At 34.1% G+C, this 60,948-nt stretch overlaps 8 protein-coding genes, 1 long non-coding RNA gene and 2 pseudogenes across 14 annotated transcripts in view; 5 read left to right on the forward strand and 6 right to left on the reverse strand.

The window, feature by feature from the left end:
* Window positions 1-502, reverse strand: part of LOC125601964 — a 1,593-nt gene extending 1,091 nt beyond the window's left edge. The window contains exons 1-2 of one of the 3 annotated variants that reach the window (XM_048773899.1): window positions 281-502; window positions 78-122 (exon numbers count right to left, since the gene is read on the reverse strand). The gene's annotated coding sequence lies outside the window, so the exon portion shown is untranslated. Of the gene's footprint in view, window positions 1-77 lie in introns of all 3 variants that reach the window. The other 2 variants (XM_048773898.1, XM_048773897.1) reach the window with 2 other exon arrangements.
* Window positions 503-11,746: 11,244 nt separating this feature from the next.
* LOC106361254 (arabinogalactan protein 21-like) lies at window positions 11,747-12,194 on the forward strand. Its single transcript, XM_013800978.3, has one exon. It carries the CDS (start codon window positions 11,836-11,838, stop codon window positions 12,013-12,015), a length of 180 nt encoding a protein of 59 aa, XP_013656432.2. The 5' UTR covers window positions 11,747-11,835; the 3' UTR covers window positions 12,016-12,194.
* A 1,059-nt stretch (window positions 12,195-13,253) lies between these two features.
* LOC125601965 (mediator of RNA polymerase II transcription subunit 13-like) lies at window positions 13,254-22,671 on the reverse strand. Of its 3 annotated transcripts, none has more exons than XM_048773901.1 (23): window positions 22,427-22,671; window positions 22,188-22,264; window positions 21,956-22,095; window positions 21,803-21,889; window positions 21,622-21,709; window positions 21,455-21,532; window positions 21,175-21,252; window positions 21,000-21,079; window positions 20,515-20,593; window positions 20,104-20,430; window positions 19,827-19,886; window positions 19,357-19,591; window positions 19,234-19,282; window positions 19,006-19,145; window positions 17,450-18,790; window positions 17,132-17,309; window positions 16,889-17,003; window positions 16,642-16,729; window positions 16,460-16,538; window positions 16,018-16,316; window positions 14,834-15,911; window positions 14,315-14,680; window positions 13,254-14,220 (listed from the first exon to the last, which is right to left on the reverse strand). In XM_048773901.1, exons 1-23 carry the CDS (start codon window positions 22,448-22,450, stop codon window positions 13,640-13,642), a joined length of 5,667 nt encoding a protein of 1,888 aa, XP_048629858.1. In that variant the 5' UTR covers window positions 22,451-22,671; the 3' UTR covers window positions 13,254-13,639. The 3 variants fall into 3 exon arrangements, with proteins under 3 accessions (XP_048629858.1, XP_048629859.1, XP_048629857.1); XM_048773902.1 differs by having other exon boundaries at window positions 16,889-16,991; window positions 19,006-19,154; XM_048773900.1 differs by having other exon boundaries at window positions 19,006-19,154.
* Window positions 22,672-25,885: 3,214 nt separating this feature from the next.
* LOC125601958 lies at window positions 25,886-29,360 on the reverse strand (annotated as a pseudogene).
* A 701-nt stretch (window positions 29,361-30,061) lies between these two features.
* On the reverse strand, window positions 30,062-32,695 carry LOC125601966 (serine/arginine-rich SC35-like splicing factor SCL33). 2 transcript variants are annotated; one of them, XM_048773904.1, is made up of 6 exons: window positions 32,640-32,695; window positions 32,235-32,412; window positions 31,824-31,901; window positions 30,939-31,109; window positions 30,713-30,835; window positions 30,062-30,627 (listed from the first exon to the last, which is right to left on the reverse strand). In XM_048773904.1, exons 2-6 carry the CDS (start codon window positions 32,390-32,392, stop codon window positions 30,228-30,230), a joined length of 930 nt encoding a protein of 309 aa, XP_048629861.1. In that variant the 5' UTR covers window positions 32,393-32,412; window positions 32,640-32,695; the 3' UTR covers window positions 30,062-30,227. The 2 variants fall into 2 exon arrangements, with proteins under 2 accessions (XP_048629861.1, XP_048629860.1); XM_048773903.1 differs by having other exon boundaries at window positions 30,713-30,844.
* A 493-nt stretch (window positions 32,696-33,188) lies between these two features.
* On the forward strand, window positions 33,189-36,232 carry LOC125601968 (transcription initiation factor TFIID subunit 7-like). Its single transcript, XM_048773906.1, has 6 exons — window positions 33,189-33,484; window positions 33,854-33,987; window positions 34,088-34,207; window positions 34,451-34,516; window positions 34,611-35,342; window positions 35,904-36,232. The coding sequence occupies exons 1-5, from the start codon at window positions 33,370-33,372 to the stop codon at window positions 34,809-34,811; spliced, it is 636 nt and encodes a 211-aa protein (XP_048629863.1). The 5' UTR covers window positions 33,189-33,369; the 3' UTR covers window positions 34,812-35,342; window positions 35,904-36,232.
* A 3,601-nt stretch (window positions 36,233-39,833) lies between these two features.
* Window positions 39,834-41,819, forward strand: LOC125601967 (F-box/kelch-repeat protein At1g55270-like). The gene is made up of 2 exons (XM_048773905.1): window positions 39,834-40,049; window positions 40,216-41,819. The coding sequence occupies exons 1-2, from the start codon at window positions 39,984-39,986 to the stop codon at window positions 41,455-41,457; spliced, it is 1,308 nt and encodes a 435-aa protein (XP_048629862.1). The 5' UTR covers window positions 39,834-39,983; the 3' UTR covers window positions 41,458-41,819.
* A 282-nt stretch (window positions 41,820-42,101) lies between these two features.
* LOC125601969 lies at window positions 42,102-42,755 on the reverse strand. The gene has a single exon (XM_048773908.1). It carries the CDS (start codon window positions 42,710-42,712, stop codon window positions 42,242-42,244), a length of 471 nt encoding a protein of 156 aa, XP_048629865.1. The 5' UTR covers window positions 42,713-42,755; the 3' UTR covers window positions 42,102-42,241.
* Window positions 42,756-46,945: 4,190 nt separating this feature from the next.
* On the forward strand, window positions 46,946-47,832 carry LOC125601959. The gene is made up of 3 exons (XM_048773876.1): window positions 46,946-47,184; window positions 47,301-47,391; window positions 47,569-47,832. Exons 1-3 carry the CDS (start codon window positions 46,946-46,948, stop codon window positions 47,830-47,832), a joined length of 594 nt encoding a protein of 197 aa, XP_048629833.1.
* A 4,890-nt stretch (window positions 47,833-52,722) lies between these two features.
* LOC125601970 lies at window positions 52,723-53,804 on the forward strand. Its single transcript, XR_007334523.1, has 3 exons — window positions 52,723-53,109; window positions 53,211-53,364; window positions 53,503-53,804. It is a non-coding gene; the product is annotated as an uncharacterized LOC125601970 (long non-coding RNA).
* A 1,611-nt stretch (window positions 53,805-55,415) lies between these two features.
* LOC125601971 lies at window positions 55,416-57,001 on the reverse strand (annotated as a pseudogene).
* Window positions 57,002-60,948: the final 3,947 nt, after the last annotated feature.

Raw genomic sequence — 60,948 nt, forward strand, 5'->3', positions numbered from 1 at the left:
ATACACACAAAAGATCCATCTATTAAACTGAAATAACAGAAGACCAATTTGAACTAATTAGTAGAAACCCCACTAACCTCAAGATCTGCGGCTTTGGCTACCACAATACCACAATCACCCCACTACAAAAGAAGCAATATCCAAAACAGTATAAGAAAAGATTAAGAGCAGAGGAATCGATTCTTCAAAAGTTCTAGAACCCCAAATCCACCATTCTATTCTCTAAGGCAAGACAAATACAGAGACACAAAGAAGATCAAGACGGTAAGAGAACACTTACAAGACTGACTCTATATGTATATATATAGTCTGGGAAGATAGATAGATAGAAAGATAGATTCAAACTCAAGGAAATGTATAGATTTTTCAATGTTTTTTAAAATAAAAATGGTGGATGAGACCAGAAGATCGAACACTGTCTTTTATTTGTTCTCTCTCTGTAGTCTTGTTCTATCTATCTTCAGCTTTAAACACACACACAATAAAAGAAAGCTTACTGTTTACCCTCTTCTAGTTCGACGCTCACCTTCTTTAGCCATTTTTTCCTTATTTTTTTACTAATACTTTTTTGCTATTTTCTCTTTTAGTTGTTTATTAATAACAGCCGTTTGATATAAAATGGACCGCTGGATATGTACTTAGAAAAGTTAAAAAGCCTTAACTTGTTTGTGTTATTTACGATACATTTCGTTATGGATAATAACAAATTATATTTTGCCACGTGTACTATGTGACGAGCACGTTATAATCTCTGACGATAAAATCTTAAATAAGATTTTGCGTTAAGACGGTAAACAATTGTCACGCGCTACTGACAGTCATATATTGCGGTGGTCTTCACGCCTAAACGATACGCGTGTGGTTAGATAGGCCTTCCCCAGATCTCTCTGGCCTCTGTAGTATCGATTGAATTAATAAACTTTTCATATTCACAATTTTATGTTACTTTACTTTTATTTCCTTCAACAATTACATATTCATATTAGTTTTCTTATATTTTTAAATTTCTATAATTTAAAAGCATCAACGTTGGTAGAATTTGTCAAGATGAGAAATATTAAAATATTAATATTCTAAAATGATATAATTATGTAAATTAAATTTAATTTATGAAAAATAATGCTACAAATATGAAGAGAACAAATGTTATGGAAGTTTCTTAGCCATATGTTGTGAGCCCTTTTTTGTTTTGAACAACAGATAACTAGAGTGTTTGTTTTCTGTTTTATATATACTAGATCATCTTCCGCGCTTCGCGCGGATTATTGCTTTTAAAATTTTACAATTGGTTTTGTTATTTAATTATAGAATATTGCAGAATTTCCATATGTACATAAACTATGTACTATGTAAAATATAGTATATGAGGGGAGACATGGTTTTTTTTTTTTTTTAGTGTTTCGTATATTTTTAGCATTTTTTGTAATTAGATTCTTTTTATTAGTTTGCCAAAATACCAAAACTGAGTTTAAAATAGAAAAATAGTTTGGATGATGTTGGAAGTTGTCCGTTAATGTTTCCTTGATTATTATGTTCTAACTTTTTCTGAGCTGAGCGATAGATGGAAGGTGTAACTCTAACTCATGTATTGAATCTGAGTTAACGTTATTAAAACATAAGTTTTCCAGAAAACTTGTGAGATTTTTTTCCATTAATTTTCATCTCAAATTATTTTTCTAATAGTATAAAATTTCTTCAATCTTTTTTATAACATCATCACTTTATTGATATCAAATCAATATAACAGATTACATGGGACATGAATTACTATGGTCGTGCAACTATTTGCATCCTTTATAAGTTCCATAACACTTTAAATAGAATAAAATCGGACAAAAACAGATAAAAACATGTATTTCTATTTAGTAGTAGTTGTAATCTCGATTAATTTGTCTCTTTTAAATTGTCAAATGGTTTTATTCAGGGACGAATCCAGAATAATTTCCTTGTGGGTGCAAAATTTAATAACGCAGTAAGGGAGATTCGAACTTGAGACATTAAGGGGTGCATAAGACAACTAAACCATCTCATCTAGCTGATTTCTTTGTACTTTTACATACAAAAAACTTAATATTCATACAATTACGGGGGCACGTGCCACCATAGTGGTAGCTCTGGCTTCGCCCCTGGTTTTATTGGATTAATGTACTGATATACAGTACAAAATTAAGGTTATTCTTCAACGATTACGTCCACTGATCAAGAAAAAACATATGGCCTATTAATCAATATGTATTAACATTTAAATTTGTATTTGTTTCTATCCTCGTATATTCTGGGAATAATGTTTATCACCACAACAAATGTATATGTCCGGTTACTTATGCGCAACTCCCTGAATATAGATGTTTTGTTGTTCCAAAATGTATATATTTTTTGTTAGATTTTTATTATTTATGTTTCTATAGTAGTTATTTGTTATTGTTTTTACTTTTTTGTATATATACATATTAATTTTTCTCTACAAAATTTGCTTTGTTTTCATTAATCCTTGACCGTTTTTATCCCCATATGAATAATTGTTTTTCCTAACTCTACTCGAATTATAGGCATAAGGTTATTAGTGTATGGAAAAAACTTCGTTCATAATTTTGTCATGTCATCTCTATCACCTTTGAAATAATGTTCCTATATAGTAGTAATTTCAGTTACGGAGGAAAATACATTTTGGAAAGTAAAAATAATCATGGTCATAAGCTGTCAAATACGTTTTCAATATCTTAATCTTGTTCAAGTCCTAGTCTTCAACCCATTTGTAAACTTCATATCGCTATGTTGTTCAATTTTAATTGCTCGGCCTATACATCTTTGCCAAAAAAAAAAGCTGACAAAAAGCATCACACAAAGAACTTTCAAGTTTTTCAATTTGTTAAACTATTTCATGCTTCTCCAATTTATGAAAGACCGTTTTGAATTTAGGGAACGTTAGATATTGCAAGCATGCAATATAACTGTCAACTTTCATCAGTTTAGTTTCCGAGAAAGAGAAAAGTTAGAAAATAAATATATTTGTATATATATATATATATATATATTTTTTTTTTTTTGCTTTAAATTTGGTGAATATATGTATGTTATATTTAGATTTTAACAAATTTAGTTCTTCTTATATTTAATGACTTACTTGCCCTGGGTTTTCAAATAAAATTTAATTAAATTGAGATTTGTTTATTTATATTTAAATATCTGTTATATATATTTCTACCAATTAAAAAAACATAAATTAGTAGATTTAAATTTGTTAATGTATTTTTGTCTGACAAATTTAGAATGGCAAGAGCTCACAATTGGTTGTAACTTTACTATTCTATTACATTTTGCTGTAATTTTATGTTTATATAATAAAGTAAAAGTAAAAAAAAAAGAATAACTCATTATTTGTTAATAGTTTTATTATTGGAATCATATATGATGAAAACGATGAATATAACTTAATTAAACTTTAATTATAATCTTTGTACTCTTAATCTTAGATAATTTAGGCTTTCATATACAATTATTAGCTTATAATTGATTTAAACTTTGTTTTGTCTTTAAGATTATTGAATTCCAAGATAGAAAATATTGTTTTATACACTTTTGACCTTATGACTTCCAAACATTACTTTTATTTTGTAAAAACTACTTCCAAACATTACTTAAAACATGATTATATGACTAATAAAGTGAGTAATATACAAAAATCTTAGTTGGAATCATTTTATTTCTTCGTACCAGTATGAAAGTTATGATATCATTTGAATTTGAATATGCTGTATTTAAACTCATTTGCCACCAACTGAGATAGTTGAAAAGAGAGAAGTTTGATCAACTCGAAAATTCTAAATGTCCTTATTTATAGTAAAAGTAGATAATCAATATCAGTCGATTGTTCTATTTGAGGTGTCTCGTTACTTTTTTTCCTCTCAGATTCCATCGTCCTCTTTTCTTTCAGTCCTCAGTTCTGGTTTTGATTTGATCCACTTCGTTTCTCACATGCATGTTTTTATAGAGTATAATGACCACCAACGCTAAGATTCTCTTGAATATATTCTTCATGAACCACGACTCAGGATTATAAGCAAGTAAAATCAGTAAACCAAAAACTAAGACCATTCTCCTTGCAAGATGCAAGAGAATCTCCCTAGTCAGTATCTATTCATTTTTGCTCCTCCAAATTTTGTTGATCATTCACTTGGCTCTCTTGAGCCTCTCTTCTTTTCCTCTCAAGATAAGTTGGCCACCCAATGGTGACTCTCGGCTCTGTTTTCTCTGCAGCTTCTCACCTCTGCCACCCAATGTTATATCACTGTTTCTGTTCATGTGTATTCTTTTGCGCCTCACAAAATCTGAATATAACTGGTCCTGCAAATTTTCTAGAGAATTAGCTACGATATTTTTTTGAATCAAAGGAAACATATTAGTTCAAGAACTTAGAATCATACAGTGTTGGAATCAGTAAAACAGGACTTGTCTAAATGAGTTAGCTCAAGTTCAGAATACTCGTCCAGAATAGCACGCCTAATACAGCACTACATATTTTATAGCTTAGTCCCTGTAATATGTCTTCCAAGATATTAAAATTAGGTGACCATATTCCTTTCAAAGTAAACAAAATTATATAGTGGAAATAAGAACTATTGTTAATTTTATTATATTGCAACAGAACAACTTAAACATAAATTTTTTTGGATATGAAGCTTACCAGCTTTTTCTTTACTTGTCGGTTCTAACTTAACCGTTGAGTGGTAGTGTGAAGCAACTAACAATCTGTACAGCTAACAATTATAACATAGACTGAACTGGAAAACATTTCAAAAGTGACTCTTTCTATAAGTTAAGTTATCACCAAATGAGAGATCATTTCTTCCCTTCTTCATACTTTTGATCATGTGAATCTCGATAGAATGAGCTACAGTTAAAAAAAAAAAATTCATGAGAGACGTTTCACTTTTGAAATCAAATCAAGAAGCATGAACAAATCTATGTACAGACGAAGAAAGATATGACAATCATGGCTCTTTTTGTGATGAACTTCCAAACCTTTGAACAAACCTCCACCACATAAGCCGACGGCGGAGAGGGCTTGTCCTCCTCGTTTTTTTTCTGTGCATTTCGGCGGTGCTGAACTGAAGTTTTTGGTTGCATGTCTTCTCTGAAACCCCCTCTCCTTCTCCGGCCGTGTGTGGTGTGGAGTCCGACAGAGCTGCATATGAAACGGCTGAAGCTATGGAAGCGAGCACAGATCTGGTTCTCTCCTCTTCATTGTTTTGCTAGAGGACGGCAAGATCGAAGCGGTGGTTTCTTAGATCTGTTTTGAGCGGAAACGGCAGAGGTCGAATCAAGCAGCTCCGGGTATAGATCGGCTTGGAGGGAAACACGGCGAGTCAAGATTGGCCTGTGGATAGCGCTTGCCCCGGTGAGATCCACAACTCCGGCGAGGTCCACAGAGGCTTCTATGGGTCGTGCTCCCCAACGTCCACATGCCGTCGGAGTGGTTTCAACTGGCCGGGAGAGATCGGGATGGCCCGCTTTTGAAGGCGGTGAGCAAGTTTCCGGCGAGAGCGGTGGCTGCGATTTGAGGACGATCAAAGCGACTATATAAGGTGTAGAGGTGGTGGAATGGAAACCGACGATGATTTAAAGATATTTGTAATTAATATTTGAGCTTTATGAGGTTTACATGTTGAACGTATACGTTCAAACTGAGAATGGGAAGTGGTAGTGACGAAGGTGTTGAAATGATGAGATTGAAAAAGGCCATGAATATACGGTATTTACAGCTATTATGTTTCGGACAGAGAATGGGCCCAATGATAGATTCATGTTATTTGATAAATACAATTTCGTAAATGATTTTAATTGGGCTGGTTTATTTAGAGTGACATAAGATCAAAAATGACGTGGCAAATATGTTGTTTCTTATTGGCTGATTTTAATTGAGGACGTGGACAGCCTCCCTACTCCTCATATAACCCTTTTAGTATAGGTTAGATATATATTTTCTGATGATTAGTGATATATATTTTAATGTTAATCATATACTTAAATGTTTATATAACTATTTCAAATATATTAATTTTATAATTTACATGTTATATTAATCGATTGTTTAAACCATCCGATGTATTTTTCACTTTTTATTATATATTTATTTTATTATATTTGAATTTAGTTATTAAACAAATTAACATATTCATGAGAAAACATATTTAAAATTATTTGTATTTAATTTATGTTAAATTCTGATCCGTTTTTCAATGCTGGATTTCTTTTTACCAATATATTTTATGCTTCTTAATTTTAGATAATATATTATTGTATACACAAAAGTTTAAGATATGTTAAATTTTTAGACATGTATTATATAGTTTGCTAGTTTTAATTCGTTCTGTCATCGTATTATATTTTTAAGATAAATAGTTTATATTTATGAAAATAAAATTTATAAACTTTTCAATTTAATATACTTTTATCATATTTAGTTTAATATAATAATTATATTTTAACATGATTATTATGATTATAAAGTAGATACAAATATTTGAATTTTTTATTTTATAAACGATAACTTAGTATATATTAATGCATAATAATATTTCATTGCTAATAAAAAATTAGTGAAAATATTTACATAAAGTTTTTGAAAATTAAGATATTATTAAAATATTTTTCAACAGGATAGAATATTTATTTTTCATTTTATAAACGAAACTGAATATATTAATTTATAAGAATATTTCAAAATTAAATTCGAAATTATTTTAAATATTTAAATATAATTGTGAAAATGAAGATCTTGTGAAAATATTTTTAAATATTTTTAAATAAATATATTTATATTTAAAATAAAAAAGATATCAAAAGATATTATGATTCAAGTAGTTCAAAGATTCTATATATTATTAGCTTAGTAAAATATATTTAATAAAATTTCTAAATAATAGTCAAATTAAAAAAAAATCACACATGAAAAATTATAATTTATATTTTAATAGGTAAGATGCACTAATCAAAAGCAGTTTAATACATAGACAAAGTAAGATGCATATCATTTTTGCCAAAGAATCAGCTAACAAGTTTTGGTCTCTGGTGATGAAAGAAAGTAGACAAACTTGAAACACGAAGATAGAGCTCCATAACAAATGGGCTTGAATAATATATTTAGCTTGGCTCTATATATATTTATCTTTCTTTTTTCAACACTCAATGTTCTATCATCTAAGGAGAAAAACTATTTAGTTACATGAATTAGTCCCTTTTTAGATTTCATTATATTGTGGCTAGCCTGCTATCAGACCCAATAAATTTAAAATTATAGTTATAGTATAAAATTGTAAATGTCCACGTTTAATTTTTCAATACTCATGAAAAAGTCAGCAGTCAGCAGCATTATCCAATCAACACAAAGCTACTATAGAAGTCTCGGGTGAATATTGAATCTTGAAAAAGTTAGCACTCAGCAGTCAGCAGCATTATCCAATCAACAGAAAGCTACTACAGAAGTCTCGGGTGAATATTGAATCTTGAAAGTGTTTAATAGTATTCTTTTTAAACAAACTCGACGAAAATATATATACAAAAGATGAGAAAGCTAATATGAACATGTAAGTGATGAAGTAAAAAAAACATTAAAAACATATAAAATTGTGAACATAGGAAAACTGAAATACTTTATTAATGCAATGGATATAAAGGCCAGAGAGATAGATCTGGGGAGGCCTATCTTAGCCCAAGTTTGATGCCATACTGGGTTGGGTTCAATATCCAAGTACTTCCTATGATTATTCATAATTGTATGTTTGGTATTTCAAGGATTTTCCAGCTAGTTTTGATTTATTATCTTCTTCTTTGGTTAGTTTGATTTTGTTAAATATAAATACATTTGCTATTGATATACAGAATTGCAATGATCAAAGGAGAAAAATCAAATTAAACGGTCATCAACAAAATAATTAGTTCCTTTTCTGCAACGTGGGATAGTTGGTCATTTTCAAAGTTTGGTGTGAACTTTGATACAAAACTTCACTGATTTCAAGGAAACACTAAAACGGCTAATTGACTCTTTAATGAAATGAAACCAACACTATAGTATAAAGTGATTCTTAAAGAAGTACTATTATTTGTAGAACTAGGGGTGTCCGCGCGGAATATTATTTTATTATTCTAAAATATGATTTTCTGATGATGTGGTCAGTATTTATTTGATGTTTTATTAGGTTATATAGTAGTAGGTAATAAGTTAATATATTATGTGTTTGTTTTTTTAATAATGTGTTATTGTATGTATAATACTATTTGTTAGTGGTGAAGTGAGTTTCTGATGTAAAACATATTAAATTTCAATAACTTTGTATTTAGGCATTTGTTGATTCTAAGATTAACGGCGTCAAAATTGTATTTTAATTTTTCACATTTTTTCACATTTCTCTTTTTAGATGTTTTTTGCACTCTCCCCCATCTTTTGACCTTGAGCGATCACCATCTATGTATTTTGTTTTTCTCTCCGGTGTGCAGTGCTTCTCACCATCACTAGGAAAAAAACTCACCTTTGTACTCTTGTTTTTCCTCACCTTCTTTTTCTGTGAGATTATCTGGTATTTGTTATAGATTAGACATATTAGTTCCATGTTGTGCGGTTGTTTCTTACGACATTGTATGTTATTTCAGTCAATATTGGTCCTCTTTTTCCTTAGGTTTTGGCTAAGGTTAGAAACTACATTTCGTTGGGTTGGGTCAGAGTTTAATTGTCATTGATGTTGTTTTTCTCGTTGCTGGTTTGCCGTCAATAGTCTCTGCTCGTCTTGGTTTTCAAGATCTGGTTTTGGGTGATCTAACTTTTTTGTTTTTTTTTCATAGCTCGAGGATGGCTCCACGGTTTATTGATTTTATTTTATCTCATTTTATCTCTTTGTTCACTCATCTCGTTGTAACTTTCATCGCTGATTACGTCTCTGGTGGCTCTCTCTTTCGCCATATTTGCTACTCCAGGTTTGAATATTGTTTTTCTCTGTGTATGCTTTGTGCACTTGGAAGGTTGTTTATGATCTCAAGCTTAAGCTTTGGCTTCTTAGTGGTTGACTTCAATTCTCCCCCACTCAGGTTGTTTATCTTCTTCTCATGCATCCTTTAGTGTGGGTGTGCAGAGTTAGTATTTTGAAGCTTTGGTTTCTTTTATTTGGAGTTTTGTGGTTCTTCGCTGGCATGAGCGCCTTGTATGTGTTGTTTAGTTTGTGAAGTACTTCTTATCTCTTAGCTGGTAGTTGTGCTTTCGGTGCTTTAGACATGCGTCTTTTTGTTTCGTGGTAACTTTATTCTTTCGATGATTATTTTTTTTATCCGCTTTTTTAGTTTTTTGTGCTGGTGTTTGATCGCAATCCTTTGTGTTTTGGGGATTGCTTTGTCTCATATTTTATCTTTTTATCTTTTTCTGACATCTGTTTGTTTTAGCCAAGACATTCTATGATAAGATGAGATAGGTTAGTCTTCTTTGTTGATCTTTTTTCAGCTCCAAACCTTTATTGAGCTAATGTTACTATGGTATTTTGCTTCTTTTTTTTTCTAACTGTCGAAGTTTTATGTTTAGATTATGTATTACACTCTAATTTCTTCTTATTAGTTTGGTCTTTTTATTTTTTAATAGTTAAATAAATGTATAATTTGTAAATTAAATAATAGAAAATAATAAAAATAATAAAATAACAAAAATTTATATTATTTTTAGTTGTGAATAAACTAAATATGTAAAATATATTTTTACTATTTTATTTATTTATTTATTCATCTTGTAATTTAATGAACAATAAAACAGATTATCAAACTTCATACGATAATAGTTAGTGCGAAAATGATTAGATAGTTTACGATTAGAAAGTACTTGATCAAATTGCAATAATCTGAAAGAAGGACTAAATGTAAAAAATATATACATGGATGATATGTGTCGCAAAAGCACCCTGCCACTTGTTAAAAGAAGAGAAAAAATCAACTTTATATATATATATATATATATAGATATAAATAGTTTTTTTTTGCTGTAAAAATAAAGTTTTTTTGAAACTTTCTAGAAAATAAAATGTTTCGATGAAGATAGTTTGCGACAAATATGTTAGTATGATTTGTTTTGAAAATGCGTTTGTTGACAAACACAAAGTTCAAATGGTTTAGTAGTCTTTTTGTGATAAAAAAATGTTAAGTAGACTTGTTTGAATATTTTAGTTTTTTAAGCAAAAGTAATTAAAAACATATACACCAAAAAAAGTAATCTATACTATTATTTATGAAGTGATTTAGCTTATTTGTCATAATTTCTATAATTTTAGGTAATTTTACTTATTTGTCATGTTTTAATTAGGTTTAAGCTGAGTCATTAATTAATTAATAGTTTTTAGTTGAGTTTATAATTTATTAATTTAAATAATATAACTATAAAATATGTAATTAGATATATAATTATTTTGATTTTGCTTATTTGTCATGTTTTCCATGATTTTAGTCAATTTTGCTTATTTGACATGTTTTTATTAGGTTTTAGCTTAGTCATTAATATATTAATATTTTTTAGCTGAATCACTAATTTATTAATTTAAAAAATATCCATAATGAATTTATATATAATTAAAAACGAATTTTGATATAATAATATTTTGAATCTATATGTTATATTAAAATTCTTGTTTTCTTATTTGTCATATTTTATTAGGCTTTAAGCTTTTATATAGAGGTCATTGATTTATTATTTGTTTTTAACTGAATATTTATTAATTTTTGCAAAACCCGTAATGAATTTTATATATAATAAACACATAAATTTTATTTTAATAATATTAAGTTTATATGTTATATTAAATAATTAATTATAAAATAATATAATAAAATTGTGAAAATATATTAAAAAATTAAAAGAACTCTTATATATATTGTGTTGCTATCTGAAAACAATATTTTTATTATAAAGTTAAGAAATTAAGATATAAAACAATTTATGATTAAATATTAGTCAAACAAAAATAATTATATAAAGATATTTTTAAACTATTTCTAATATATGAGTGTTTTAAAACTTTTAACACAATAATAAGTACATAGTTTGATGAACATTTTTTTGACGTATATAAATAATTTGATGTTTGATTTAACTATTTAAAATCATAAATAATATTTTAACTTGTGACTGAGTTCAAAACAAATTTTCTTACTTTTACTTTAAACATGTTTAAGTTTAATCCGTGAAATACTATAGATTCAATTAGTGACCACTAGAAGAATGAAAAAAATGAACTAAATAAAAAATAAAATAAAATTTGAGGAATTGAAAAAATTAGAAAATCTGAATTTTTGTTCAGTTTGTTCTTTATCAAAATTGCATAGAGAAATTTTTTTCTTATAAATTTATTCCTCACGGAGAATTTAGAAGAAAAAAGTGGGATATACCTTTCAATAATTTGACTAAAATTTTAACATAACTGGTATAAATTTTGAGGAACAAATAATTCACCATAATTTTTTTCTTTCAACATGTTCACGAATTAGAGTTTTATTATGTCGATTTTTGGATAAATAAGAAGTTAAAAACATATAAGAAGTTGATGTGTAATCAAAACATAAATAATGTAAAAGTATTTTTAAAATATAATTGTGAGGTTGGAAAGAAAAAAAGGACAGTGGTTGAGACCACTTGAGACTAAAAAGAAGAATGTGGTTTGCGCTAAGAGACAGCCAATTTGCCAGCTGTGAAAGTCTCCCTTAATTGTTGTATAAATAGACACAATACCATCCCCACAGCTATTATCATCGCAACACAGCGCACACACAAAATATTAAAATCTTTCTTTCATCATCAAAGAGAAGCAAGTAATGGAGGCAATGAAGATGATGGTTGTTTTCATGGTCGTTGCGGTGGCTTTCTCAGCCATAGGACAAGCGGCGGCCGCCACCGTGGAAGCTCCGGCTCCAAGCCCAACTTCTGATGCTGCCATGTTCGTACCGGCATTGTTTGCATCTGTTGTCGCTTTGGCATCTGGTCTTCTCTTTTGAGTCAAAACAAACATTTCATTTTTTCTCTATTAGTTTTATTGTTTTGTTCATGAGTTTGTGTGTGATTTGATTCTATTTTGTATAGAGTATTGTGTTATTCTTAATGTAACCATCTGTTTCTATATGTGCTTGTATGTATATCATCATTCATCAGACTGTTTATGAATTCGATTACCTTACAATCTGTGCACAAATCCATGATGGGCATCACATAACTTTTTAGTGGAAGTTAAAAAGTATCAGATCTCATTGATTTGGGTTCACACAAAGATCAATAAGAGAGAGAGAGAGAGGTACTTTGGAATTGTCTAAGAGTTGGTGGAATCAATGATGTAATGAGCTGTATTTGGGAGGATGTGTGGGGGCACTATGATGCCGACATCAACCATCATCATTATCATGGTGCCTTAAGACAACATGAATTTCCATGTGACTCGCCACAGGAAGAAAGCTAAAGAACAACGCTTAATGACCCCACAGCAAATGATATCTGATGAATGAACCAGGCAACCTCATTTGCAGTATTCCATATGTATAGCTCGGAGACAGAAATCAGATTAACAAGTCTTAGATAATCAAGAGTTAAAAACCTATTCTGAATCTCAAATATGACTGCAAACACCTATCAAGTTTATCATAAATACAATAGGATTTGACTGTTGGAAACTCCAAAATCAAAGGATATGTAAAATTTGAAGCCATTTCCCTGGAAAACATTTTCTTCCATTTCTTTTTCATCTAATAGGAACTTACCCTGTATATATACAATAATAGAATAAACTACAGGCTAAGATTGGGTTTCAGACAACAATCTGTTGAAGCCATGTGATGCATAGAAGAAAGAATGGGACCATACCATAGCATTTAAGTTCTCATGACCTTTGCCTGGAAAACGTTTTTGTAACTGGCCGCCACCTTTATTGTCCAATTACTAGCTAAAGAAAGATTATACTCCTTTTATGAAGCAAACTCTAAAAAAATTAAATAGTTTACCAACAAAAGAAATAGGAGCAACTAAATATTGTAAAGAGTTCTCTTATAAATACAGCTTACCAAGTACCAACATAAGATACCCGAGGAAGCTGGCAATCTGTTGGCTGACAAAAAGAGAGCCGCAAGTAGGTCCCGAGGAAGACGTAGAGAGACATTTGAGTATTGAAAACCTTATCTACTGTGATCAATCAAAGAGTAAACCACTATGTTTAGACTCAAAAGTAGACAGAGTTGACACAAGAGAATAAGTTTTGCCCTGAGAAACCAATATTAATAGAATGTGCCAAATTTACAGAGGAATGAATGATCACTAAAGTTAAAATTACAAATACAAAGGGGTAATAAGAAAACTAGCTTATTCACCTAACATGAATCCGAACCAGTAGAGCACGCCGCAAATGCTAATTTCTTTTTAACAGTTTTCGTAAGCCCCATATAAGAAAACCTGGACTACATCTAGTAGATCTGCACCAATTCTTCCTACTTTATAACGTATAGCTACTGAACTAGCCCGTGAAACCTACGCGCCTTAAGTATGACAGACTACTCCGGATGGTCAGGATAAAGTTCACAAAGGTTGGTAAAGGTTGGTCTCATCTTGTATTCTCCTGCACTGTTTCAAAGTCCTGGTTTATCTGGTAGTCTGGAGTTCTTTATCCGCAAAATGAAGAAGACGTCTCAGTCTGAGAACCATATCACAGTGAAAAGGCAATGCCGTCCGCCTATCCAGATATGCTGGACTTACAGTCATCCATGATAGAGCGTGGAGTTCTGCCGCAATTGACTCAAGGATAAGATGGCTTTCAACCTCAAAATCTCTAGTTTCTTGGGTCTCTCCACCGCCTTGCTTCATGATTCCATGAAGAATTTTGTCATGAGCGTTGTCATAACCACCATAGTAGTCAATGAGACTAACAGAGAGAACTGATGGCCATTCTTCTTTCATATTTATTCTCGAGTCTTTTCTCATGGAAGGCACAGCTTTTGAAACAACAAACCCGGTAGATAAGGGTATTGCACAGCCCTTGCTGTGAAGAAGGTGAGCAAGCGGAGGTGATTCGGCAGTTAAACATGTAGGAAGCTGAAGAGGACTTGGGTGAAGAAAGCGCATGTTGGGTGATGGTATCATCATGTACGAGTAAGCCGTTGACCCAAGAGATTTGACAGGAGTGAAACCTTCAATGTAATTTGATGAACTCATACCAGTACCTCCTGCATAGTTGCGCAAGTCAGTATCTAGCTCCCTTTCTTATGGAAATTTAAAATTGATTAGACATACATATGAGAAAAACAATCAGAAACTGACCTGGAGATACCAACTCAGCCGGAAGAACAAGATGCAGAGATTGATCAAGTGAAATAGAAGTAAAACTAATGCTGTGAACCCACTGAAACAAACCCCTTGGAGTACCAGAAATGGTTTGTCCACCCATTATCTGCTTTCTTCCAGCAGATTGCCCCATACTGCCTTTCACGAAGTTGGATGGTTTTGAGTGAGAGCTGTAGAGTGTGCTACTTGACGAGGCTCTCTCTTGAATCAAACTCATATCCGGCGGTTGCAAGGAAGATACGCTGCTACTGGTGGCTATGCCAGAAGGTGCAGAACGTCGAAGTTGAATAGGCCACTTTTTAATGTCAGGACCTCCAGCTGAGTATATTGCCTTTTGCCACTCTGTTATATCAGTTGCAAGTAGAAAAAAAATAACCACAGTTATGAAACACGCAATACTAGAGAATAATTATATTTTCCGAGCGCAGTTGGAATACGAAAGGGATGAAAATTTTAGATTAAGAACGGATGTAAGGGTAAAAGAAGCTAGTTTACCTAGGTATTCAAGCTCAAAGAAATTGCCAATGCGTGTAATGACAAAATCTCTGGGTTTTGAAGATCCATTGTCAGGGGAGGAACATGCCTGTAGGATTTGACATCCTTGCTGCAGAACTTGAACAAAAAGACACTGCAGCCCTTTCGTATCCTGTCTACTGCTAATTCCACCAAAGGGAAATATATGTGTGTCAAGCAGTTCACCCCTGGCATCTGTCCAGATGCTTACAAGCCATCGCCAGTCCTCTGTCCAACCGTAGCAGCAATGTAAACTTGGAATATTCTTTCCTTCAACCTGGGATGCATCCCCCTGTGAGCTTGATCCTGATGGTATGCCTTCCATTGCATTGACGCCAAGTCCAGAACCTCTGCCACCATCCTCAGGTACTGGCTTTGAAGACTCTGAACCTAAGCCGCCAAAAGTAGGTGAAACTCCACGCTCCACTGAACCAGGCTCGGAAAGAATGAAAAGCGGTTCAAATAAATAAAAACTTTCATCATTAAGGTAAAAATCTTCATTTCTGTTTGGGTCGCAGCTTAATCCTCCAGATCTTGTCATTTGCCAGCTATCCCAACTCGTTCTCATGCTACCATCCCTTTCACCATCTCTTGGATGTGTAGAACCTGTCATTCGAGAACCAACACAGTCTTTCCAGCTTCCTGAAATAGAGCTCATTGGTGTCAAGGCTGAAGACGATCTACTTGATAAAGAGGACGACTGAAATGCATCATTAGGCATTCCTCGTGAGATTTTACGAGCCTTATTGTATACAGAAAAGGCAGTATCCTTGAGAATGACAAGCTCATTAAAGCTCGGACTTGTTATCCGGAAAATAGAATCAACAGACACCACCTGTAGAACTAGTTTGGGGACACTAAACCCCGAAAGCACTGGAATATGAGATATTGATGCTTCGTCTACAGCAGCAGAACTAGCAAACGCCCTTGCAACCTGACTGTTAAGTAACGATCTCCTGTCTTTATCTGGCTGTATTCCTGATCCAAGTGCAATAGACGATTGGACGATCGTCCTTAAAACTGCCGAAGGGTCGGGAAATGGACACACTATGTACACTACCTGAAAGAAGAGTAGAAGCCAACAAGTATCAACAGCTACACTTGGTAGAAGTGGGTAAATAGTTAATTATCCCAGTTAACATTTGTAGTTTTTAGCTAGCACTTACGATGCAAGGACTCGTAGCTGATCCTTCTTTCTGGTTTGTGTAAAGGCAAGACTCAAGCTTTAGACCTTTCAGCGCTTTTGATAAAGACTTCAGATAGCTAGTCACATTCCACCCATTCGACAAAGACAGAAAATAATCGCTGAGAGATCCCAGAAGCGATGTGTTATTGCTTTCAATCTTCATCGACTGAGGGCAATCAAGCAGAACAAATCCAGATGAGGATAATCTTCCAGCGTCAGTTTCCATTTGATTTCCCAGAATATGTGGCAAATGGGTTCCCAGTCTGCACGTCTCATAAACTATGCAACAAAAGGTTCATCAGAACATAATGATGAGAAAATGTCCCAACTTTTTGTTCCTCTAGAAACGTTGTTTAGCAGAAACCAGTTCCTGTCAAATTTGAGTATAAACTCTTTCACAATAGAGATATTCGTTGACTCACCAGTTCCAAGTTGTTGGAAGAAATCAGTGGCAGCACTGGTTAAAGGATCTATATCCGGGCATACAACAGTATAGCTCATCTGAGACAAGTAACAAAGAACAACTTAGTGGAGAAGATTATCAATTGGCCTAAATTGATGAAAACAAAAGCATCTCTCTCAGATGAATTCCTTGAAAACGCACATTTTTCGGCAGAGCATATGGCTCGAAAGGGGCCTTTTCCCAATGTGGCAAGGCGTTAGTTGATATCTTAAGCCAGTCATCTTGGTACCTGTCACAGGGGATAGACGCTAGAGAGCTTAAACTAGCCAGCATTACAATATGTGACAATCCTAACAACATGAAATTATGAATACTAATAAGGGGATCTTGATCAACGTCAAATTCTATTTAAAAAAAAAACTCTGACTGCTAATAAGAACATAAATACCCGACAAGTATAGAAGGTGACGGAAGAACAAAAAGTGTCGGTCGGAGTAATTCTGAACTGTATATGTCTTGGCTCTGAGCAGTCTCCTCTCGTTTCCCACTATCTATTGACATCGCTTGTTTTCCAATACATTTATTATCAATAAAATCATCAGAGATATTGACTCTATCAGATATTAATGAACAACCAAAGTAGGAACAGTAAAGTTCCAACGAGATAAAATAATCAAAACTCATGTGCTACCTTCACGGAGGGATGACTCAGCAGTAGATCCCTCAGAAATAGATCCCCCATCCATTGCGTGATTCCGGCCCTTGCACCAATCTGTGACAGATAATGGACCATCTGACTGACCAAATGCAGATTTCAGAGCTGTTTTGATGTCAGATTGCAGCAGAGTAATGACAGACGAAGGAAAAACCTGCAAAAGAAAGAAATCTTCACAATCAGGTTTAAACGAATAAGCTCAAATCTTTATTCGATAAATTTGTGACGAAAATGTAAAGACATTGAGTATCCTCAATTCATTTCTGTGCATCTTACACCAATTTGAAAGCTTACCTCAGCAGAGAGTGGGTCAACTAGCTTGACACCAGCAATGTCCAGAGAATGGCAGGAAGCCAAAGTTCCCCCACAACCTGCATGGCCAGCAGAGGGCCCACACGAAAGTTCCCGTCTCCATAACTCTTCCAGCGCAAGCCAGCCATAAGGACCATCTCCACAATCTGAATCCAGAGCTAAATCAACAAAAGAAGTAGCTTGCTGTACAAGTAGCGCTATTCCATCTAGGAGTTCCTGCAATGGCTGTCTTTGGCCATAAGAAAGCAAGCTGTCTTCGCTAAATGAACTATGGGGCAATGATGAGCCTGCTTCAATATTTGGCGAACTAGCAGGTTTTGCTGTTTTTGGGACTGAAACAGTCCGCCACACGCCAACTGGTGCACTCATGTGGCTGTCTATCATTCCTCCGTCGAAACCTCCAGCTATTCTAGTAGGTATTTCTTTCTTATATATCTTGTTCCTTGCAGATATATTGTCTGTCAGACTACTGGGCTCATTTGACAGCTGGTTCAGAAATAGCTTTCCACTAAGCCTTGTCAGACTAAATGGTGAACTGTGCTTCGAAGAAATGATTATGTGCCGCATCCTAGACATGAAAGCTTGGAACATAACGCTTCCCACGTCTGTTGCCAACAAGGTCTTTGAAGATAATAAAGTACTAACAACAGCAGATATACCGTCAGACTTTTTCCCCTGTATGGTCTTAACAGCACTGAAGTATGAATATTTTAACTGAGAAACACCCTCCTTTGTACTACTGTTGTCACTAATTACAGTAGGTAGCATCTTATGTTGGTCCTTTCTTCCCTCCACTTGAGTGTAATAATCTCTCGACTGAAACAAAGTTCTGCCATCGTTGTTGCCAATGCAGGCTTTTGATCCAAGTAAATTCTTGTCGGCTGCTCCATCAGAATCAGTGGCCGGTGGTGTGGGTCCATAAACATAGTTACTCGTTCTTGAATGTGAACTCTCCACTTTATGAGATTTGGGAAGATATGGGCTTTTGAAAGAGGAAATCTCGCTCATAGGTACTTCAACAGCTCCATACTCAGGAGCAAAGGTCATCATAGCTTCTGCTTTTATCAAATGATCGAACTCACCAGTAGAAGAGCTTGACATCTGATTTAAAGTTGCTGAAGTGACACTGCTGTTGATGACTTCTTGACTTTTGATAAGGCACTCATCTGTGATCGGGGGAACAGGATTAAAGCTCTCAAAAGAGGAAAACCCATCGGGCAAAACAATCTGGTCTGATACATCCATCATATCAACTGGACTGCAACCTATTTCAGCAGAATCTGGAGGAATCATTAGCGTATGCGACTCTGCTGTTCCCGGTGGCTACACGAACATAATAGATAAAGTGATTTGTTAAATAAGGATTGAACACCAAAGACAATAGGACAAAAACACAATAAGAGGCATGGCAGGAAACGGGAAATCGAGACACCACCCTCCTCCCAAACGTTTATTAGACAGTGAAGGTATCTGAATTAAGCGGAACATCATTCACCAGCATAGAGAACACAAGTAATAGTAACAGAAGACGGGATTACCTCCCCAAAAGGCAACGCATCATTCTCAAAGAAGTCACCAAAGTCTCCAAACTCTGAAAGAAGTGCATTGATATCCATTCCAACTCCTCTATCATCATCATCATCATCGTCATCATCCCAATCCCAGCCAATTTGATCATCTGTAATGCCTGGAGCACCACTTATAAGTTTTAGTAGAACCAAATCCTGACTTATATGCTTCTTAAATGCGTGCATTAGAGACAGTACCTACTTGACCGAAAGACTCTGTCCTCCCTGTTCGCGACCGCTTAGAACCCTGCAAAGAGTGTTATGTTACTTAGGCTATCAGTACTATGAAATCTCCACCCTTGCCACATATAAATGATATACCGATTTTGGGCGATCATCATTACAAGTTAGACCAGATTGCCTACACGTCAACGAATCTGCATCAGCATCAAGGTCACCAGTTCTTGAAGCCATTCTCCAACCACTCCCGCTAGAAGCACTACTTGTTGAACTAATGCTGCTATTACGGCTACTGCCGCTGCTGTTATAACCATTTTTTTCATAAAACCCATCACTCTTATTTCCAGACGATCCAAGGAAGTCAAAATCACCAGCCCTGCATAAAATGAAGTATAAATGTTCAGTAATCATAAACAGACTGTTAGAAAATCGCTCAGCTTTATATTAAAAAATCAACAAATGCCACAGATCTCAATCCCATGGAGCTACCAATCATGAGGGTTTACACAAAGTTTGGTTTCTCAGATAAGTTAGGATGGCATTCCAGACCTCTATTTTGTGAGTTCCCTTCGATGTTCAGAATGGATACGAGATAGAAGAAAAAGACTCACCAGTGCATAGATAACGATGAGCCTGCCAGTGATGGTCCTATCCAGTTTTGAAGCCAAAACCTGCAAGTATAATTTCACCTTGCATCAGCTCCAAGGTAAAGAAAGAACACAAGTAGTACATCTTACTACGACCCTATAAAGTCGATTTTCTACGTACATACATGCACATCCTGACACTGTAGATAAATTCAACAGAAGCGATATAAATTGTCCATAATTAGCCAATTTGGATCTCACCGTTAACTACTCAACAAACTCTAAATAACTGACAGTTTACCTTTTCAAAGAAAATTTAGCAAATGCCGACTGTAAGATTGGCACAAGCACTGCCTCAGCTGGATATATGAACTTTTTTTCACGCACGGATGAGATATCTTGTTGTCCTTTCCGGTAATCTCTACTCCCAACTGATGGTTCAGGCCGCTGATTATGGGGAAAGTTTACCGCAAAGGTCGAATTAGTTTGACTTGTGTTGTCATTAATACTTTGGCAGCAACCAAGTGTAACTTCCACGTAACCATGATTGTCATTTATCAGACGGGACCTACGACCAACATGAGAAGGGAGACCAATATATCCACTCGAAGTCCCTATGTTTCCAGAACTGTGTGAGACAAAATCTAATCTTAGTTGATAAAATTGCTTTCATTAGATTAATATCTATAGACAGCATATGTATGAATTGCACCTGAAGTAGACTTGCTTGACAAGGTCATTGGGACAGAATCCAGTGAGGCTGCCCCGCATACCATGAGGAGAAACAATCACTGGTGGGAACAACATAAGCCTGTGAGAAGTGTTTCTATCAACAAAAAAAGCTCCTATCTTTTTTCAGGTCTCATTATCTCAACTAAAAAAAATTGGCTTCAAAGAATTAAAAGTATCACAATAAAAATAAGCTCTTGTGACGTGCAAAAAAAAAAAGAGATGCTACATCTCTGCTCGAGGAACTTAGGCAGCACTAGACTACACTAGCTTCTTTTGGAGTCGAATGAATTGAAGATTGAGTTCATAAATGTCTCATGCTCTCAATATATTCACTAGCATATCAGTACAAAGCAGGAATAGACTAACGAACATCCAAACCTAGTTAATTTCATCAACCTTTTTTAGTTTATCGTAGACAAGTAGCAAAATTTAGAATTGCAAGGGATGATGGAAGAAATGACTAACCGGGAAGCCTATAACTGGAGTTTTTCGAAGAACTCCTTAACAGTCTCTCAGCATCGCTACTTGAAAGTGCCCGGACATTCCTTCGCACATTAAAAGCAGTGTTAGTTTCACGATAAGTATAAGAAGCACTAAAACATAATTTCGAGCATATATTATGACAAAAGGCTTTACGGACTTGGCAGATACAATGACATGGACAAAAACTGCCTCCTCGGTAGCAGCAAAGATGAACTCAACAGTAGGCTGTCCCCTCCTGCATAAATATTCGAGGAGCATTAGCCACACAGCTTAATCATACACTTCTTTTGGTTTCAAAAATTGCACTTAGGAAACGAAGTTCTTGCAGGCTCATATATAAAGAATAAGCAGAAGCTATGGGATGAGATATGGTGGAAAGCAGCATGTATGTCTTCTTAAGGGGAATAGGTAAAGAACCAAACTCAGGGCTTAAATACCTCAAATAATCTTCACTTTGAGGGCTGAATTTTGAAAAAACATCTCCAAATCTCATGTAGGAAAGTCCAGTTAATGCTCTGCCGCAAAATCAAACAACTTAAAATGAGATATTTCATCAATCCATTATAGCCATAGTCCAACCATCTTGTCTGGGGATCATACTAACCTTTCAATGCAATTACGTAAAGACTGTGAAAAGGCAACTGATATCTCTTCAGAGTCCCCAGGCGCTACCCAAATTCCAGAAGCAACAACTTTTAACAAGAGAAACAAAAACTCATAAGAACCAAAATAGAGACAATATGTTGAGGCAAAAAAAGATAAATGAACCATTAGGAAAATAGAACCTCTAAGTTTTGAGACTGCAGCCTGAGCTTTGTCAGTGATTGATGAATGACGCCCAGGAAGAAAAAGCCAAAGCTTGATCTTTTCATCTGAGAAGCAGCGAGGAATGATCATCAGAATGGCTGACTAAAAGAGTGTGGTGTTTAGGTATTTACCAGGATTGTATAAGCCTTGAGAAGGATCCCAAGGTCCAACAAAAGAATTGGTCCATGTGGTAAGAAAGCCTTCCTTCTGAAGCCGGAGATGAGATGAAAGCACAAGATAGGTCGCAACATCATTCTGCTCAGCTCTTGAACTGAAATCTCCATAGTTAATAGTTAGTACTACACAGTCACATAAAGTACAGAGAAATTTAAAAAAAAAAAAAAAAAAGCTCAAAGGTTGAACCTTGTTGTATCAGAGGCAGGACTCAGCTCAGCTTCACTAGGAAGAAACTGAAACCAAGAAACATTATGGAGACCTCCCTGTGGAAAATCAATTAGGTGTCAGGAGTTCATCAAAATTAAAAGGAAAAAACAAAAACATTCTCCTCTCTAGTCTCTAGTCTCTAGTCTCTAGTCTCTAGTATCTCCCAATTTAGTGTTCGAACAAGAAAAGTGAAACGAGAAGTAAAGAGTGACACTTACAATTCTGAAAACATTAGTCCACATCCCCTTTTGTTTTCTCAACTTCTCCAAAACACCACTTCAATCGCTCAGGATCGCGAGGCAAACACGATTCTCATCATGTATCCCAGGAAGAGTGATGCTGTTTTATGAATCGGAAGATTCTTGTCTGTGTCTGTTCCTCCCTGATCGGTAAAATCTCGGATACGTGTCAAATAAAACTCCCGTACCAGATCCAAACGCGCCTTTAGGTTCTTTCTTTTTTTTCTTTCTTTTGGTTTCAAACCTTCACCTTTGCCTAAACTATTTTAAAACCCTGATATAATTTATCGATGATATTAAACCCTAATTTTAATTTTAATTTTAATTTTTTTATAAACAACCTATGTACTAACAGAGTGAACTAAATCAGAACTTTATTAAAACAAACAAAAAAATGTAACGCTGATTTTATTTCTTAATTTAAGTTTACAATGGGTTCTTAGATCACTATTTCCTTTTTGTTTTGTAAAATCATTACAACACATATTTGATACAATGATAAGTACACAAGCCTATATCTCTAAACAAAACAAGTTTTCTTTGGAAGTCAAACCCCTCTTGTTTCTACATCAGTAACTATAGTTTCAAATTTTAGAAAAGAAGAATTGTTCAAATTAATTAAATAATTATTTAAGATCTTCACCATGGTGCAAAAATAACCGTTTGACGTTAATTTAAAACAGTTTAATTAAGAGTGATGCAGTTATACGTGAATTCTCATAAAACATTTAAAATTATCAGTTATAATCAACCAAAATTAAAAATAAAAGAAGAAAGAAGTTCTCTACCTTTCGGAAAGGCCAGTATGCGGTAAAATCCTCTAGGTGGACCTTCTAGACGGGGAGATGGTCGAAATGGGTGGAACCGTCACCAAGTATATGCATGAACCTAGTTTGGATCCTAGATTGGTTTGCTCTCTATTGATCAAATCATACATATATCATAGAAATTTTATAAATTAATATTCGATAAATTAAAAAATACTATAAATTAATAAATTTCTCCACTTTTGAGTTGGACCAGTTTAAAATATGACACACAATGATAAAATAATAAAATAATATTTTGTTTTTAGAAAATCCTATGTAAATATATAGTCCCACTAAAATCATAATCCATAATCTATATACATATATATTTTATATAAGTACAAACTAAACATTATATTGTTGATTTTATATTCACAATGAATTTATTTCTCTATTTTCTTAACATTTTCAATATATTTTGATAATGTTTAGTAAACTTATATCTAAAACCAATATTTAGTAAAGTTATATCTAAAACCACATTTGAGTTCTATGAAACATAAAAAATATACATCAAACAATATATAAAGCAATATGAAACTCTAATTTCTGAAATAATTAATGTATATACAGTGAAATTAATTATTTTTCTATTTAATAAATAAAAATATTCAAAAATACAAAAAATCTAAAATAAGAAACATTTTTGCAAATTAATAACTCTATAAATTATAAAATACCATATTTTTAACATTATTAATTTATATAGTTTTTAGGTTTCAACGACTGAAGAGAAAAAATAAATAAAAAACTAGATCTCGATCCGCGCAACTGCGCAGGTTTTTGTTTTCATTTATTTTTATATAAATATTTTTTTTTCAATTCTAAACTGGTATATATTATAATATATATGTGTCTATCAATTTTTAAAACATAATAAGCTTACGGTATATTTTTTTCATTGAATAGATTGTTTCAAACTTTCACATGTATTTGTATCTTCTTCTATATATATATATATATATATATATATATTTGGATTATTATTTCATTATTAAAATTGTAACTATATATATAAAGATTAGTAAAATATTGTTTTATTGTCATATTCAAAAATATTGTTACATTTCACAAATTTATAAAGTTTTTTAAAAATTAAACTTTTCGCTTCATAGATTTATATTATCGAGTAAATAATTAAACATTTAGTTTTTGTTTAATTTTTAAAATAAACTATGTAGTTTAAAATTTGTTTTCATTGGTTTAAGGTAGTAAAGATTAATCATTGTTAGAAAATATGATTTTTGTTATTTAAAAACAAATATTTATAATTTTAAAAGTTAACATCGATAAATATTTAAATAATTAACATATGGAAGTATAGTATTACAACATTAAATTATATCTATTTAATTTATACTATATACAAATTTAATGAATTATCTATTGTTTAAATCCAATTGTTGATAGCCCAATAAAAATTTCTGGTATGTCCAAAATTTTAATGGTAAGACTAGAGATTAAATGTAACATGATTTTCTAGGAATGAAACTATTTTTTAAAAAAACCACACATGAATCAAGGTTGTGAATTCTGTTTTAATATATAAGATTGTCCGTTTTCTATAGCACAAAATGTAACATTGTTTTGTTTAAAAAACAAAGTAACATTGTTTTTTTTTTTTTAAAAAAACAAAGTAACATTGTTATTCTTATTCTTATTATTATTATTATTATTCTTATTCTTATTCTTATTCGTGTTCATATTCGACTTTGTGACAAAAAAAAATTCTTATTCAACCAATTGTGTAACTAATATTAGTTATTACATTACATCATGTTAAACATGATTTCGACTATTGTGTATCGAAACTGAAAAATGACTCAAACACACACGCACGCACGCACACACATGTCCATTAATACTTAATCGGATCACAACACACGTTTTGTTCTGAAAAAAAAATCACCACCTCAACTTTCAAAAAACACAAACATAACAAACTTTCTTACTCCAAAATTATTTCATTAATCATCTTGTTGTACCCTACATTGCACGGAAGCTTCATCGGACGTCCGCTTCCCGCTTCGGAACCGGAATCGGAATCGGAACTTTGTGGAAGCTTGCGGAATCTCGCTTCCAAAACGTTTCTAAAATATTCTCTTTAAAAACCTGTTGGAAGCTTATGATTCCGTTTTGGAATCTCGCTTCCGCTTTAAAAAAAAATACAATGTATATCAATAAAATATAAAACCATAGTTTTAATCTATATAAAATAAAAAAAATTAATAGTAACGAATATTGAGTTATAAATATACAAATATCAAAAATAATGCTATAAATTATCTTTATGCATTGAGATTTTTTATTAAAGATATAGCACATATTGAAACATATTGTGTCAATTATTTATGAAGTATTAAAAATAATTAATTTAATATTTTTTTGTAAACATAATTTATGTGTACTTTTACAGTTTTAATATAAAATCATTTCAAAATTATTATAAATGAATAAATGTTTTATTTCAAATTTAAATCATATAATTTTTAGTCCTAATTTTTTAAAAGTTTTATATATATATATATATATATATATGGATATACGCTTCCAACACGTACCCGCTTCCTAATATTTTTAAAAATCTCGCTTCTGCGCTTCCTTACGCTTCCGCTTCCACGTACCCGCTTCCGTTTCCATGTAACATAGGTTGTACCATCATTATTTATCAGCATGGTGGGTAGAAGTTCTCTTTGTGGAAGGAGAATCTAGTTTCTGTCTTGTGTGTGAACTCCAAAGCTAGCTGCCTTAACTCCTCTGCCAGTGAAACTTCTCCACAATAAAACACTCCTGCATATACAATTTCATTTTATACCATTATATGTTTTTATAGTGTCATTAATTAATTCAATCAGAGGATGCTTTTACATTCACCAATGCTTTTCAACGAGTGAAACTTAACTAGAAATTACATGATGTGACAGTAACATATAATCATGCAATTTTACGCAAACATTGCTATAACAGTGAGACAGAGCTTACCAACATGAGAACCATAGTGATCCATTGCTATCTGTTTGTAGACGTTTTTCCAGTTAGGTTTGGCGAAGTGGGTCATGACCCTTGTCCCAGCAGAGACAATGTCCACGCCATCTTTGGAATGGATTAGAGACTGAAGCATACGTATGAACACAGAACGAACATCTCCTTCTTCGTAGATACTAGTGCAATAGTTATTTACTTCAACGACTCCATTTGTGTCCCGTTCTGTTACCTCGTTCATGATGTTCTGAAACCAACTGTATGAGCCTTGATCCTTTGTTACCCAATAGAAGTAAGCCTTTCGAGTCTTCATACTTTCCTTTTCACCTTGTTGATGTCGTTGTGTTCCCTTCTCCATTTGGTTGATTTGGGAATGTTCCTTTGCCTCCACATTGTTGATGATGTCCTTGATAATGCTCATCATTGGAGCGGTCCCAATCCCAAGCCCGACCAGTAAAATCACGTTATATTTCTTGTAATTTTGTGCAGGTGCGTCATATGGACCATCAATCATGACTTTGGGAAAACTGTATGGGTTCATTTCCCTTTCAATATTAACAATGATATAAATCAAAAATTAAAATAGTTCTGTAGTTACAGACAACTGTGAAAATGTGATATTTTAGTACCGCCAACAAAGTATATAAGTATATACTGATTATTTTCTTTAGGTTTGTTCATTTTATATGGGATTGTTACAAGATACTTACTCGCAGCTATATGCACGGAGATACTTGTCTCGGACCGGAGGTGGCTCACACACCTGATACATATACCCAACATGCTACTCAAGCTAATTTGCCTCTTTATCATATACATTTCGAAAGATTTATAAGTAAAATAAGACCTTAGAGAAAACTTCTTTGAGAGCATTTGTCCAGTCTCCCGCTACTTTTATATGAATGCTCAGATCCTCGTCTTGAGGCGCAGAAGTTATTGAAAATGGATGCCTACAAATATATATCATGTGAACTTGATTGTCACTCAAAATAGTTTAGGGTTTCCTGACTCTTGAGACTTGTTACATTTTTACGTACCACTCAAATGTTGAGATTGTTGGGCAGGTTACAAACATGTATTTGACCGCTTTCATATTTGAAGTTTTTTGGCCTTGACAAATGTAAAGTCAGCACGTTTCCAGGATAAATAGCGACTTTGCGGATTGTTACCGTGCTGACACTGGATCTGAATGGTCTTATTAGTATCTCGCATGCAGGGAAAGCTACTGGTACTGCCAAGTACATCGATGTCTAGAAATAATTTAAAGCCTCTGCGTCAGTTACATTTCTAAATCCCTAAGATTGAAGATTACTGTTAATGTTGAACCTCGAAGTACTCACCATTTGCAAGCTATCTGATACGAAGTGTCTCAGTCCACTGTACCATGCCTTCAACGGTTTAGGGTCACGGGTAGTATTAAGCTTAAGACTTAGCATGTGGCTTAGCTTCTTGCTACCTTCACTATCTCTGCGTATATGTTGTGTCTCCGCATACGAAAGCAAGGTCTCAAGGCTCTCTATCTGTTTTAGATTCACCAAAAAGTTACATAGAGACAGAGTATTGAAATATATATGTTGGTTCTCAAAGATTATTATTATTGTCAAGTAAGCTTTTTACCATGATATATCCTATATTATCTGGGTCAAGCTCTTCCATTATCATTGCAGCATATCATCTGTCCGTTTTTGGATGTTTGGAAAATTGTTGGTGGACGAACTAAGGCTGATGATCTTTGAAACACGCACAGAGAAAAAGACAGATTAGATTTTACCTTTATTAATCATTTTCACATTTTACAGAAAACATTTGTGAGAATGATGATTGTTTGTTATTCCAGTTTATTGTGTGATTTTTTTCACTAAATAATTTACAATATTCAGCATACATATTTTCGTTTGTGAAGATATTCATATTTATGAAGCAAAAATATTTGATATTTAAGAATGAAAGTTTTTTCATAAATTAACATTCGACACAATCATTAATCAGTGTTAAAATTTTCACCTGTCTGACTTGGTCTTCAGTTAATCTACCATTGGCGTCTGAATCAATCCTGCATTTCACAAATCTTGTGTCTCAACTTTACATTTTATCACCAAAAGTTGCAGAGAACAAGATAAATGCATAACAAAAGTTCAAATTGGATAAAGATTAGAAGTCTTCACATGTCAAAGAAAGTTTGAAGCCTGGAATCAAAGCTTTGAGCACTTATTTGTTCCCAGAACTCCCTTAACTGGTCTCCATCGATAGTGTCTTGTGTCATAAGCCTTCTTCTAGCTAAAGCGTCGAACAGTTCCAAGGCAAAGTATATTGAATCCATGCCTGAAATCACAATAAGAATTCATATTTTGATCCTAACCATTTCTTTGGTTCTAGTCTTTTGATTTAATGAGTACAAGGTTATTGGTTCATGGACCCCTAATTTTTTTTTTTAACGATATCTCTAACTGCATCACCAGAACCGTTCTATGAAAATTTTTATCTTTAGTCTGCATAATTGTTTAATAAATAGCTTTCTCCGGGAATTGTAAAATGGACTTACTGGTATAGAAGCATAATGAACTCCTAGTCAAAAACCACTGTACTAATGAGACCCCTAATCTTGTAGGATGAAAATTTTAACTTTCTTTTAGAGATCATGTTTACGCGACTTAAACCTATAATTTCCAAGGTCACTATTATGTAACAAATGAGTTTTAACTAGTGGGCCTTGGTAAATTTTCGAATTTTTGTAAAATTTTACCTATGCATTCTCCAAATTTTGACCTTGGCAGCAATCCACCACTAGTGCCCGTGATCTCAACAAACCGATTCTCGACGGGGGTCCAGCCAGCAGCACCGTCAGCCTTACTGATGAACCTGAGCGCTGTCAAGGCCGTTGAATCCTGCCGGTCCAGTCGAGCAGCTGGCTCTCTCTCTCCAGAGACCGATGTCAAGCGGTTAGAAACAGAGGCTAGCCGCTTCTTCATGAGACTTATCCGTTTAGCCTTCAGTCTCTTTCCAAGGTTTGACGTCAGCGGCGATGATCCGCTCACTGAACCTAGGTCGCTGCTCTTCTCTGTGTCCCACTCATAGTCCGTTACATCAAAGTTCTCTCTCTCCATAGATTCGTAGAAAACAAAAAAGATGATTAGATGGAATAATTTCTTTCTTGCGTCTCAAGTCAATGATCTGGCCTGACTTAAAAGAAAGAGAGAAAAAATGATAAGGAAGGTTTAGATGAAATAATCAGACGAGGCGACCGATTAAATTAGATAAACGGCACAAACACATAATCTAACACAAATTCAAAGAAGACGTAAGCCGACTTGGCCACACATACTTGTTTTTTATTTGCCTAGTCAACTCTATTATTGATTAATTAAAGTTAGAATTCAAAAACATAGTCAGCGATTAATATAGTTGTCGCTTACAACATGACTGTCTTCTTCCTCTTTTTTCTAATCACGATAAACATTACCAGCCAAAAGAAACATACAAAGATGGACTTTAGTATTGCCAGTGCATTTATCACAATTGTCTATGATAAATTTACTATCCAGTAGATTTAAGAATAGATTTTAATAGTTTCTTTCTTCTTAGAAATTTTTTTTTAATAGTTTCTTATTCTTCTTCAAATATATGTATTCTTTAGCTTAGTAACATTGATTTTGCGGAAACCATCCAAAGAAGTACCTTCAACTTCAAGAGAGGCTTATTATCTTTTTGAATGGCTTTTGAAAATTTAACTCTCGACTTCTTAATCACTGTGCTTCTTCAACCCTTCTTTGACGACCGGCGACTATGTCCAGCTTAACGAGGACACACAGTAACGCTAATTAAGTGTTCCCAAAATACTCAATAAACCATCAAGACATAAAAGCCAACATTCGACCTCTACATAGATCTCATCTTTTCAAATCATCATAACTTTTGTCTTAGGATAAGAAAAAAAAAAAGAGAGACAACCATCAACTAGAGAAAACACTATTAAGAGAGTGAAGAAACAATCACTGGCTTGGTGAACGGTCTTCGTACTCCTGGCTGCGGTTTCCAGCTGGTATAGGTGTGTTGCTCCTCTTTCTCTTAGGGCTGCGGCTTCTGGCTGGTATAGGTGTGTTGCTCCGCTTTCTCTTAGGGCTGCTTCTGGTTGGTATAGGTGTGTTGCTCCTCCTCTTTCTCCTTGGGCTGCGGCCTCTGGCTGGTACTGGCGTGTTGCTCCTGTTTCTCCTCGGGCTTGGACTACGGCTTACGTTTCTTCTCGGACTAGGGCTAATGCTTCTTCCTGGACTTGGGCTACGGCTTATGCTTCTAGCTGGAGTTACACTGCGACCCCTGGAGCCATTGAAGGCGGGTGAGCGCGAGTATGACCTCCCCCTAGCATATCGTTCTTCCCTGGGAGAGATAGACCTGCGACAAATAGAGAGATGGTGAGCATTAAAAAGGTTAATCGAGTGGAGAATGTTAGTTTGTGTAATGGAGACCAGACAAAAACCTTGAGTGATGTCTTCTAGAGGGAGGAGAAAAATAATCACCACTCCGTGACCGAGATCTACCACGTCGAGGTGGAGGAGAGCGAGAGTAGTAACGAGGGGGACTACGCCTCCTGTCTCGAGACCTGATGCTCCTACCAACACAAAAGGTCAGGTTATTGGCATCGCTCTACATTAAGGACTCTTATTGATAAACAGAAACATTAAAAAAGAGAAAGATCAATGTACCTTCCTCCACCACGCTCCCTTGCTCTCATTTCAGTCGGTTTCTTCCTGTTCTCTTCTGCAAACACAACAGTCAGCTCACGCCCAAGTAGATGGTAACCATCCATTTGATATTTTGCCTCCGCAGCATCAGCAGGATCCACAAACTGTACGAAACCAAACCCTCGCGGATCTCTGCATATTGAACAAAACAGGATCTTAGACTAGGAACCAAACATACAAAATGACAGACATAGATGCACCACTTTACAAGACAAGCCTGTTAAGGAACAGTTGGCAATAGGATCACCCTGCAACAGACGACATCACAGGATAAACATGAAATAAGCAAGCACTTGCCTGCTTATTGAAGATCTTGATTCATCTTCAAATCGAAGAAAAACTCAACTTCACTTCAACTCTTTCACTACCATACACAACATCTTCATAAAAACTCTAATTGATGTCTTCAATTCTTTAGATTCACTGCTAAACCTCAACAACTTCAATTAACACACACATGAAACATATCAAGCAACAATGCATCCTTCTCCTTAAGCGACTAAAAATGTACAAGTCTGAACAAGTGCTAAATTCAAAAAACCTAACCCATACACGCTTTTATCGACACTGAATAACTGAAAACTAGGGGGGGTTTAAGGCTCAAATGAAGATCTCATCTCAAAGAAAACTAGGCAATAAAATGGAGGCTAATTTTGGTTTATGGAATAAGCGCATATTAGAAGATTCTGGTAAGTATCCATGAGGAGATACATAGAAATGGAAAAGGAAAGAGGACTAAACGTAGTAAACAAAGATTCAAGGATGGAAAAGAGATACTATCTAATCAGAACACAAGTAAAAAAAAAAAATCAAGTGGAACAATAGATAACTATTAAACATGCTCACCCAGTATAGTAATCCCTAGGCATATAGATGTCCTTAAGAGGCCCAAACTGCTCGAATGACCTCCTGAGATCTTCTTGCCTGAAAGAAAGGGAAGATAAGTCAAAGAGAAAGTAAATAAAAGCAAAAAAAAAAAGAATAAAGATTGGAGTCATAGTCAACTACACAGAGAAGTATGGTTTTCATGAACGATGAACCGCATAAACGTAAGAGTATCATGTTGCCAGAATTCTATCAGCAAACATAGTTATCAAGATAGCTTTGATGACATACATAAACTTTCTTAACGTCTTCACAGTAGATAAAAGAGAACATCATGACTAGATATGCTTAAGAGGTATCCAAACAATTAAACAGTCCTAAGCAGAAGAGGAAGAAGGGAGTTGTAGAGAGAGAAATAAAGTATGTATATACCTGCAGTCATGGCGTAGATTGCGAACCAAGAGACTGGTCGGGAGGTCCAAACTACGAGCTCCACCATAACGGCCTCCTCCTCTAGGGCTTGGGCTTCTTCGACCGCTCCTCCCATAACCCCCCCTTGGTGGTGACGGAGTGTAGCTCCTTCCCCTCATTGCCGCAAGCTTCAACTTCTCTGTCAGCCAATAGAAACAAAGGTAAGAGAAAATAAACGCAAGAGCTGTAACACTAGAATATCAACATTGAACGGTATTTCGAATCACCATATCCAACAACTACGTACGAAGCCGCGTACAGATAAAAGGAATCGTGGCCGGATTATTCGACAGATACGAGGGTAAAGGTATATACAGTAGGTAGACACAGTAGGTAGACGAGAAAATTATCAGGGTAAAGACTTACCGGAGAACGAAGGATGGTGGTGATCAACGGCGATAAGCGTTGCTTCAAGAGTTGGACAAGAGCTATGGATTTAATAATTGAAATAAAAGCAGTGCAGTTAGGGTTTTATAAGGAGGCTGTTTTTACATTTTAACCCCTAATATACTTATAATTACTGGTTTTGGCTTCAAAGTATCTATTTTACAGAATGTCCCCTTCACAGATTTAATTTTGGTTTCCTCTTTCAGGTCAAATGTTAATTAACTTCCTTTTGTAAGTTTCTGAAAGTCTAATTTTGATCAGTTTAGGTTTTATAATGTTATATCATCAATAGCATATTTGTGTTATTTGGGTCAGAAATAAAATACTGAGGGTGTGACTGGTAACCATCAAGGAACATTATGAATGATTAGGAAAAGAATGAATAGGAATAAAATTTTGGGAACGATGAGGAACCAGGGTTCCTTATCAAAATTAACAAGGAATAAATTTGCATTATAATTCTCTACAAAAAAAAGGAATGAGAAGGAATGAAGAAGAAAAAATATTCCTCACGAATGATAACATTTTTAAGGAACATTAAGGAATGCAGTATTCCTCTTCGTTCCCTTGGTTACCATTCAAACCCTGAAAGAGTATTCTGATTCTTCAAGACGGTTTCTTGATTCAATAATAGAGATTCTCTCGGCTCTCGTCTTTTTTTTTCCGAGTTACGACATCGTTAAAGACAAGCCAGTTATTACCTATTAGAATGGAGGAACAGTTCATACTTAGGCTTCCACCCTCTGTTTCTGAGCGTATCGATCGTCTTTTGAGCGACGAGGCTTCTACTTCCGACGAAATCCCTTTAGATTTGTGCTTTTCAGGTTTGGTTTCCTCGCCAATTCAAAGGGTTTTGTCTCCTTTTTACCACATTGAATTGCCTGGGTTTGATCCTCCAAAGTTTCCTCCTTTTTTCCCATACTTGAAAACTATCTACGTGGATTGAGATTTGATAGTCGTTACTGGATAAGTTGTTGAATATTTCATAGATAAGATCATCCTTCTTGAATCTGTTTTAAAAGTTAAAAGGGTGTTGTCTCCTAGAGGAACAACTTGGCTTGTGTAAATTTCTTTGTTATTGTCAGAGAAGCGGCCTGAAACACATTCTTCTTTAATCTATGATTTAAGGCTTGAAGTTCGTCTCTCGCATTGTCTATTGATTGGTGTTAAAAGGGTTTGTGTTGTCCTTGCAGAGGATGGGAGAAGCGGGACTTTTGTAATTGGAAACGAAGAGTTCCGGGCTTCTCTCCTGGATCTTCCTGCTGTTGTTGAGTCCTTTAAAACTTATGATGATTCTGCACCAGTCAAAACTGCTGATATTGGTCAGGTATAATCAAATTTTACTTTTGACTTATGATCATTTTCAAAACTGCTGCTATATGTATTTGTGTTAACTGTCATATAATGAATGCTTCGGTTTGGCACAGATGATAATGGTTAGAGAGCCGGGTGATCCCACGCCTAATACATTTGAATACAGACATGGTTTAACTCCTCCAATGAAGGATGCTCGCAAGAGAAGGTTCCGTCGAGAGCCTGACCTTAATGTAAACTTGCATTTGTTCCTAGTATATTATCAAGATGTTCATTGTTTACGCCATTACTTGTTACATTATAAGAAGAAAAGCTCTGTTACTTTCTGAGTGAGAACAAAAACATAAAAGAAAGAAAGGGTGTAGTGTAAGATTCTAGTTTGAAAGTTATGATTGAATCTTGATGCATGTAGCTGTTTTGGAATCCGTGGATAGTTTCTTCTTTTGACGTTACCTTTATTGTCAAAAATGTTGCAGCCGGAGCTTGTACAGCGCGTTGAGAGAGACTTGCTGAACATCTTGAGTGGCAGAACAATTGGAAACGTAAGTTTGTTTAAGTCTGATTATTGGTTAAATTGATATTTAGTTGTCAGTCAGGTCCATTTTATACCTCAACTTTCATTTGGTGTGTGTGTAGGCAAATGAGCAACAAGAGGAAACAGCTGCGAACGAGAATACTAGTGATAATAATGCAAACAAGAAAGTGTCTTCACCTGCTGGAAAGCCTGAAGCTGCTCCTGAGACAGGAACTAATACTAATAATAATAATAATAATAATAATGCAACCGAAGCTGACTCGGAGAGAAGTGAATCAGAAGATTCTGATGATTCTATGTGAGAGCTTATTTATGTAACCAGCAGCTAAAGCTAATATGATACTATAGGATATGGTCGAAAAGCCAGGAAAGTTGCATAAGGGTTACGTTTTAAAGGAGTTGACCCAAAAAAAAAGGGGTAAGAGCATCTTTATCGCAGTCTTTTAGTTGGGTTTTTAGTGTAATTATGATTTAAAAGAAAATAAAAAATAGCTATTAATTGAACAAACGTTTCTTAATTAAGCGTTAAAAGAGACGTCTCTTAAGAGACACGTGTCCCCATGAGAGAGTTTTGTGTTTAGCTCTCTCTCTCGACGGATCTCTTCTCCTCTCTCTCTCCAATCCACCGTCCTCGACGTCGTCCAATCCCTCGATCTATCTCCCCGACTCATCTCCTCCAAAACCCAAAAACCAGCACTTCTTATTTTGTTCTGATCTCTTCAACCTATTCACTCCTCCGCTTCTGAAACCTCCATCACCGTCCTCATCAGCCACCACCACATGTCCCTCACCAGCAGCGTGTCATACCCGAAACCCTAGATTTCCCTTCTCAGGTACTTAATCGCCCTTGGATCCTTGCTCTATTTGCAGAAAACAAGTAATTTTAATTTGATTTTATCTATTTTTCTTCCTATTGGTTTGTGTGAAAACGTTGCTTCTTGTGGTTTAGCTTCGGGTTTATACTAGTTTTGTTAGTCTAGTCATGGAGGTTCTCATGGTGCGGAAGAAAAGTGAGGAACTTTGGACACTGCTGGTTGTAGTTAGATTATACAATAACGTCGAATTACTTTGATAAGTTTCAGTGTCTTCAGGTAGTAAAGTCATTGCCTTTATGCAGTTTCATTATAGTTAACAAATAAAGGCATTGCCTTTAGATGTAATTGTTTTTGATTCGCTTAGAAAAGTATTGATTTTTATGCTTCGTACAAGCTTTCTCTGTTATGCTTTCTCTGTTTGGATTAAAATTGATAAATTGTTAGGTTTTGGTTTGAAAATTTGAGTTTGGATAATCCTTCCGTTCTAATACTATAAGGTCCAAGAGGTTAGATTATTTAGTCGTTTGATGATGCAGACACGCCTTGTTGCATATGAATGTCTGTTCTTTTGGTGTGTAGCGAGATGGTTGTCGAGCGAGAGCGGGAAATGCTTCGCGGCGATGTGGGGAAGTGGAGATTACGGAAGGTTAGGGCTCGGGAGCTTGGAATCTCAGTGGACACCTTCCGTATGCTCTGCATTGAGTGATCATTGCTGTCCATGACTTTAAAGATGTGTGCTTTCACTCCTACTTCTCATTGATCTACTGGTTAGTTCAATATCATTGATCAATTTGAAGTTTTTTGATTGTTCATTGTGGTAAAGTTTGTTGTAATGAAAGTGTTTTATAATTTTTTTAAAGAACCCATAATGAAGAGACTTGCAATAAACCACTTAAATGTTCAAAATATTTTCTAAGTCTCTTAATTCACTTTTACACTTTAAAAACTATTAAAAAATAATTAAGAAACCCTTTGGGTTTTGGGATAATGATGCTCTAACGTTTTAAAGGAATGAACCCAGCTATGATAAGTGTATGTCAAGAATTTGGCCCCTATGGTTAGTTGGTTACCACTAATCATTTATTTGGTTCATTGTCACCAAGAGAAGAGTGTTCCGGTCTGATATGAGTTTGTTGATTCTAGCTTCTGAGCCATTAGCATCATATATAATAAGAAAGCACACTTACAGATTATAAACCTGTTGTGAAAGACCACATACATTTTGATTAACTAAAAGAAACTTCTAATTGTCAAAGGTACATAAACATGAAACCAAGGCATAGTTTGATTCTTAATACAATTCTATGTATTGCTATCATTGATTTTTAACCCAGTGTTTTTGTTGTTTACTTTTTTTTTTTCTGAAGAATGCATGTTATAAGGACAAAGGAAAGTGTATGGCTTACCAAATTAGTTTGTTTTCTTGAGGGTTTAGTGGGATGTCATTTGTCAAGGAATTGATTGGGCAAGCCACGACTTATGAAAGTATAATTAGGAGGAGGTTTGTTTTCTCAAATATAAGATGGACACTTTTATTTATCATAACTACTAACAAGTAACAACCATTATGTTTATGAAATATAGTCAACTTTACTTTTATGCATTCGTATAAAAGTTTAATTAAAGTGGGGTTGAAAAATCATCTCTTTAACTGTTTCCAGTTGCCATCATTGGTCCATTGACATGCATGCTTGTGTCTTGAAACTCATCATTTTATTTCTTTCTGTCTGGATAAATTTCAAATCTTTTCTGACATTGTTTTTTTGTTAGGTTAACCATACTAACATTTATATTACTTGTATTGGACTGTATGACTTTTGTTCTATATATATGATCAATGATATCTCGTCCTTATGTTTGTGTCTCTGTTTGCATGCACAGAATAATATCTAGTATATATAAAAATATACTGATCTTTAAACTATAAAAAGTTTTGTCTATTGAATAAAAGTAAAATTAATATCTAATTTCAGCTACAAAATAAATTGTTAGCAAATTACTATCGTTCACCTAAATGTTCAATACATAAACTTCGGTTTCTACCGTATGCTTGGCTCTTTTCTCTCATGTGCCTTCTTGAAAAAGGGCCACGTTCAATACATAAGCTTCGGTTCTGCTGTATGTTCTACCGCGTGTTTGGCTCTTTTCTCTCAATACATTACGATAAATATCCTTTATACACCTCAATTATTAATGTGGATACATATATGTCGTTTTGTATTTTATTCTACAATCTAATAGTATTTGAAAATTGTGGTATAAGTATTTTCTAAAAATACAGTGTTCCCATCCCATAAGACAAAATCGTCCCCTTCTTTTAAATCTTTGTTGATGAAGTGGTTGAACAGTTGACGTATAATTTAATGTATTTGAATTAGTTTTTAATACAAAAATCGGTTGATGCTATATAGTTCCAAACAGGCCAACATAGCAGTCGTAAGGAATCACTTTAGCGTAATTTGTTCTCCAAACAATTATACTACTAGATTTTGACCCGCGCAACCGCGCGGGTATTTGTTTTCAGTTTTCTATACATAAATTATTGTTTTTAAACATTAGTGGTATATATTTTTAACGTTAATTATATACTTAATGTTTATATAACTATTTCAAATAGAATAATTTAATAATTTACATGTTATAATTAGTCAATTGTTTAAAATCCTATGTATTTTCACATCTTATTATATATTTATCTTATTATATTTGCATTTAGCTATTAAGAAAATTAATATATTCATGAGAAAATGTATTTGAAAATTATTTTGTATTTAATTTATGCTAAATTCTGATATGTGTTTCAAAATTGTACTTCTATTTACTAATATTTTTTTTATGCTTATGTATTTTAGATAATATTTTATTGTATATACAAAAGTCTAAGATATGTTCATTTTTAGACATGTATTATATGGTTTGCTAATTTTAAGCCGTTCTATCATCATATTATATTTTTAAAATAAATAATTTATATTTATGAAAATAAAATTTATAAATTTATCAATTGAATATAATTTTTTCATATTTATTTAAGTATAATAATTATATTTTAACATGATCATGACTATAAAGTAGATAAAATATGATATAATTTATTTATTTTTTATTTTATAAACGATAACTTAAAATACATTAAATTATTGCTAAAATATTTTTACACAGATTTATTAGAATTTTTAAAATATAATATATAAATATATATTATATTTAAAATGAAAATATATATATATATATTTTTTTTTAAAAAAATAAATGAAAATATATTATGATTAAAGTAGTTACAAAGATTTTATATTATTAACTTTAAAGAAATACATGTTAATTTTTATACATGTATTATATAGTTTGATAATGTTAACCCATTTTACCAACATATTAGATTTTATTTTTGAACATAAATATTTTATAATTACGAAAATAAAATAAATAAATATATAAATTTAATACAATTTTATTATATTTAGCTCAAGATAATAATTTTAATTTAATATGATTGATTATGATTATATAATAACTAAAATATTATAGATTTTTTTTATTTTTCATTTTATATAACTGAATATATTAATGTATAATAATATTTTAAACTAATTTCGAAATTAGTGAAAATATTTAAATATAATTTCAAAAATGAAGATCTTGTAAAAATCTTTTTAAACAGATTTGTTAGAATTTTAAAATAAATATATTTATATTTAAAATGAAAAGATATCAAAAGATACTATGATTAAAATATTTGAATAATTATATTTATTATTAGTCTGAATTAAAATATAGTATGAATTTCTATGAATAGGTCTATTTTTTAAAAAAATCACACATGAATCAAGGTTGTGACTTCTGTTTTAATATATAAGATTTAAATACCTGACAGATTCTGCCATTATACTCTTTAAATACAACGGTTTTGATTGCTTGTCCATTTTTAAATCTTTTAACTCAATAATTAATATGCATCCCATCCAAGAAAAAATAAAATAATTATGTGATATAGCTAGAAAGATCAAAGTACACATTTCAGTTACTAAATTCCAAAAATTGTATTATATTTTCAACATTGGCATGAAATTGTTATTTCTTTCCACCGACTAGCATCCACAAACTTTGAGTTAAACTGTTAAATAAATGATAATATATAATAGAATAATGTAAATTAAAATATCTTTTGTTACTGAATTTAGAAACATATTGATAGATACAACTTTTTTACGTTTTGAAATCCATAGTGGAAAATGTGTGTTACAACATACAAATCAAATACTGTAGTAGATTTATGATTTACCCTATTATTAAATCTTAGACATGGTTGACTAAAAAAACAACAAAGCTTACACCTTTTTGACTAATCACTATCTGAGCTCCATTAATTTCCAAGGGTCTATAATGAGAAAATTTAATCATGCATTCAATAACACAAACTCTAGATTCTGAAGTTACCATAATGAAAAAGAAAAACTCGTACATTAATGGAGTATTAATAAATAAATACCAACGCTTTACTTGTGACAGGCGGAGAGACCCACCCACCCACCACTCCCATTTACCGTGTAGAAAGAGCGAAGTGGAAGGTCGCTCACGTTTTGCTCCTCCTTCTTCAGAGATTTTGACTGTTAGGTTTCTCGAGGATCTGTGTCGTATGAGCCTCGGGTTTTGAAGAAGATGGATCTATCTTCCCACCGACAATCCCCAAATGGTTCCAGGGGGTTTCGCCTTCAAGCTCCATTGGTAAGCTCTCTTACTCCTAGATTTCGCCAACTATCCTTCATTCACGGACTTTCTATTTCAGGACTATGCTTTTAATTCACTTCAATTTCTTTCCTTTTTCAGAAACCCTAGCTTTATTTGGAATGTTTTCACTCTTTTTGATATCTGAAATTTGGAATCTTTTCAGGTGGATTCCGTATCTTGCTACTGCAGAGTAGATTCAGGTCTCAAGACCGTTGTAGAAGCTAGAAAGTTCGTTCCTGGTTCAAAGCTTTGTATCCAACCCGACATCAACCCCAATGCTCATCGTCGCAGCAAGAACTCTAAGCGAGAGAGGACAAGAATCCAACCTCCGCTTCTCCCTGGCCTCCCTGACGACCTAGCCGTCGCTTGTCTCATCCGTGTCCCGCGTGCAGAGCATAGGAAACTCAGGCTTGTGTGTAAGAGATGGTACAGGCTTGCTTCTGGTAACTTTTTCTACTCTCAGAGGAAGCTACTTGGGATGTCTGAAGAATGGGTTTATGTTTTCAAACGAGACCGTGATGGGAAGATCTCTTGGAACACGTTTGATCCTGTCTCCCAGCATCCTCAGCCGCTTCCACCTGTTCCTAGAGAGTATTCTGAAGCTGTTGGGTTTGGTTGCGCTGTTCTAAGCGGTTGTCATCTTTACTTGTTTGGAGGTAAAGATCCGTTAAGAGGATCAATGAGGAGGGTTATTTTCTATAATGCTAGGACGAATAAGTGGCACAGAGCACCGGATATGCTTAGGAAGCGACACTTCTTTGGTTCTTGTGTCATTAACAACTGCTTGTATGTAGCGGGTGGGGAGTGCGAAGGGATACAGAGGACACTACGCTCAGCTGAGGTTTATGATCCGAACAAGAACAGGTGGAGTTTTGTTGCTGATATGAGCACAGCGATGGTGCCTCTTATCGGTGTGGTTTATGACAAGAAGTGGTTTCTCAAGGGTCTTGGCTCTCACCAACAGGTCATGAGTGAAGCTTATGACCCTGAGACTAACTCATGGAGGCCGGTCAGTGACGGGATGGTTACCGGTTGGCGAAACCCGTGTACTTCTCTAAACGGTCGTCTCTACGGATTGGACTGTAGGGACGGGTGTAAGCTCAGGGTGTTTGATGAAACCACGGATTCATGGAACAAGTTCATGGACAGTAGAGTACACTTGGGAAACTCGAGGGCGCTTGAAGCTGCGGCTCTTGTTCCGCTGAACAATAAGCTTTGTATAATAAGGAACAACATGAGCATGAGTCTGGTTGATGTAACGAATCCTGATAAGAACAACCCTCGAGTATGGGAAAACATTGCGGTGAAAGGACAGTCCAAGAGCATACTAAGTAATATATGGTCGAGTATCGCAGGGAGAGCTGTGAAAAGCCATATTGTGCATTGCCAAGTGCTTCAAGCCTAATGTTGAGAAGAAACTCAAACCACATTGAGTTTCCAAGAAGAGAAACAGCTCTTGTTTGCTGTCTCAGTAACTGTTTGAGATAGAGAGAATCTTCGCTACAATCTCACCAACCGAATGAATCTACACAGAGGCGAAGAACTCAAATGCCTGGTCTTAACAGTCGTACAAGAGTCAAAGAGAGAATAAGAGCAGACATGGCCATGTCTTCTGGTGTTGTTAATCTTTGTTAGTATTTATAGGAAGGTGGCCTTCTAAATGGTTTTAGCAATTGTTATTTGACATTTTGTTCTCTGTGGTCTGTAAATCTCTCAAGTATTTTGTCTATAATTCGAATCAAATCTAAATATGAATAGTTCAAGCCATATTGTGATTCAAGCCTGACAAAAAAAAACAACTCAGCAATGGAGCCAGAACAGAGTGTTGAGAGGAAACCAAATACGAGAAGCAACTCTTGTTTACTGGCTCAAGAACTGTTACAGAAAGAGAGAGAATCATCGTCAAAAGAATCTATAGAGACAAGAGCTCAATGTCCGGTCTTAACAGTCATTTAAAGTCGGTCTTTGAAATGGCCATCTCTTTCTGGTGCTGTTGATTTTTGTTAGTATAAAAAAGATGGTCTTTCAAATGGTTTTACCAATCATTCATTATTGACATTTTGTTTTCTTTAATTTGTAAATCTCAAATCTTACATATATATATAGTTCGAATCAAATTCGAAAGATAACTGAATTACATAATCAACATTAAAAAGGAGGATTTTGTTTACAGCTTCAAGTTGATTGATTTAAGATTCAAGACTAAGTTTTTTGGAGCAAGAGGGAACATTATTGAACATAGACGCCGGCAAAGACTTGGATACGAATCCGACGGAGAAGACAATATCTCCAGAGCTTGGATCCGATTTCATGGCGGTGATCGATGCCCAGATGAACAATTCTTTAGCTTTGATTCCTTCGACCTCTTTCACAGATCCGAAGCTGAGCTTCCCGGCGATCTTCTTGTCGTAGAACACGGTTTGACCGGGGAAGTCGACGTAGCAGGGAGTGTTTAAGTCGACGGTGAAGTCTCCGCCGTCGGAGAGAGTGTACGATTTGACGTTATCCGGAAGAAGACCTTTGGGGAATCCGTAGCGAGGGAGGAGATCGTGGACGTCACCGGAGGACAGAGATGGGCGGTGGAGATCTGGAGATGATAAAGCGGTGGAGAGAGATAGGAGAGAGAGGAAGAGGCAGGAGAATGTGATCGAAGAAGCCATTGTTGGTGTGAATGATGTTGACTGCACTGCCAAGAAGGGGTCCCTCCCTCATATAATAGAAATATTCAGGGTAGTTTAGGAATAATCTAAGTTTGTTAACACGACACGCGTACAATATTAAGATTTTTCTTTTTAAACACAGCTCTCTTTAATTTTTCTTTTGTTTTCGGTTACACTGCCAGGACATTCACATTTTTCTCTTTAATTTTTATTCAATCCGCATAAGATTTATCGCGGTGTATTTCAAATATATTGGCCCTACTGTATTTATCATTACTGGGTAAAAATTAAAATTTATTCTACTAAAATAAAACTAGATTTTGCGGATATTTAATAAATGTATAGTTTTGATATTAGTGTAATTTTTAAATATATATATATATATATTTCATTTTAATGTTATATATTGTGTAACTCTATAATACTATTGTTAGATTTGTTATTCGGTATTATTAATATATAGTAATTTTTAATAAATTTGATTTTGTTATTAATTTTAGTTACTTATATTTTTAAGTTAGGTAACAATAAATAACAAAAACTCTCCTTCAAAACACCTTTTTTTTTAATTTATACATTTTACATCTAATATATTTTTAAAATTTATTTATTTATTTTTTTTTTTTTTTGACAGAATTTATTTATTTATATTATCGAACAGATATATATAAGATAATTTATATTTAAATATTGTGTTAAAAAAATATTCTTTAACATTATATCATTTTAGTATCTTACGGGATGTATAAGTAAATACACTGTCTTGTATAAATAAAATAGCTTATTATTTTAGTAAATCTTATACATAGTAGTATCTATTATATTATTTTAGTAAATCTTATGGGCAATTCTCTCAAATAACATTTTTAAAAATTTTGTCAAAATAATCCTCAAGAAAAAAAAAGATCAAATAGCCCCTTTTTATTTTGATTTTTTTTTAAAATTTGAAATCCTATTCCCAAAACTCCACTCCTTAACTCTAAACTTTAAGTCTAGATTAGTTAACCCTAGGGTAAAAATGTAGTTTTACCCTTTAATAAAACGTAATTTGGTCATTTTCTTCATTGAAAGCTATTTTTGTGAAAATAAACTAAAATAGGCTATCCTAGAGAATTTCTCAAATTTTATTGATATATTATATTTTTGGATATTATGATATTACGTTTTTTTTTGTCATTAAATGAATATTTCAAAATGTTCAATTACTTTAATTTTTAACATAGTTTGTTTTTTCGTGTACATTCCAAAATTTTATATTTTGTTGGAAAATTACAAAAAATATTTTTGAGTCTAGAAGATTACATGAATTTTGAACTTTTTCTTTGTTACTACATTAATACATTATTTTATAAAAACAATATTTGAACTTTTGGTAAGAGTTTTTATATATATCTTAACATATTTTGTTATAATTCAAATAAAAATTATTTATTAAAATATATTTTTAAATAGTTATATATTAATATATTTATTATATAAATATTTTTAAACAACATATTGTTGAGAGTTTAAAAAAAAAGAGATAATATATAGTTGTAGATATAAAAGTTTAACCTATGCTAGTATATTTATTTTTGTATAATACTATTATATATTTTACAAATTTTAACCAGTTTTAATGATGAGTGATAATTTATTTAAATAAAACTATCTTTAAAAAAGTTATTTTACCTATTAAATATAATTTTGTCATGTTTAATGCGCATATCATTTAGTTTTTTAATATAATACATAATATAATTATAAATTTATAAAAAAAAATATAGATTTTTATTTTCTTGTTTTATAATAAAATTTTAATTAACATTGATTTATAATAAAAGTATATTACTAATTAAGAAATTAATTAATGTGTTAGTAGTATTTTGTTAGATTCTTTTTCAATAGATTTTGTTCATTAAAAAATAAAATTCAAATTTATAGTTGTTTTATTATTAATGTATAATCAGATATGTCATATTTACCTAATTTATAAGTAGTCCTACTATGACTTGTTAAAATTAGATAAAATATAAGACACTAAGGCCCTGTTCGTTTGCTCACCCAGGTGATCCATCTGGGTGAAGATGCAAATTGATGTTCGTTTTGTGCATTATAATGCTACATCCAGATGGATCACCCTGCTGAATTTTTAAAAACTCATTTCAAATTCTCACCCAAATGAAGATGAGTCTTGATGGTGCATCTCGATGCAGATGCATCTAGTTCAGTCCAAAATGATAAATGACAAAAACGACATTTTAAAATCAAAATATTATTTTCAAACCGTAAATTCTATTTTTTTGCACATACATTTTCCCGCTATAACCAAAAAATGCATTTTCTCGTAAAAACGGAAAAACACACTTTCCCGCCAAAACCACAAGATGCGTTTTTCCGCAAAAAAAAACATTAAACACACATTTTTATAAAAACACATTTTTCGGCTAAACCAGTAAAACTACACTTTTTGACCAAAACCCAAAAAACGTATATTCCCGCCAAAACTCCAAAAAGCATTTTTTGGCCAAAACCTCAAAAAGCATTTTCCCGTCAAAATCAGAAACAACACATTTTCTCGCCAAAACAAAAAAAAACACATTTTTTCGCCAAAACCGAAAAACATAATTTTTCCGCCAAAACCGGAAAACAGAATTTTCCCGCCAAAACAGGAAAATTGAATTTTCCCGCCAAAACAAGAAAATGAAATTTTCCTGCCAAAAACCGGAAAAGCGCATTTTTCCGCCAAAACCGAAAAACACAATTTTCCCGCAAAAACCGGAAAACAGAATTTTCCCGCCAAAACAAGAAAGTGGAATTTTCCCGCCAAAACCAGAAATCGGAATTTTCCCGCAAAAACCAGAAAACACATTTCCCGCAAAAACTGAAAATACAATTTTACCGCCAAAACTGAAAAATACAATTTTACCGCCAAAACCGGAAAATAAAATTTTACCGCCAAAACCGGAAAAACGTATTTTCCCGCCAAAACCGGAAAAACGTATTTTCCCGCTAAAATCGGAAAAACGTATTATCCCGCCAAAATCGGAAAAACGCATTTTTCCGCCAAAACCGGAAAACAGAATTTTTCCGCCAAAACCGGAAAATGAAATTTTTTTGCCAAAACCAGAAAATATATTTTTTTGCCAAAACCGAAAAAAATATATTTTCCCGCCAAAACCGGGAAAATGTATTTTCCCGCCAAAACCGTAAAAATGCTTTTCCCGCCAAATCACGAAAAATCCCACCAAAATCGTGAAAAAAACTTTTCCCGTCAAAAAGACTTTTCCCGCCAAAACTTCAAAACACATTTTTCCGTCCAAACCGTAAAAACGTATTTTTCCGCCAAACCCATAAAACGTATTTTTCCGCAAAACCATAAGAATGCATTTTTTCGCGAAAAACACATATTTCCTCAAAAACCGCAAAAATATTTTCGGTCAAAACCATAAAAATGCTATTTTTCCGCCGAAACGTAAAAAAAAAATATTTTAGTCATTTTATTAACAAGTCCACCTGGATGCATATGGAAATTAAAAAATGAAAAGCAAACGAACATAGTTGCATTCAGATGATTCATCTGGATACATGGACGAAATGAAGAAACGAACAACACCCAGATGGAGCATCTGGATAAGACATCTAGATGGACCATCTTGATGCATCTTCCAGATGTACAAACGAACAGGGACTAAATTAATAGATTAGACAGTGTGGACCAGTTTAACTTAACATTTTTATTTGATATTTGCTTTAGTCAATTATAAACAAAATATTTCTTGGTCGAAGGTCGTTTTAAAATCATCAAGAGAGTTTCAAAGTGGATTGCACCCATGATGTCCAATATCTCCATGGAGAAACCATTTTCCTTTGTGATGGAGCGGTTACGAGGCGATTTGAGAGACAAAGATTCTATAAAAGACCAAATCCATGTTTGGTTTCCTATATTTTCTCTCAAACTTTCTTGCAAAGCTACATCATTTTTTTCGAAATTTCTACAAATTCCTGCTCAACATGGCATTACAAGATATCAATTTAGAGTTTCAGACACGCCGATTGATCTACCTAAGGAGGTGGTCAAACAAGCGGCATATGAGAATTGGTTTATCATTGTGGGGAGTCCAGTCATGCCAAGAAGACAAAACGTTCGTGCAATTGTTGCATCTATGCCAAGGAACTGGGGTTTTAAAGGTATGTTCGCGCAAAATTACAGAAAAGAGACGTTTTCAGTTTGTGTATCTTTTGGAGAAAGCGATGGATACTGTGATGCGAAGGGGCCCATGGGCATTTGATGATAGGATGTTAGTCCTTCTGAAATGGACTCCTTTAATGGAATTGGAGCTGCTTAACTTCATCATGTTCTTGATACAAGTCAGGGGCATCCCTCTCCAGTTTATGAATCATGAAGTCATACATCACATTGTGAGAGCTATGGGAGAGTATATCCAAATGGAGTACAATGAAGAAGCGGGAGGAAGATGGAATTTTTCCGAGTAAGGTTGGAGTTGAATGTAACACATCCATTGAGATTCTAGAGGCACTTCCAGTTCACACTTGGAGTCAACACGTTGCTAAACTTTCACTATGAAATTGAGAGGCTTTTGTGAAGTTTGTGGGATGCTCACTTATATTGGGCTTGTTTTATCAACAATGGTGGTCCATGTCCAAATGGAGGTGATGATCATAATGAAGAGGAAAAAGTTCCAAACTAAGGAATCATAATAGAGGAAGTGCATTAAGATCCAATTGGAGAAGAGGAAGCTGAAGTAGAGGATCCAATTAAGGAAGAATATGAGAGGAACATTGAGGCTATTGAAAATGAAGCTGATGATGATGAACTATGGAGCAGAGCTGCAGTGGAAATGATGTATTCTTAGGATCTGAAAAAGGAGGAGATGTACAATCTTATTCCCAATAATCATTTTGGTGTTCGAGGAGAAATAGAACATGATCTCAAAAAGAAAGCTTGGATCGATGAAGCTAATGGAAGTAAGTCTAGGTTTGCTAGGGGTGAGAAAGAGGAATCAAGTGGAAATAATGGTATCAAAAGGAAGAAAGGATATACGTCACAATCTAGTGATGAGGATGCGGATGAAAAGATAAATGATGAGTCTGAACAGAGAGGCGCGGTGGGCCCATAACCACCACTACCACAATGAGGATAATGAGTTAAAACTATCAAGGATTAAACACTGACTCGATATTTCGATGCTTTAAAGAGATAAATAAAAAATATCTCTTGGACATTATATGTCTCAGAAACAAGATGTATATGTAAAGAGCTGTGGGTATTGGGTTTACTACATCTTGTAGTAGTTACTCCGGGTGAATAGAAGGAGATTTAACTATTATGGTTTGGACTTGGGCCAAAATTTTCTCCTGGGTATAATTTGGTCTACAATTTCACTCAGAAAATAAACAAGAGATTTTTGTGTTTAATCTCTACCAAGTAAGTCACAATTAAGTCAAAGAAAGTCCCAAGTTTACAAGGGGTTTTCTAAAACATTAGTCTTTATTTCAGTCAAACTCATTATTAAGTCAAGCAAGTCTTTGACTTCTATTTTCTATGCATTATTTTTAGAAATTTATTTTTGATCTACGAAACATAATCATATAAATAAAGCCTATTAGACAGACTTGTTTTACATTAAACCTTATGTTTGTTTGAGAATAATTCTCGATCGTTCCTTGTGAACATTTCGATCTTTGGTGGATTCTCTTATAAATATATTTTTTTACAAAATAATTGAAGATATACTCGATGAGCTTACATACAAGGGCGAATCCAGAGTAAATATTTAGTGGGTGCAAAGATTAATAATGTCCTAAAGGGGAAGCGAACTTGAGCTATTAAGGGGTGCACAACACTACTAAACCAACTCATCTAACTGATTTCTTTTGTATCTTTACACATAAAATGTCTAATATTTATAAAATTATGGGTGCACATGCCACCGTTGTCTAAGCACTGGCTTCGCCCCTGCTTACATAGACTCCCAACATCCTATCAAAGTATATAATTGACTCGATGAGCTTACATAGAAAGAAGAAGCCTCATCTTCTGCATCTGCTCGTCCAAGTCCGAGTCCATAACACTCCCAATGCTTCCGAAAACTCCCTAGATCGACATGACCGTTTCGTTCAGAATATGAAACTCATTTTTAAAGAAAACATCTGTCAGAGACTTTTCCGGAGAATCTATTTTCTGAGGTTTCTACTCGACTGATTAGTTATTTACTAGGATAGGATGCGCGTGAATTTATATGAAAATTATTTAAGAAATATCGTATGAAAAAATAAAATTTATATTCTTGATCAAATTAATATTTCTGGCCCTTAACATTTTCTAAAAATTTTTTGTTAATTACATAATTTATTTACTAATGAGCTCATCCTATTTTATAAAATATTTTAGGTCAAAAAATCACTTATTGCATAAGAACCTAACGTTTATGCCGAAAAATCTTAAGCATACTATTTGGTTACAATGAAACTATGCCAGTTCGGTTTTATATCATGATTTAGCAATTTGAAAGTTAATTATGGTTATGAGAAGTTTACATTCACGTGCCAAATCTATCTTCAATATTTTTTCTCATTTTTGTGTCGTTTTTTTTTATTTTGGTTATTGCTAAATATTAATATTGACTTTTGAGTTTATTCTTATTTCATTATTTTATTTTGACCCGAGATTTAGAAAATATTTAAGATTTAAAATTAGTAAAGAGATAAGGCCGATGAGGAGAAGACATTGTGGCATCAGAGATTAGGGCATCCTGCCTTTGGTTTTTAAGTTCTTTACCTTTTGTTTCAGGTGTTTTAGACAATAGGGAGAAATTTGGTGGTTGTGACATTTGTTTTAAGTCCAAACAAACTCGAGGAGTATTTTCTGAGAGTATTAATAAAGCTTATGTTGCATTTGAATTGATACATGTTGATCTTTGGGGTCCTTACCGCGAACCATCTTCATGTGGGGCCGTCTATTTCCTTACAATCGTCGACGACTTCTCCAGAGCGGTCTGGATACATTTGCTCCTTGGAAGTCGGAGGTCAAAATGGTTTTACCCAACTTTTGTGCCTTGGCGCAAAGACAATTTGGACGCTCAGTTCAAACGGTTTGAAGTGATAATGGAACAGAGTTTATGTGTCTTTCAAAGTACTTCTCAGCCAATGGAATCATTCATCAGATGTCTCGCGTGTCCACTCCACAACAGAATGGTAGGGTTGAACACAAACATCAACACATACTTAACGTGTCGAGATTTTTGATGTTTCAAGCAAATCTCCCCATCAAGTTCTGGGGCGAGTGTGTTCTTGCAGCAGCGCATGTGATCAACAGGACGCCGTCGAGCCTGCTGCATGGAAAGACTCCGTATGAGTGTATGCATGGCAAACCTCCACGGTATGAAGACATCAAGGTCTTCGGGTGTTTGTGTTTCGCACACAAGGCATCTCGTGACAAAGATAAATTTAAGGAGAGAAGCAGAAAGTGTGTCTTCGTGGGATATCCGTTTGGAAAACATGGCTGGAAGTTGTATGATTTGGACAGTGGCGAGTTATTTGTCTCACGTGATGTCGTTTTCACTGAGACATCATTTCCTTATGATGATATTGCAGTTGCTCTGTTGATGCCACCACTCTGCCGGTGGCTCAAGAGACGAATATCATGTGTTGCGAGTCACCGTTGTTGGAGTCAAGGGGAAGTGTCGAAGTAGAAGTTGCTGTAACTCCAACAGTGGAGGATTCAACTGAGGCCAAGACTACTGAAGCATCAGCCAAGCCTTCTGATGTTGTCGTTGATGCAGAAAAAGAGGTGCAGAATCCAGTAACAGAGAGTGTTCAGGTGGAACAACTAGGGAGAGGACATCGAGTCTCACAACCTTCCACAAGACTCAGAGACTATGTAGCATACAACTCCCAATGTCTCGATAAACATAACACCACTCCTGCTTCGCCTGCAACGCCAACAAGGTCCTCAGCAACGGTCCAAGGTACGTCATCATACCCCATTTTTGCGTATGTCTCTGATGCAGTGTTCTCTGAGAAACATCAAGTGTTCCTTGCAGCCATATCCTCAGAGAAGGAACCAAGAAACTTCAAAGAGGCGATGCAATATCCACGCTTCAGAGACATGATATCAACTGAGATAGTAGCCCTGGAAGAACAGAGGACTTGGGATGTGACAGACTTGCCGCGAGGAAAGAAAGCGCTGTCTTGCATGTGGATATATAAGTACTAGTTTAACGCTGATGGTACGGTAGAAAAGCCCAAGGCTAGACTTGTAGTTTGCGGTAACAGACAAGTAGAGGGAGTAGATTACAACAAGACTTTTTCTCCAGTCGCGAAGTTAATGACGGTTCGAACATTGTTGGAGGATGCTGCGGCAAGGAACTGGGAGGTCCGTCAGATGGATGTGCATAATGCATTCCTCCATGGAGAGTTAGAGGAGGAAGTCTATATGCAGATGCCTCCTGGATTCGAGTCAGGTGAGTCTGGTCAGGTGTGTCGCTTGAGAAAGTCTCTGTATGGACTGAAACAAGCGCCGAGATGTTGGTTTTCAAAGTTGACAGATGCATTGAAGAAATTTTGGTTCAAGCAGTCGTATTCTGACTATTATCTCTTCACATACATCAAAGGAGATAGATCACTTCGAGTACTTGTGTATGTAGACGATCTGATCATAGCGGGGAACGATGTGAAGATGGTGACAAAGTTCAAAGCGTATCTGAGTGACTGCTTCAAGATGAAAGACTTGGAGAAAGCCAAGTACTTCTTGGGTATTGAGATTGCGAGAGGACCACAAGGGATGTTCTTGACGCAGAGGAAGTAGGTACTTGACATAGTAGCGGATGCAGGCCTGCTTGAGTGCAAGCCAGTTGTGACTCCAATGGAGCAAAATCACAAACTCTTGTCGGATAAAGGACCGTTCTGTAAGGATCCAGCTCGTTATCGAAGGTTTGTGGGAAAATAGGTCTATCTGGTTATAACGAGACCAGAGTTGAGCTACGCGGTGCATGTGCTATCTCAGGTTATGCAACACCCGCGAGAGGCGCATTGGGATGCTGTTGTACGAATGATAAGATATCTGAAAGGGTGCCCTGACCAAGGCATTATGTTGAAGTCGATAAGTGATCTGCGTCTGCGTGTGTTTTGCGATGCAGACTGGGCGGCGTGTCCTAAGTCGCGACGATCTCTGTCTTCGTTTGTTGTCTTGCTAGGTGACTCACCTATCTCCTGGAAGACGAAGAAGCAGAACACGGTCTCTCACTCTTCAGCTGAAGCAGAGTACAGGTCAGTGGCGGTGGTGTTGCGAGAGCTCAAATGGCTTAAGCGACTCTTGCGAGACTTCGGAGTGCAACACTCTGCGCCAATGGAAATATTCTGCGACAGCAAATCAGCGTTGTATATTGCAGCCAACCCTGTGTTTCATGAGTGCACCAAACACATCGAAGCTGACTGTCATAGTGTCAGAGACGCAGTTCAAGATAAGTCGATCGTGACTAGACATGTTCATACAACAGAACAGCTAGCAGAAGCGTTGGGAGCTCCTGCGTTTCACTATCTGTTGGCCAAGTTAGGTGTTTGTAATCTCCACGCACCAACTTGAGGGGGAGTGTTAGTGATGGTTATGTCGGGTTAGAGTGTACCGGTTAGGAGATACGGTATCTTGGAGTATAAGTTAATAGATAAGAGATAAGTACGAAATACGAAGTAGTTGTGACAAGTATAGATCTTATATGTTGAGATCTCGAGTGTTACTAATATATATGTATGTTGTATGTGATCAATACAACTCGGAACATTCACAACATCTTCTTCCTTAGTTTACAGTAAGTTTCAGTTCAGTTTATTTACTTGCATAAGTTTATTGCTGTTTAGTGATTTTGATGGCTTGATGCAGTCATGTATAAGCATATGTTCTTACCGAGTCCTTGATTTTTAATCAGGAGTGTGGAATTGCTTACAGTTGTTTAACCCTCTCCTTTGCTCTTTTGAGCCGCTCTCTTCTTGGACCAGTGAGTGTTGTGTTTTTTTTGTTTCAGATTGTAAGCTTTCTTTGAAATCTGTGTTATGGTCTCAAGTTGTGAAGCAAGTTGGTAAAGTTTTAGACTGTGTTTTTTTGGCAATATAATCTTCTTAATCTAACTCTATGTGATGCTATTGGTCTCTGCATATTAAAAGATCAGAAGAAGCTCCAAGGACAGCTTGAATCAGAACGAGAGGCGCTTTACGGGTCAAAACCAGTTCTAAGTCTTACAATAAACAGAAACTAACATATCATTATAGTGATGAGTATATTCTCTTAATTTCATTGTTGAACAAATTCTTTTCTTCACCTGCGTGAAGAAGAGGGCTTGATGTTGCTAGACTTCCCTCAAAGAAGCAGTCAATGATTCCAACGCTGTCGGTATCATCAGGTTACAAACATATTACTCAACTTCTTCTGAAATTTCTTAGTTACTAAATTCACGAAAGTGAAGTAGATGAGAGTAAACTTAAGTTAGTTTTTTTTTTCCAGGTTTCTGCTGATCAAAGATAGAGATTGGCAATATCTGTGGAGAGGCTTGACCGAGTTAGCGACATAATCAGAGATAGTAGACGAAATATCTTGCTGTATCAGTTCTTCAAGATATGAGCCAGCACGACAAACTCTCCTTCACTCGCATAGCAAGGTATGGTGCCAACATTACATCAATCGCACGCATTTGCTGTCTCAAAATCAAAACCATAAAGATGAAGACTATTTACTCATATACATTTACTCATTAGGTGCAAATGCATGACCATATACCTTTCGTATGTGAATGTAGCTTCATGGTGTGGATGAGGATGAGGTTTTCAAGGCTATCTCTTTCCCCCTTTGTTGCTTGGTGTGATTTCCCACACAGCTGCATAAATATCTTTATGGTCCTCCTCCTTTAGAATACAATAGTATCACCTTTCTTTAATCTTCTTTAATGTGTTAATGTCGGAAACTTTTTGCCTAGAAAGAAACTCTATGTCTCCTTAAATACTCTCTACTGGTACTGATTTAGTTGCATCTCTTGTGTCTCAATCAAAAACAGATGGGGAGAGAAAGGATCAGCGACAACAGACGCATACACAACTTTCAGAACATAAAGCCAACAATCGAAACAACAAAGTGAATGGGTCCACAGCAACATAAGCGGAAGCAGCATTAGTGGTTGCTAAAAGACCTGACTCTGGTGGTCAACAAGGCTATGTTATACATTTTCTCGCCAACCATTTTCTTGTTAAGTTTGATCCTTCACAGAAGATATAGCATTACAACGTTGGAATCTCTCAAACCCTTCAAAGGAAATTACTCGGATAATCAAACAAAACTCGTGGAGACTAGGCAGAGTAGCTACTCTGGTGGTGTCCCTGCTTTTGATGCTAGGAAAAACATTTACAGCCCTGTGGAGTTTCAAGAAGATAGGTTTGAGTTATTTGCTAACCTCCCTATGCCATCCTGCAATATTTTGATCAAGTGTGGTGACTTGCGTGAGAAGCTACCAGTAGAAGAAGATTGATAAAATGTTTAGGGTTAACATGAAGCTTGTGTCCAAGTTTGATGGGAAGAAACAGGAAGGTGAAAACTAGGCTCCTCTGCCATAATACATTCATGCTCTTTATGTGGACTTGAGAGAGAATTCAATGGAGAAGTGTACATCGTTTTTGGAAGATTTCATTATTAAGTATTCTATAACTTTGACACCTCATCATCATTTTAAAAGAATTTATATATTGTCCTCAAATTTTTAACTTCTTCTTCTTTATATCAAACCTATAAACATATAATTAATTTGATTAAATTATATAATATAATAAAAATATTAAAATTTATTTTTAATTTATATCAAACCCAAACAAATGAAAAAAAAAATGAATGTAGCGAATTTTTTTCTTCTCTTTAATCACCAAGATTTTAATTTTTAAAAAAACTTTCATACTAAAACATATTCTTTTGTTACAAGAAAACATAAATTAAAAAGAAAATAAATTACGGAGCTCAACAAATTTGGCTCGAAAATAGACAAACTCACTAACAATATACCTCCAAATGGTACGAACCGAAAGTACTCTTGAAACTCTAACTTTATCGTTACTTCAGTGAACATTTTCTGTCATTCTCAACACCATTCTAATCATTGTATTTAAACTTTTTCACTAATATTTGTGTATAAAGATCATGATACCTCTCATTGTCCTTATTTTTATTGTCTCAAAAGAGATATTCATCAATATCTAAACAAATGAGGTTCATCTCTAGCCCATTCAATTTTTCCTTCTTGCTGACACATTCAATCAAACAATACCTATTAGCTATATACATAGTACGCGCACCAAATAGTTAACTACTGAAGCCTTGCTTAGTACGAGGACCTCTGCTGTTGTACAAAACGTACCCACAACCACCAGCAGAACGCTTTTGGAAACTGCGCATGAGCATTCCTTTAACTAGCACACAAGAATGTGACCTTTAAGTACTGCTTCGGAAAGAACAGTATGTGGGGACATACATGTTTAACAGGAAGACCGATGACAACTAAATAAATTGATAGACGTTGACATAGTAAGCAACTACAACAGTAGATACAGTTAAAAAACTACAATCATAGATGTTCAAATTAAACAATCATATCGCTTGAACATATCTAATGACATATGATCATTGTTTGATAACTTAAATGGCAAACACCCTATGCGTAGCGCGGGAAAACTACTAGTTATTAATATGTTATTTATTTTCTTTTGAAACACCATTGATCGAACAAGAAATTATAGTAATGTACTATTAATTAATATGTTACTATATTAACGTATAAACAAGTTGACACACGTTCTTAACATAAATAGAGTTTAAATTATACAATCACATTTTATCGTTCCAATCGATTATATATTTTGTACACGTTGGAATACAAATAAACTTAGATTTTATCACCTTTCCACGTCTCGATCTCCAAAAATTTTACCCATCTGGACAAAACCTGGATTACTCATCTTCAACGACTCCATGTCTTCTTGTTTTTCACCATCTTCTTCAACTTGATCTTTAGTGGTTAGACTTGAGTATTCGATATTTTCACCGTAAACTCCATCAAGAATCAAATATAGAGACATAACAAATATTGTGTTTCCAACAAAAAAACCAGCTAAACTCGATGTTGACCAGCGACTTAGCCCTGTGTAGAGCTAAGTCGCTTGAACATCTAACCACTTGATGCCCTTTTTCTTCATGAAGAAAACACCCCTTGGAGATCAAGCTAGGTGTCCAAAGCATGTAGCCCATCACTATAAACCACACTCCTTGGAAAGCTATGCTTGATGATCTCACAAAACTTACCAAGAAACTTTTAGGCAAGGCAATACCCATTAAAGTGGTAAGGAGAGAAACAAAGATGACAAGCTGGAGGAGCTTATGGTATTGTCCCTCGATGCCCATGTGGTCAGCAGAGTGATGATGGAATAAGAAGAGTTGTTGAGCAAAGGTAGAGGCTGCCGCGAGTATGGTCAGTTCCTTAGAGACGGCTTTAGGCCTTGCTTGATCAAGGACTAGTGCAAAAACAGCGTAGACTAAGAAGGACATAGATATAGAGGAATGTTCAAAGTTGTGGAGGTGGTTTGAGGGTATGGTGCCATCAGAGTCAAAGGGTTGATGTTTCTTGGGCCCAATAAAGAGCTCCATGGCTATGGAGGCTGATGAAGAGAGCATGATTAAGTAGAGCTCTAGGTGCCTGAACTTGGAAGTTGGGAACCATGGTGATGAATTAAAGGTGTTTGGGTGTAGAGAAAATAGTTTTATGTTGTTGTATAAGTGCCAAAGACCAAGTACAAAGAAGGCAAAACCTGGCGCAACATGTCCCACAAGTGTTCCCATATGTTATGGATTTATGTCTCAATTTTTAGTTTCGTGTTTAAAGAGGGGTTTAAGGATTTGATGATTACTAACACAAAATTTGATTAGTGCTCTGATGGGTTTAATAAAGAGTGGATGTTGAATTTGGAAAGGGGTCTAGAGAATTCGTTTTGGAAAAGTTTACAAGTAATTGACTTTGATGAAGTAAGGAGTGACGAATATGCTTTGGGATTAAGGTGTTTGGCTTTGAGTCTTTTGACCAAATAATGGATTATTTTGACTTTCTTTTTGGTTTGATTAAAATCTCACTTCTAAGTTCTAACTACTAAAAGCCCATTTAAGTTTAATGAGTCTGGAAAGACTCATCCACAGCAGTTATTGGATTGAACTTTGTGCCGATAACGTAACATACAACTACTATTCATATCTGCTTTTTCCATGATCGATAAAACTATACAATAGTAGAAAAATCTAAGTGGACGTGATATTAATTTTTGTGTAGATAGTTAAGTTAAATGTTGTTGAAATATGGGATCTGGTCAAAGGAATGATCGATCCAAGTTGTGCGGGATCCCCTGTGGGACATTGGGATTGGGACATCACCAAGTGCCTTGGATCGGCTATCGGGTAATTTGTGAAGTATGGATCGATAGATCGATGTTTGGGATCAATCGAGCATGTGGACCAAGTTTTCTCTAATGTAGTTTTTGAACTAATGATGCAAGTAAGTTAACTTGCATTGTACTCGTTTCTTGGCAATCGTGCTAAAATTCCTCAAAAAAAAAATCCACAAGATATAGAGAGTGAACAAGGAAAAGTAAAAAATAAAAGAGTTACAAGAAGAATAAAGACGAGAAAAAAGAAAGAAAGAAATAGAGAGAGTAAGAAAGTGAGAAGCTACCACAGACAAGAGAAAAATAAATAATGTTAGTCTTTGTGTATTTAGAATATTTTTGATGTTGTAGTTTTCTTTTTAGCCTCCTTTGAAATCTCAAAAAAGTGAGAAGTGACGATAATTTGTAATCTTTGCTTGTTAGTGGAAGAGAGATCCACCAAAAATGATATGTACATTTGCTAAAATGCAAAAATATGTTTTGAAAAAAATTCAAATCATATATAAGTTGGATTTATAAATCAACTTAAGAGAACTGTGAAAATAATTGTTTGTAATATGTGATTTCTGAAAATGAAATACATCAAAAAGAAAATTTAAATATTTTCTGAATTTTTTTTATTCATTTAAATCTAAAACAATTGTAGATCATTTTTTCTAAACTCTTAAGAGATGTTAAATGTAAATATGCATGTTTTTGAGTTATCTCAAGAAATGCGGGGGGAAGTTTTGTTTACCATATAAAGTTGTTGGCAAGTAGAGATGTCAAACATATTTACCTGTTCCGTACTGCGACGGGTTAGTCGTCGAGTGGCTCAAAGCGGGCATGTTCCGCGCGGGCTGCCGTCTTCAAAATGCCGGTCCAAACCCGTACCGCATAATATATAGACCTTCGCGGACCATCCCGCGGGACGCGTCTTTATCAAACCGCTTGTTACAACTTCTTTCATGAATGTTCAAGTAGAAGATTTGTGTAAGAGAGTTGAAGATAACTCATTAAGATTCACTAAAGTCTTAACAATATCAATGTCACAAAACTCTATTTGTATTTGCGTTCTTGAGTTAAAAGTCTTCTTTTGTTATTGCATAAGCTTTTGTTAAGTTTGAATTTGACTGAGTTGTTGTTTTCGTAAAAATTTGGTTCAAGTGTTGTATATCTTCATCAAACCATCTCTCTTTTTAATTATTTGAATCGCTTTCTTCTCACTCTGTTTCTCGTTTTTTCAGGTAAAATAAGAAAGGAAGAAAAAAATACGGGTTCATATAATCCCGCATGACACGTTTCGGCTCATCCCGTAAAAAGTTCAGTCCCGCAAAGACCCGTCCCGTGAGGCCCGCAAAAACCTCGTTCCGATATCGTTCTGCGACAGTCTTTTACGGGTCCAGCCTGCGGTCCAGATCCATGATTACCATATCTATTGGCAAGAGACCAAATGAACTTAGTGATAGTGTCATGCATTGAGTTTTGTATACAATGATTAATTATATCTTGAAAAAAGATAACAAAGATCATTAGACAATTGATCTCGACTAATCTCAAGAGATTATGTTCACTACGACGACAACATAAGATCCATTTATTAAAGTTGTGTCATGAGATCAAGTTGTTATATCAATTCTTCTTTATCGGTTTATCTCGGTATTGTACTTTTAATTTTTGTTCTTATTATTTTTACAAATATCAGTTGTCTACATTTTAGTAAAATAAAGTTCCTCGTTAAGTTGACCTATTTTAAGTGTATATAATAATAATAATAAAATAATCATAATATGTTTAACTGGTCCCAGAGTCCAGAGAACAACAACTCAACTATTTATCAATAGTGTGAAATGTTTGTGATTTTCCGAAATAACTCACGATATTTTAGTATTATACAACTCATAGGTCAATGCTTCTAAACCAATCTGTCGCCAAAAAAAAAAAGACAAATTTTCAAAAGTCAACATGAAATTTACACAATTCCAGCTTGTTGAAACTTTTATTTAGGCCACATCATTTGATTAGTCAAGGGTCATATAAATTTAAGGTGTTAATCATATTTTTAAGAAATTGAAAATCATAGCTTATGTTCACCATCAAAATCTCCAGTTAGAAATTAGATAAACATACGAATGGTCTGGACCACTTATACAGTGATGATTGTGTTTAATGAGTATTTTTTTCTTACGTCAATCCCACGAAAACAGACATCAAAGAGGAAACTATTCCTTCATGCGTTGATAATTTAGCTATATGTTAATCCACAAACGTGGAAAAAAAACCGATGTAGAGCTTTTTCCCACAAATATATGTATTTTAATTGGCTTCGGAAAATTTATTTTAGAATTTGTAAGTTTTTGAAATTTTAATTATTTTAAATCTGACAAGTGTATTTTATTTAATATTAAAAGTATAGATGTTTCCTTAGGTTTATAATTTTATATATTTAACATATTAAAAGTTTTAAATCTACTAAAAACCTAAATTACGAAATCAAATCAAATACAAAAATAATTAAAAAATATATTTTAATTAATATTTTAAAATTTAATAAATAAACCTATTTTAAAGTTACTAATTTAAACATATGTTTGGATTCTTAAATCCATTAAAATCTGATAACTTCTATTCTTTTTTTTTTTTGAACAAAATCTGATAACTTCTATTCATAATTTCAATTTTGTGGAGGGAGTAACGTCTATAAAACGTACGGAATGGAGTATACTAATGGGCTTTCTGATGAAGCCAAGCACGCCCCTAAGTCAAGAATGTATAACTCCTTTTTCCGATTTTACATGTGTGTGTGTGTGAATTTAGTTAAGAAATTAGACCAATAACTCCTTTTTCCGATTTTATTGTTGTTTATTTACAAAATGCAAACTGTTGTTGCTGGTTGGTAAACTACGACAAATCCATTAACTTTCCTTTTCCATACAAAATACTTTTAAATACTTTATTTTTTTTAATATTTGCTTTAAAATTGTTTATATTCAATTGCGTATTAAAGGGTTCGCAATTTGACGAAAAAGTAGTCTTAAGAAATAGGAATGACACTAAAAGATTGTTATCTACTAATAATAGCAATCTCAATTAATTTCAAAGGTTGTGAATTCATTTCATATGAAAGGTTATATGTTTTCAACAATTAAAAGTTATGTCTTTTTATTTAAAATAACTGTTTGTATTGAAAAGTTGTGACTTTTCATATATGTATTATTTCAGTTGATTAAATTTAAAAATAATTATTTATTCAAAAAATATTTAAGAATGGCTATGTTTTTAAAACTTATATGGTATTATTTGCTCATAACTCATTTTTCATTTGATAAATTGTTAGAAATAAAAATTTTAGCATAATATAACTCAGTTGTCATTTGCTAAATTTATAGTTTTTATTTATATTTTTTATTATTTAATTATAATATTTTCATTTTATATTTGAAAGATAAATGAATTTTCTTTCAAACAATATTTTTGTAAATGTATTTTTTTAAAAATAATCAACTAAAATTGTTATTATCATTGAATATAATTATTTTTGACATAATTTGAGTTTTCGTTTACATCAAAACTTATCATATTTTAGGATAATTTTAATTTAAAATGTAATTTTCATATTTTTCAAACAAATTCTAAAAATATTTTTTTAAATATTTTGTTATAATTGTTAAAAAAATATTGAGTTGCATTTCAAATAAAAAGGTAAAGATATTAAAAATATTCTAATTAAAATATGTAAAATTTAATATAGTTTTAAGGAAATTGTCAAAATAAAAAAAATTACACATAAAATAATCATG

This window comes from Brassica napus, unplaced genomic scaffold (assembly GCF_020379485.1).
Source record: "Brassica napus cultivar Da-Ae unplaced genomic scaffold, Da-Ae ScsIHWf_270;HRSCAF=446, whole genome shotgun sequence".
Lineage (NCBI taxonomy): Eukaryota > Viridiplantae > Streptophyta > Magnoliopsida > Brassicales > Brassicaceae > Brassica > Brassica napus.

Excerpts from the sequence above, each read along its gene's own strand:
- LOC125601968 (XM_048773906.1), top strand. The coding sequence starts at position 33,370 with ATGGAGGAACAGTTCATACTTAGGCTTCCACCCTCTGTTTCTGAGCGT. Across the intron at positions 33,485-33,853 it reads TTTAGATTTGTGCTTTTCAG|AGGATGGGAGAAGCGGGACT; the intron begins GTTTGGTTTCCT and ends TTGTCCTTGCAG. Across the intron at positions 34,517-34,610 it reads GTGGCAGAACAATTGGAAAC|GCAAATGAGCAACAAGAGGA; the intron begins GTAAGTTTGTTT and ends GTGTGTGTGTAG.
- LOC125601966 (XM_048773903.1), bottom strand. The coding sequence starts at position 32,392 with ATGAGGGGAAGGAGCTACACTCCGTCACCACCAAGGGGGGGTTATGGG. Across the intron at positions 30,845-30,938 it reads AGGGAGCGTGGTGGAGGAAG|GAGCATCAGGTCTCGAGACA; the intron begins GTACATTGATCT and ends TTGTGTTGGTAG. Across the intron at positions 30,628-30,712 it reads TCTAGAAGACATCACTCAAG|GTCTATCTCTCCCAGGGAAG; the intron begins GTTTTTGTCTGG and ends TATTTGTCGCAG.
- LOC125601959 (XM_048773876.1), top strand. The coding sequence starts at position 46,946 with ATGGATACTGTGATGCGAAGGGGCCCATGGGCATTTGATGATAGGATG. Across the intron at positions 47,185-47,300 it reads GGAAGATGGAATTTTTCCGA|TTTGTGGGATGCTCACTTAT; the intron begins GTAAGGTTGGAG and ends GCTTTTGTGAAG. Across the intron at positions 47,392-47,568 it reads ATCATAATGAAGAGGAAAAA|GATCTGAAAAAGGAGGAGAT; the intron begins GTTCCAAACTAA and ends ATGTATTCTTAG.
- LOC106361254 (XM_013800978.3), top strand. The coding sequence starts at position 11,836 with ATGGAGGCAATGAAGATGATGGTTGTTTTCATGGTCGTTGCGGTGGCT.
- LOC125601969 (XM_048773908.1), bottom strand. The coding sequence starts at position 42,712 with ATGGCTTCTTCGATCACATTCTCCTGCCTCTTCCTCTCTCTCCTATCT.
- LOC125601967 (XM_048773905.1), top strand. The coding sequence starts at position 39,984 with ATGGATCTATCTTCCCACCGACAATCCCCAAATGGTTCCAGGGGGTTT. Across the intron at positions 40,050-40,215 it reads TTCGCCTTCAAGCTCCATTG|GTGGATTCCGTATCTTGCTA; the intron begins GTAAGCTCTCTT and ends GAATCTTTTCAG.
- LOC125601965 (XM_048773900.1), bottom strand. The coding sequence starts at position 22,450 with ATGTGGACTAATGTTTTCAGAATT. Across the intron at positions 22,265-22,426 it reads GGACTAATGTTTTCAGAATT|GGAGGTCTCCATAATGTTTC; the intron begins GTAAGTGTCACT and ends GATTTTCCACAG. Across the intron at positions 16,730-16,888 it reads TCACCTTCTATACTTGTCGG|GTACCAAGATGACTGGCTTA; the intron begins GTATTTATGTTC and ends CCCCTGTGACAG.